We start from the raw sequence: 72,089 nt of genomic DNA, 5'->3' as shown, positions 1-72,089 counted from the left end.
GTTAACATTGTTTTCTGAGTGGTATGTACCAGGAATTGTTCCAACAACTTTATATTTCAGCATTCAAAGAACCTCTGAAATAGGAATAATTATATCCTCTGCCCATTTTTCTGAGTGAGAACCTGAGTCAGAGAAATTTTTTTTCCAAATATCCTGCAGAAAGAGGTAGAATCCATTTTCAGACATGGGCAGCGTAACTCTAGGGCCCATTTTTCAGTCTGAGTTCTGTCAGACTTCATGTGTATGTCTTTAAGTATTTTTTAGAGTGGAATATTTTAAAACAAGTAAAGTGTAGCACTAATTAGCTGCCTTCAATTCCCTCGAATAGAAACTTTACAAAGGAATTGACTTGTACATTTGTGTTCATGAACATTTCTGTAATTTTATTTTTATTTTATTTTTTATTTTTTAAAGATTTTATTCATTTATTTGACAGAGAGAGACACAGCAAAAGAGGGAACACAAGCAGGGTGGAGAGGGAGTCAGAGAAGGAGAGGCAAGTTTCCCTTTAAGTAGAGATCCTGAAGCGGGCTCTATCCCAGAATCTGGGATGATGACCTGAGCTGAAAGCCGAGGCTTAAGGACTGAGCCACCCAGGCACACCTCTTTAATATTTTTTTTAAAAGTCTCTACTTCCACCCCCCCAACTCCATTTTTGTTGTTGTTGTTTTTAAACATTGGGTTAACTCTGTGTTTTGTAACAGATGTTACAATGCATGAATAAATAAAATTTGACTTTCCTTTGGGATATTTTATTACTTTTTTCCTAATCAAAAGAAATTTTCAGGGAAATGAGTAATGTAACTATTAACCTTTTCCCTTCTGCTTAAGAGACAACAGATTCATCATTTAAAATCGAGGGAAATTGAGCATTTCAGTCAAGTACAGAAGTCCTTTAGGAATATTCTTCACTTAAAAGACATCAGAAATTTTCAAACTGAGGTAGTGAAGATCATGTCACATTCAGAAATAATATTGTGCCTGAAGAGTCAAATTACTCAGCAAATACAAGTCTGTTCGGTGCCACAGAATTGTTTCTTTTGTCAATTATGGTTTGAGGAAATCAAAGTGGAACAGCTGCATTTCACTCGTAATGAGGATACTTGGAAATGAACCTCGTGATGGATGTTAAATCCTGTAAACCTGAGGACTTTATCTTTTAAATGACATCTAGGCTTCATTTCTTGGCTTTCCTGATTCATAGGTGGCTGTGTTAATTAAAAACTTCAGTCTAGCTGGCTTCACTAACATAAGAATTCCACTCGGAAAAGTCCATAAATTATGCAACAAAGAGCATATAAAATTTGTGTGAAATTAGAATTTACCTAATTAAGTTCTGGATATCTGCTGTATAACAGGATGCATATAGTTATAATACTGTATCACATGCTGAAAATTTTGTTAATAGATTTCATATTACATGTCCTTTACCACAATAAAAAAAGAATTTATTGAATTAAAAAGAGGTGATAGCTATACTTATGACCTGATAAATTGTTATTTCTGAGGGAATGATAGCCATCTACTTGCTTAAATGTCATTTTTGTTCCTGGATAAAAAATCATTATCTTAGGATATCAAAGGGGTCATGGTAACAGAGAAGTAAATTAAATATTCAACTCATTATCTTGGTCAAGGTCAAGGTCAAAAAAGAGAGCGAGAACTTCTTCCTAACATTACAAACCTATTCCTATTAATTCCCTTGGAAAGTGCCACCATTACACAGGTTACATGCATGCTCATTTTTTGTCACATTTTATCACATCCTTAAAGCAGATTCTGTTGTCTAAAATAATACAGAACTATGAATAAATGTGCATACCAATTAATAATAAAATATTTAAATATTTTAAAGTTTATGCTTTGCTCTGAAGTCTTGACAGACAGAAATCACAAGTAGGCAGAGAGGAAGGCAGAGAGAGAGGAAGGGAAGCAGGCTCCCTGCTGAGCAGAGAGCCCGATGTGGGGCTTGATCACAGGACACTGAGATCATGACCTGAGCTGAAGGCAGAGGCTTTAACCCACTGAGCCACCCAGGCTCCCCTGTTCTGAAGTTTTAATGCATGTTTGTTATCTTGCATCTGTATCAAAGTCTTACACTTAAAAAAAAAAAAAAAAAAAAAGCCTAAGTCTACCCTTTGTGATCATACCTTATTAAAATAATATATTCAGGAAAGAAAATTTTGTTGTATATAATTAAATAGAATTTCAAAAACTTGGTGGAATTCTTCTTTAGTCACACCTGAGACTATGGACTTTGGGCCAACTTATGTTCTGGCTTTGTGATTTCCAAGTGGATTCATTGTGATCAGCATGGTAATGGTACTAAAAGAATGCACAGTGATGATTGCTTAAAATGTACCTTTTTGTGTAATAGCACTAATTATCAGCCACCCTTGCAACGAGTAGATAATTGCCATTAATTTCTTCGGTGTTTACTGTAGTGACATTAATCACAATGAGCTCATTTGACTTTAATGTGAATATAATATGTGATGCCATAGGAATTCCATTGTAATTTAGCAGTAAATAATGTCCACTGATTGTGAAAGCACTGTTAGCATTCCTCCTAGGATGGAATGCCTTTATGGCTCCCTCACAAATGTGAAATGCTGTCCCTCTATTCTTAGAAATGAGAACTGCTTATTGAAATGCAAGAAAACTCTGGGGGAAAGCATATAACAAGGAAATACTAACTTTTCAAGAAAAAGATGATAAAAATTTTGTATGCTAGCCGTAGACAATAATGATAAAGAAGAATTGACCCAACACTTTGAAGCCATGTTCACCAGTAAGACGATTGAGAGTGGGAAGTATAAGCACAGATTTCCAAGGCTGAGTTGCTTGGTATCTAATTTTGGCAATGGACAACCTCCAGAAGCATTAAATTTCTTGCTTCTAGATTGAATATATGTTCAATGCCCACACTGTAGTGATTTTGAGAGTATTATACATATAATAGTGTGAAATACAATATCTAAGACTTCATAAATGCTTAATAATTTTTTTTTAAATTATTTTATTTATTTATTTGAGAGGGAGAGAGAGAGAGAGAGAGAGAGCATGAGAGGAGAGAGATCAGCGGGAGAAGGAGACTCCCTGCCAAGCAGGGAGTCTGATGTGGGACTCGATCCCAGGACTCCAGGATCATGACCCAAGCCGAAGGCAGTCGCTTAACCAACTGAGCCACCCAGGCGCCCCTTGATAATTGTTAATGGTTGATATTATCAATGCTTAAAAGAAATAAACAAAGTAGATGAAATCAATGAAATCTTTGTTGTTAAAACGCCTGTGTTAATTTTAAAGCTTTTTTTTAAATAGAACTATTAAATAAGTCAACTTTCGTTCTTTTTTTGACTGTCAAGAATGAGATTTCTCCACAAATGGTTACATTTGTCCCTGCAGTAGGTCAAACTAGGGTTTTAAGACAACCACATGCTGCATAGCTCCACTTTCTTATCACAGTGTTTCCTGTGTATGTCAATCTATTGTTCCTATCAATGAGCTCTTCTAAGTGGGTTTTTTTTTTCTCTTTTTATGCATCTTCCCTTGTTTCAATGTCCTCAAGTTAATCAAAGAAATGCTTCTTCCTCTAAGTGCCTTGTTTAAAACATCTTGTTATGTCAAGCTAAGTAATGTCATTTATAACAGAAGAAGAGCATTGTTTGTCCAAGGAAAGCAAAATATCCTCTTGCAAACTGACAGGTATGGCTGTTTGCTGACTGGCCGAATTTAAATTGGCTTGTTTGGCACATAACTCCCTGACTGAGCCTTCTTTCTGTACTGAGAGCTGCTTCTGACAATACTTCCTTGCATTTGCATGCCATTAAAGACCGCTGCTGCACTCTATGTTTCCTTCACATGTGTGTGTATTTTTCAGCTGGTAAAATTTCTTTCTTTCTGCTTTATTTTCCTTAAGACCCAATCTGAAATGTTATATTCTCTGGACATAGTAAAGGCTGGATGAGTCCTTCATCTGTTTTCATACCTGTGAGAGGAAACGATTGTTGTACCACATGACTTCATAATCCCTCATCCTCCAGGATTTCCTGGTATATTTGGAAATTCGGGAAAAAGTTTACTTAAAGTCAGGTAGAATTTTTTTTTTCATTTTCTTCAATTAAATGATCTTAGAATGAGATCCCCCCCCCTTTTTCCGTACTGGTAACAAAGTCTATTCCATCATATCAGCCTCCTACGAAGAAACTCAGAATTACTGGAGAAATGAATCAAATCCTATGTCAGAAGGAAAGATACAATAAAAAGTGAATGTTAATAAAAATATATCTTAGAAATAGAAAATAAGATTAGAGGTGACATATTATTATCAGCCATGAGGGATTCTTCAGGCAGCCAGGAAAAACACACACACAGCTTTTTTTGTTTTGTCATCACACCACACTTCCATTTTCCAATGAATTCAGAAATAATTGTCACCTTAGGGCTCTATAGAATAGCATGAATTAGGGTTGGGTAGTTACAAACACTACAACCTGCAGTTTGCATAACTTGTTGCTTAAAAGAAAGCAGAGTCAAACAAATTCACATGAATTCTTTAGGCTATTAAAGTACAATTAAAATAAAAAGCTTTCTAAGAACTCTACAATTAATTTTCACCTCCAGTATGTGAACCATATCACTGTTCAATTATCAAAATCTGGTCACCTACTTAGCTATATAACACATAAATCTTTTTATATATCTTGTCATCCAATATAATCACGTCGGCTCTATTTGCTCAGAATAGAGAGCTCTTGATGTCTTGGGGTGATGACTCAACCACCAAGAAACAAGAAGATAAGTTAGAAATTTGGAGACACAGCAACTAACACACTTGATTGATTAGTTGATGGGGATAAATAAAAGATGGTTTTAAAGAGCTGTGGGGCAGGTATTTGTGGGATAAAGCTCAGAGATTTGTGGCTTCAAAGCTTTAAAGTGCTTTTTATCTGTATGAAATTACTGGAGTGGCATTTGAGTTCATGCAATTTAACAGTTATTTCAAGGCTGTGGGAAACCATTAGCAAATATAAGTGATTGTTACTGAGGAAGATTCTGTACTAGCCCGGGGGTCTTCTATCGTTCTAAACTTCTCACATATTATGTAAATAGACAAAATTTGTCATTATGGTCAGCCACATTCTTTTTTCTATAATACGAGCCACCTAGACTGTAGGCTTCTTATAATATAAGCATCACAAGGGCAAAAATGTCTATTTTTGTTTCTTAACAAAAGAGAGCTTAGAACAATCCCTAGAATATATCAAATGTTCAATAAATATATGTTGACTGAATGAAAGCTTGTCTCTAAAAGAGCACATGGTAGATATTTTTCCTCAGTCTGAGACTAGTAGCTTAAATATTGATGTCTTTGCAGAAAGAGTTACCTGGTTCTTCTAAAAATGGGATAGCAAAAGGAAACTTCTATTTCTCTTCTCCCTTTCTGTTAGACACTGGGCATTTCCTTTGCATTGTGTACTAAGCATATGAGCTCTGTAGTCAAATTGCTTGTGTTCACATCTCAGTTCTACCTTTTCCTAGTTGTGTTAACATTGTCAGCATACAGAATTTCTCTGTGATACTCTCGGCATAGAAGGAAAAGAGACTGATAAGAGTATTTAACTCATAGAGTTATTAAGGTGCATTTAAAATCTCTAAAAGAGGGGCACCTGGGTGGGTCAGTAGGTTAAGCATCTGACTCTTGATCTCAGCTTGATCTCAGAATCTCGAGTTCAAGACCCACGATGGGCTCTATACTAGGAGTGGAGCTTGCTTAGAAATATAAAATAAAAAATAAAATAAAATGCCTAGAAGAGAATTTAGTACATAGTGATTACATACTGTAATCAATCTTTTTATTGCTGGTGCTAATGTGGAACATCTACAATATATATATTATTTAATGCTGGATATTCCCATTTAAGTAGGATTACCAAACCAATTAAAGGTGAATTATTTTTTGGCAACTGAGAATCATCTCATTGCTCCTACTCGATTGTACCTATGTTAACACAGCTTATTTACATCTATACGGTATTATTATAGCTTGATTTTATGTCAATATTTTCCACTCTATACCAAAGCGTTTTTAGAACCAAGACCTTGCCTTACTTATTTCTGTATTACTATGAACGATACATAGATCCTTATAAAGTATATTTTGACTAATTGATAAGTGAATGAATACAAGTATCACTCTACAAGTATTTGGCTTCTGTTTATACAGATCATAGTTTTTCTGCTCTGGAATACACAGTAGATTACTTGCTCTAAAAATAAATGTTATAAAAAATAAAGATTCAAAGTAAAGAATTTTATATTTTCATTTTAATTTCTGAAGGTCAAATGTTTAAAGGATGTAGGTTTGTGTAGCTCTACTAGTATACTGAAACAGTTCTTCATAAACATCTTTCAGCCTTTGCAATTTCATCAAAAAACAATATTATAAAGAAAAAAGCAAACGTCTGAATTCTAAACATGAAAATTACTTGATGAAAACAGAACAGTTCTATAAAAGATATCTGGCAAAGAGGTTCTTTGTATTTGGTTCTGTTATAGTTGATATTAGAAATTACTACTAGAAGTTATACTCAATTAAAAAGATAAAATTTCTAAGATCAATAACCTCTTAGTATGCAAGATATCCTATCTCAGTAAACCTTTAGTGTTTGGCAAAGTGTACCTGAAGTTTAGATCACTTAATTGTCAATTACAAAATTTAAAAAATTCCTTTCTATATTATAAGAAAAAATATCTACCATTCTTGTATATTCTCTCCACGTTACTCATCATAGAATTTATTTCTGCACATTGAAATTCTCTGGGCTGCTGGGGTGGCTTAGTTGGTTAAGTGTCTGATTCTTGATTTTGGTTCTGGTCATGATCTCAAGTTCATGAGATCAAACCCCCTGTCAGGCTCTGCACTGAGCATGGAACCTGCTTAAGATTCTCTCTCTCCCTCTCCTTCTGCCCCTCCCCCATTAAAAAAAGGAAAGAAAGAAAGAAAGACAGTCTCAAGTTTAGTAGCAATATGTTTAGGTCACCCACAAAGTTATTGTTGTTTTTTTATTGAAGAATTAGATATGTAATTTCTTTGAGGAACAATATTTTTGAAATGTTGACGCACTTCAAGTCACAGAAAATGTCAAATGCTTTCAAAACTGTGAGAGGCAGATTCATGTTCAACAAAAATTTTCAGGAATTCAATCTTTAAGTAAAGCAACAAAACTGAGATTTGATCCATTTTTTTTCTATCCTCTGTCATTACCTTCTCAGAACCTATGACATTTTGACATATCTTTTCTATGATCTCAAGCATTTATATATCATTTCTCAATCATTCCTTACTATACTCAGTAAAAGAAATATAATGACCTCATTTAATACTTTCAAAGAAAACAAAATACTTTGGTTCAATTATATTCAGATTTTTGCTATTATTTTTGGTATTTTGTCTTTTTCGAGTTGACTAGAATAAAATATGAAATCTTAAGGTATATTTTAGCATTCTGATGAAAAAGTACAGTCTTGAACATTTTTTATTTCAAATTATCAAAATTTATTGACTTTGTTTATTCAAGTATAAATATAATTGTAGGACAATTAAATTAATGGATGCTATTCTATCAGGTTTAGAACATACATTTTCTTTCTTGATAGCTATATTTTAGGAGCAAAATGAATGCAAATTCTCTATAATAATTAGAACTATAAAGAAATCATCTTAATTTATAATTTCAGTCTTATAGTGGGTTAGTGTTTTGGCTTATGTACTGTCTGTCATTTTGTTATTATGTTTTTAGAGTAAGATTTTTTTTTAGATTTTCCATAAAAAATAATCTGTCCTAATGCATTACATTAAATTCAAATAAGTAAAACCTGTCATTCCAAACTAATTTTTGCACTGCATCATTTAAATTTATGTTGTTCATTTGTTTTAATTTGGGAATAGTCTTGTTAGATGGCTCTTCTGTAATGTTATTAAATTGATTTTACAAAAAGATTAGTTCATATCATTTGACTACCATATTTCAAGAAATTTTATTTAAAGCCATAATTAACATTTCTAACTTTAAAAGTTTCCCTTGTCAAAATCACTTATAAATAAATATTTTATATAAAAAGTGCACTCTTCAAAAATTGCATGAAGTTTTATTCATTTATTCAAAGTTTTTAAGCTCCAATGAATGTGCTAGCTAAAAATAGTGCAATCTTTATGATGCTCATCTTAGAGCTGATGGATGCCAGGATATGTATATGAAAATGTAAAATAATGTATTACACACACAAAAAGAACACAGTCTCCTGCAGAGATTAAGTGTCTTTAACACCAGGACTAGCTTGTCTTATCTGCATTTGGAACAATAGATACTTCCAATCTAGCATGACATTTCGATGACAGTCTTTATCTTCCATTGTCAGTTAAAATATGGGGAAGAAGTTTCCTTGAAATTTCCCCCAAAGTACCAGATATACTGCAATTCCCAGTTGTGCATTTGTTTGCAAGGCAGAACTGGAATCAGTTAGAATACTGAACTATTTAGTTATACAACAGTGACCAGAGAATTTCACAAATGTGAATTCACCCACTGTGTTCTTCCGACCAAATCCCCTCAACTGTTGTCTAACATTTGGACAGTAAAGCTTTCCCATCTCTAAATAAAGAAACATTTTGAATAATTAATGTTTCATTTTAATATTATTCTTGTCTAGTGTTTAAGAAACGATTTAAAATATTGTAACAACAGGTTTACTGAATACATTTAGAATAACAGCTGGCAAAATTTTCAGGCTCTGAACACATATGTACATTTTAAGCTTTTTTTGGTCAATATAACAAGAACATCTGATTTCAAACATAGTAGCTGTCATCAAAGATACTTGAATCATTTAAAAAGATGTTATTTGAAGCAAAATTGATTTAGTAAAATCAATAGTAAAATACTATTGTTTACATTTACTAATGTTTATTGAAAGTATATATAATAATATTTGCTTAATTAAAGATATACATGTGCCAGGGTCATAGAGTAGGTTGGCATCTGATTCTTGGTTTTGGCTCAGATTGTGATCTCAGGGTCATGAGATTAGCCTCATGTCACACTCTGAGCTCAGAACAGAGTCTGCTTGAGATTCTCTCTCCCTCTCCTGCTCCTTATGCTCATGGTCTCTCTCCCTTCTCTAAAATAAATAAATGTATTTTTCTAAGATTTTATTTATTTATTTGACAGAAGGAACAAGAGAACACAAGCAGGGGGAGAAGCAGAGGGGGAGAGAGAAGCAGACTTCCCACTGAGCAGGGAACCCCACCTGGGACTCAATCCCAAGACTCTGGGATCATGACCTGAGCTAAAGGCAGACACTTAACGAATGAGCCACCCTGGCACCCCTAATTTATTTTTTAAATTAAGGGTACACATTTTATCATAACTCATCTACATAGTATAAACTAAAACATAATCATAAGATAAATTAAACAGTGAATTTTATATATAAAGGTCCAAGATCATAAATATATATTACAGACTAAAAGCAATATTTCTGGCTTGTTTTAAATTAAAATAAGTCATTTAAAAACCACATGAATTTTGTTAGGATAAGTTAGAAAATAGTCTAAAATTATGTGTTATTTATTTGATTCTTCATCTTTGTTACTAGTAGATCAAATTAGGAGTTATACAGGAGTGTATTAGAGCACTAGACCTGAACAATGAGCACTTTGGTCATGCTATATATTTATTCCAAAAAAAGAAAAAGATATTGGGCTATTTAATACTCTCACCCTAGTGTTACTGCATTCTTATATCCTTAAAAATGTAAGATAAACTTTCAAACTATGTAGATTTATTTGTTTTTCATTATATTCCTGTTTAATTACTAAAAATCTTTAAAGATCAGATCATAGATAGCATTGAATGCCAGAGTAAGTCTTTTCTTAATTTATCTCTCTGCTTCTCACATAGGTAATATCAATTGTGCCTACTGTATGCCCACAACCATTTTGATGTTATACCCTCTTGGAATTCTTAACTACTTCCCTGTTACCTACTGTGATACATTCTTTAATATATGGTCATTTCTTTCTTTCTTTTTTTTTTTTTTTTCACATTTATCCATCCATCCTTTTGTTCACTCTTTTACTAAAGCTCCTTTGAATATCTACTTAAGTGACAGGTGCTTGGGCTGAACTTCAGTAGTGAATGAGGCATAGGTCTTTCCTTTTAGGAGTGACTCCTCAAAGGTTCAGAACATTTGCAGCATCAAGGTGGAAAGAGTTCTTTATGCTGTAGAAATGCTGTGAACTTATAGTCTGTGAAATGTTTCTCACTGAGTTTATCCAGCAATCTGTAGTAACAAATATCTTTTTATGACAAGCTTATCTCTAAAACTAGATCACAAACACTGTCTCCATAACACTACAGTCAATGCGACATTAGATTTAGTTGGAACTCAATTAGTATCTGTGGAATGTTCTCTCTATCTACATCTCCTTTCCACCAGATATCTATTTTCTCTAATCTCTCACTTTATTTTGGTTTTTGCAAAAATATCACCTTATCAGAATGGACTCCTAAAATTATGCTCTCTAAAATAGTGCTTCCTACCTCATCACCCTTTATTCTCTTACCTTGTTTTATTTTACTTCCCAGTGTATATCAACTACCTGGCGTATGAAGTGTTTTACTTTTTCTTGCCTTCGTGCACATTGTATAATGTAAGTTCTATGAGAGCAAGGACTGCCTGTACAATTGTGTTATACTTCCCATGTCCAGATTGGCTGACATATGTTAGATGCTCAATATATTCATTGATTAATGAGAGAGGGTTTTATTATTTCCATTCAAAGGTATTATTTTATATTTTTGTGTGGATTAAAAGTAATAAACAATTTTATTCTAATTTACAGAGTAAACTATTTCTCTTAGATACAAGTTAATAAAGTAAAATATAAAACAATTGTTTCAAAATTTGAAACTAGATTTTCAAGTACAAGTAAATGTGATATATGTTGATTTGATCTTGAGAATATGAACTGCCTAGCTCTAACTTGAGCACTGACAACTTTTTATCCTGAGGATAGTGTGTATATTTTTAAATGCCAAGAGCAAATTTAACTATAGCTCTTGGGATGCAGAAAGTCCTAACTATGTTTACCTGCTATTTTCCTAGTGTCCTTAGAAAAAAAGTAATCTGGCTTATATCCACACTTCATGATAACTGTTATGTAAATTCTTTTATTGCATCATTGTTCCTGCAGTTTCCTTCCTTGTTCTTTCAATCATACATAGGTTTACAGCATGTATTATACATTCACAAGTATCTTATATGATACATTTAAACATATAATGCAGACTGAGCAGATGGCACATTTTACAGTTACATTTAAGCTGTGAAATGATGGTTTTAGAATGTGAATACAAATTTTTTGATGCTAGATTCATATTTTAGATTTTTTTCCCTAATATGTCATCAGATTTAGTCCATTATTAAGGGATAATGACATAAGAATATTATCAATAGGATATGACTAAATTTAGATAGTTCTTTTTTTAAAGATTTTATTTATTTATTTGAGAGAGTGGCAAGAGAGGTAGAGCATGAGCAGGGAAAGAGGCAGAGGAAGAAAGAGAAGCAGACTTCCTGCTGAGCAGGGAGCCAGATTGGGACTTGATCCCAGGACCTTGAGATCATGGCCTGAGCTGAAGGCAAATGCTTAACTGACTGAGCCACCCAGGTTTCCCCTGCCTTAGATATTTCTAATAACAAAAGTAATGCTGGTTAAATTTATTCTTAAAAAGTTGATTGTAAGTCAACCCAAGAAAGAGAAAATTCAACAGTCGATTTTGGCAATTTAGTTAATTGGTAAATGTCCAAATCATTATATTTATCTCAGAGCAAAATCTTTATATGTATACTTTTGGATGATTCTGTTACTATTCCCAACTATTTATTCCTCTTCTCAACTACTAGTTCCTTGTTGCCATGTGATTACATTGGTTCCTGTAAGCACTTTTCCAGAAATATCAATCTTGGCCACCAGCTTGGGTTGGGCCCATGAAATATAAGTGAGTTTTGCCAAAACTTTCCAAAAATGTCACAAAAATAGGGGTCAATCAGTTGAGTGTCTGCCTTTGGCTGAGGTCATGATCCCAGGGTCCTGAGATAGAGTCCTGGGTCAGGCTCCCTGCTCAATGGGGCATCTGATTTTCCCACTCCCTCTGCCTGCCATTCCCCCAGCTTGTGTGCTCATTCGCTCTCTCTCTCTCTGTCAAATAATTTTTTTTAAAAATCTTTAAAATATGTAAATAAATAAAACCTCAGATCAATATAATTTATAAATGTAAAAAATCTGAAATGAAGTATTAACAAGTAAAAATGAATTATCTTATAAAAAGCCACTATAACTGAGTAATACACATAAGTAAGAGTTTCAATATTATAAATATATTAAAAATAGAAAAATGTTATTACTCCTTGTATATCATTGAAAATTCATTTGATAAAATTCAATATTAAAAAAGTAATTCTTCAAAAAATAAAGAGATGCATTCTTATTTAACATAAAAAATATATCTTTATGTCCAACTATGAGCAACATATCTAAGAATTTTCTTCAAAGGAACAAAGAATAATGTGCATGGTTATTTAAAATATATTAATAGGGGTGCCTGGGTGGCTCAGTGGGTTAAAGCCTTGCCTTCGGCTCAGGTCATGATCCCAGGGTCCTGGGGTCGAGCCCCACATTGGGCTCTCTGCTTAGCGGGGAGCCTGCTTCCCCCTCTCTCTGTCTCTGCCTGCCTCTCTGCCCACTTGTGGTCTCTGTCTATGAGATAAATAAATAAAATCGTTTATATATATATATAATATTTAATATAATAATATATTTAATATATTAAATTATTATCTAATTTATTCATCATTTAAAATAATTATTATTTTAATTTATTAAATTATTATTCAACTTTAAATAAATTTTAAATAAAGAATATAATAATAATATATTTAATATATTTAACATAATAATATATATAATAAAATATATTATTTAAAAATGTCCTGAAAGTAATAGCTAATATAATTAAATAAAAGGAAACATAAAGCAGTATAGCAAATGAAGGAGGAAATATACACCATTATTTACCAATAATGTGATTTTGTATTTGAAAGACCAAAAGTACTTAATTTTTAATTATAAAAAGTAAAAAAAAAAAAAAATAGACTAATGTCACTTAGAAAGCAGACATGTAAAAATCAATTGCTGCATATTTACAAGTAATATCTGATCAGGAGACATACTGAAAAAAGTTTCATTGGGGATCCTGGGTGGCAGTCTGTTATGTGACTGACTTTTGGTTTGGGCTCACATTATAAACTCAGGGTCATAAAATCAGGCCCTGCTTTGGGCTCCGCACTCACTGTGGAGTTTGCTTGAGATTCTTTTTACCTTACCCTCTACCCCTCCTGCTTGTGCACTCTCTCTTTCTCGAAAACAAACCAACCAACCAAAGGCACCATTTATAATAATAAAATAATCCAATGCTTAGGGTTAAACTTAAGAATAAATGTGCAAAAGCTATATGAAAGAAACAGTAGAATAAATAAAAAGCAAAATCAGACCTATAAATACAGAGAACAAACTGATGTTTGCCAGAGTGAAGGGGGGTGGGAGATGTGCCAAATGGGTGAAGCAGAGTGGGAAATACAGGTTTCCAGTTATGGAATGAGTAAATCATGGGAACAAAAGTCACACCATAGGGAATGTGGTCAATGATATCATAATAGCATTTTATGGTGACAGATGGTAGCTAACACTTGTGAGCACAGCATAATGTCTAGAGAAGTTGAATCACTATGTTGTATACCTGAAACTAATGTAACATTTTGTGTCCTGTACTCAAATAAAAAAAATTCAAAAAGGAAACTATGAAATGTTATGGGGCACAAAATGAAAAACAGCAATAGCAACAACAAACAACAAAACCAAACCCCCAAAATATGTGGGGGGAAAAAAAGCCTTACCATAGTTTTGGCTAAAAATACTCAATATTATAAAGATGTCAATTATCTTAAAGTAAATCTCTAAACCCAGCTTGATTTCAATAAAATGTCAACAATCTTTTTAAAAACAAACTACAGAACTGTTCTTTAATTCATTTGGAGAACAAAATGGCAAGCAAGAATACCCTGGGAAAGTCTAAATTAAAAAAGACTGATTTGGTAGATCAAACCCTCTGCTCCCATATTGGAATATATCATATGTCATCTTTAATGAAACACTTGGGTTTTCAGTTTGAACAGGCATACAAAAAATGGGAAATAAAGGAAAGGTCAATTAAGAGGCCAAAATAAATATTAAAACTTAGTGCTTGATAAAGGTGGCATTTAAATCAGTATTGAAAATCATAAGAGAAAATTCTCAAAGGTAAAGGTAAATGTATAGTAAAGATAATTGATCAATCACCTATACAGCTCGTATGAAGGTTAAAAGACAGAAATAGTAAAAATATTTAGACCTGTTGTAATTATTCAAGGGATATACAAAATAATAATACATAAAATATGACATAAAAATATAAAATATAAAGGTGAGAAGTAAAAATTCAGTGCTTTTTAGAATGTTCTTGAACTTAAGTGACCATCAACTTAAAATAGACAGCCATACACATAGAATGTTATATATGAACTCATGGTAATCACAAATGAAATGCCAATTTATGATACAAAAAGTAAAGAGACAAGAATCCAAGAATAACACTAAAGAAAGTCAACAAATCAGAGAGCAAGAGAAGAAGAAAGAAACAGAACTACAGAAACAATCAGAGAACAGTCAACAAACTGGCAATTAGTACATATCTATCAATAATTACTTTAAATGTAAATTCACTATATGATCCAACCAAAGATTGGATAAGAAAACAAGATCCAGCTGTATGCTGCCTATAAGAGACTCACTTCAGATCCAATGATGCATGTGGGATGAAAGTGAAGGAATAGAAAAATATATTACATGTAAAGAGGAATGGAAAGGAAACTGGGGTAGCAATACTTCTATCAGAAAAGAATAAACTTTAAAACAAAGACTTTAACAAGAGACAGAGAAGTGTATCACATAATGATAAAGCGATGGATCCCACAAAATAATAGAACACTTACAGACTCTAATTTACAGGTTAAGATTTCTGAAAGGAGTGTGTGTGTGTGTGTGTGTGTGTGTGTGTGTGTGTGTGATGTGTACGTATTGCATGAGTTGACTAAGAACTTTTAATGCAAAGGATAAACTAAGTGGTATTTTATTCTATTCATACATTTAAAAAAGATACATGAATGTAGTTACCTAACTGTATCTCAGTAGTCTCAACAGGTGCACACACACACAGATGTGTATCACTATTCTTTAGTGCTGTGCTTTATAAATACCAAATTATTTTATTTAAAGATTAAAAAATCAAATTGAGGGGTGCCTGGGTGTCTTAGTGGGTTAAAGCCTCTGCTTTCAGCTCAGGTCATGATCCCGGGATCCTGGGATCGAGCCCCACATTGGGCTCTCTGCTCAGCAGGGAGCCTGCTTCCCCCTCTCTCTCTCTCTGCCTGCCTCTCTGCCTGCTTGTGATCTCTGTCAAATAAATAAATAAAATAAAATAAATAAAAATTAAATTGAGACTAAAAAGTTGTGGTTAACCAAGTTAAAAAAACTTGGGCAGTTTTTTACAAAATTATATAAATTGTTTGGCAATACTGCAGAAGAAATGATTGGTTGGCTTTTTTTTTCCCCTGCTCATATCACTCTTCAAGTACAGCTAAATCTCTGTTAATATTCTGGATGAATATTCAGATGGAAATATGAAGCAGAATAGATAAAATATGATATTTTAATATGTTTTCATCATGGGTCACCCTTTGCACATGACCAATTTTATATGTCTTTTGAACTAAGAGTATAGCTTTGAATTTAAGAGTACATTTTAAAAACTTGCTCCTATCTAGTACAAATAAGTAGAGATAAATTTTAAGCCAGACTTTATGAGTAATGATCTCACCATATGCATAATAGGCACTTAGCTGATAATGAAGTTTCCTATGCAATATATTAAGTCTTTATGTATTATATAAAAGTCTATAATGAAGTATCAGAAAATATAGTTGTAAGCAGAGGCTTGATAAATGTTTTCTTTTATAATTGTTCTAATTTTATATCATCATTATTAATGATTTCATAAGCACCCAATTTTTTCTCCCACCTGAACTGAGAAATGGGCAATTTTTCAAGGCTGTAAAAATTTAGTATTGAATTATATCTGCACCCATTATCTTAAAACTGAACTTGTCTTTAGGGTACAATCATTCTGCCAATGACACAGATTTTTTTCCTTTGTTATTATAAGTAAATTTTTTTTTACTTTTATAGTATAAGTTGCATAAGGTTCTGATCAATTATTGAGTATCCTAATTTATTCATATTACCTTACTTGCATATTTTTCTTGTTTATTGTTCATCAGCTGTGTCTTTGGTTTTTGTTCTGTATTTAGTTGTGATAAATAACTATTTTTTTAAGTTTTTATATATGTATTTGACAGAGAGAGAGAGAGATCACAAGTAGGCAGAGAGGCAGGCAGAGAGGGAGGCAGAAGCAGGCTCTCTACTGAGCAGAGAAGCCAGATGCAGGGCTTGATCCCAGGACGCTGAAATCATGACCCGAGCCGAAAGCAGAGGCTTAACCCACTGAGCCACCCAGGTGTCCCAATAAATTACTATTTTATAAAAATAACTATTTTGTAAAAGAAAAAAAAAAAAGCCTTGTTTCCCCAGCATATATTATTAAATAACTTGAAGTTATGTAGACTGGGATGGTATCCATCAATGGTGAGAAAAGTACAGCATCAAGATTAGAAACTACAAGAAAACAAATTAATCAATCTAACATGCATAAGATATTTTGCATTTTGTTGATACAATCTGAGGATAAAGTAAACTGAGAATGAAAAAGGCTACCCCATCTCTTCCTAATAGTTAAGAATTCTTTGGAAAGGTTTTGAATTTTCAAGGCAAGAATCTTTCCCCAAATACTGGCATTCATACAGAAAACATTGCACATGAATATTTTATTGCTAAAGTTAAGTGAAAAGATAAACAAGTTGAATATTTTGTTTGAAAATGGAACATGTGCTACCACTGGCAATGATGGGCCAGCTTGTTTGAGAGCAACTGTCTCACTGACAACGACCGAAAAGACCAGACCAAATATTTAATATATCTATTTGAAGTTATCAGAAAGTTACCTAGATTCAAGGATTTGCAAAGCCAACTTTCTGAATAAAACAGAAGAGAAAAGTTTTGAATCTGATTTTTTAAATTCTTTTTTTTCTCTTAAGGTATTTGTCAACTCAAAAGTGGAGTGTAAGAATCTAAGAATCAGAGCAGAAGAAAAGGTTGTCAAACAGAGAAGCTGGTAGAAGTCTAAGACACCTTCTAGAGCTGAGGGGACAAACATGGGAGTTCAGAGTCTCCACTGTTGGCAGAATTTTGTGAAAATTCCAACTTTCACCTTAGGAGTTTGAGGTCTACATCCTAGGAATGAGAAAGAATTACAAATAGACAAGTACATGCAAAGACTGAAGTTCAGGTTAGAGTCAGTTCAGTCCTTGTTTACGGCTGTTGAAGGATCTGCCTGTGTACAAGAGTGAATCCTCAATGGAGGATAGCGTCTTCTCCATCATAATTAGTCTTCTGTTTTCTGTTTGTTTTTTCACAAAACACATGACTCTTAATCAAAAGTATTAAGCATGCAGACAGAGGAGAATTGGCTGAAAACCTAGAATAAAATCAGGTTATAGAAAAGTAACAATAAGATATATGTTTTTATTGTTATTTTTCTATTATGTAACACATGTATATGTGTGTATGTATATGATATATATATGTATGTATATATATTATACATATATATGCATTATTATATACTATATAATATACTATAGTAGATAAATATAGATAGATGAATGTGTCTAGATGAGGTGGACAAAAATAAGTGAGATTATATGTCCAAACAACAAAATCAATAATGTTGATCTTATTAATATACATAAAACCTTACACCTATTATTATAGAATGAGTTCTCCAAAATTTACCATATATTAGATCATAAAGAAAATTTCAAGGTGCTTAAAATAAAAATAATACAAATCACATTTTCTGATTTCTAATGCAATAAAATTTGCAATTAATAACAACTCTGGAAACATAAAAGGACATTGCACACCAAAGCTTTAAAAATCCCTCTCTAGGCACAAGTTTTCAGTTATAATGAGTAAGTCAGTGAGGAAAAGTACAGCATGAGGAATATAATCAATGGCATTATAATAGTATTATATGGTAACAGATAGTAGCTACACTTGTAGTCAGAATAGCATAAAGTATAGAATTGCAGAATCACCACATTGTATACCTGAAACTAATGTGATGTTGTATGTCAACTTTATTTTAGCTAAAAAAGATTCTCTCTGTTAAAAGTTTTTCTCAATGAAAGGGAAAATACAAATGAAAATTAAAAACCCTGAAAAATATAATACTAAGAATTAAGCTCTTGGCCTTAGCACCGTCTTTTTGGAAACTTTCACATCATGAAAGCCAAGTGGGAAAAGCAGCAAATGTGCAGCCTGAAGAGAAAAAGAAGGAAGAAGAGGCAGAGGTCCAAGTAAACCACTAGCTTGTGCACCCATGGAAACCACAAGAGCAGAAATAAGGAAAACCGGAGGCCGGTGCCACTGATACAAACTGTTGGACTACATACCCACTGCCTCGAACTTCTGTCAATGGAGCCAGAACATTCATAGTCATCTGGTCACAATACCCACCTTTGGGAGACCCACCTTACTCATAACAAAAGCTTGGTCCTTTTTCCTGGACCTGTGCGACATTCTGGACTTGTTCTGTTCTTTGTTGTGGTTAAATGTAACACCTGTACAGTAAGTCATCTCTTCTGCTTTATTAGCCTAAGAAAAAAAGGAAGAAAAAAAATAATACATTGTAGGATATAAGTGAGACATGTAAAGCCATAATCAGAGAGAAATGCATAATCTTAAAGACTTGCATCAGTAGAAATAAGAAATAATTCCAAATAAAATAATATAAAATATTTATTGATCTATTCCAGAAATGCAGCTCATTATAACTTTATATTCAGAAATTATTAACATGTAGCATCTTATTAGATGAAAAGGAAGAAACATACATATAACACAAATGAGTACTTCCATGGACGCTGAAAGGGCCTTGTAAATATTCAATTTCCATTTCTGATTTTAAAAATAAGAACAAGGGGCGCCTGGGTGGCTCAGTGGGTTAAAGCCTCTGCCTTCAGCTCAGGTCATAATCCCAGGGTCCTGGGATCGAGCCCTGCATCCGGGCTATCTGCTCAGCAGGGAGCCTGCTTCCCTTCCTCTCTCTGCCTGCTTCTTTGCCTACTTGTGATCTCGGTCTGTCAAATAAATAGATAAAATATTAAAAAAAATAATAATAATAAAAAATAAAAATAAGAATAAAATAGGATTTGAGAAATACTTTGTAACAAGAATTTGTATTTGTGTGTGTGTATATATGAGTATACCTATAAACGATATATGCAAATATGATGTGTGCATATACATATATTTCTGTATAGCCAAATAACAAAGAAAAGTATGATTATCTCAACAGATGTAATAAAGGGTTTCTTAAATTTTCTCCCCTTTTATAAGCATAATAATAATGACTTATTAAATTACATATGGTGATTTCTTTAATATGATTATTTAAAAGTGGCTACAAATATCTATGGCAATTATGTACTTAGTAGCAAAATATCAAAAACTCTTCTAAAGGTGGGTACAGGTTAAAAATGGTCATTTTCACCATGTTTATTCCACCTTCGAGTGAATGTCTTTGTCATTTAAATTAGCTTAGAAAAACAATCCAAGGTATGTGTGGTCAGAACGGAAAAAAAAAAGATAATTCTATTATTTGTAGATTATATTATTATACATATAAAAACTTCAGAATTTCTACAAGTAAATTATTAAGATTAGTTTAGCAAGGTCGCAGGTGGAAGTTCAGAAAAATCAGTTATGTTCCTATGTATCTACAAAACCAGTTTTAAAAAAATGCCATTTAAAATTACACTCAAAATACAAAATACTTAGGAATAAAATTAATAAAACTTCTAAGAGCTTTATGGACAAAATGTAGAAAATCATGTGTTGCAACATTTTGGAAGGCTTGAATGAATAAAGACATTATACTGTGCTCATAAATAGATTACCTGCAACTTAAACTTTAAAATTCTGACATAGGGGGCAGAAAAGTGTATGTGTGTATGTGTGGTTTCATCTGGCAAGCAGATTATAAAATTTAAATAGAAATTTCAAATGCCAAGAATAGTCTGGAAACTCTCCCAAAAAGAAAAAATGGTAGAAGGATTTCCCTCTCTCAGCTACAGTAATTAAAACAGTATTGTATTGGAGCAGAATGATTTAGACATATAAACCATAATAACACCATATAGAATCTTAGAACAAAAGTGTGTATATATAGAAACTCGCTATATGATAAGATGGCACTCTGGATGAGTGGGAAAAAGAAAAAGACATTTAAAATTGGCACTAGAACAACTGGCTATCTCAGGAAAAAATAAATTGATCTTTTAATGTTCCATTCAAAGGAAAAATCAGTTCCAGGTGGGTTAAAACTTAAATGTGAAAGAAAATTCAATTCATAAGTCCTCCTTAGGGAAGTACTTTTTAAATATGATAAGAAAAGCAAAATCACTGACAGAAATATTGCAGTTTGTACTTCATTAAAATTAAGTACTTTTGATCATGAAGAGAAGTTAGAAAAAGAATAATGAAGCTTACAAGTGAGAGAATATATTTGCCTTACGTGTAATACTTTAGAACTAGCATCCAGAGTATAAAAGGAACTTCTACAAAATAAGACATCCCAATAGATCGATGTATCAAGGGGTCTATTCAAGTAAATCATAAAAAGAAAAAAATCTATGATCAATAAACTAAAATAAAAGGTAATTCATATTATTATCACCAGTGATTTTTCAATGTCAGAATACAATTCAAAACAGGAATATAAAAGTTTGCTTCATTATTAAGAAAGTGTCTGGGGGTGCCTGGGTGGCTCAGTTGTTCAGCCTTGATCTTGGGCTCAGATTGTGATCTCAGGATCTTGGGACCTAGCCCTGCAATAGACTCCCTGCTTAGCAGGGGGCTCTGCCTGCTGCTCCCCCTGCTTGTACTGTCTCTCTTTCTCTATCAAATAAATAAATAAAATCTTTAAAAAAAATTTTTAAAAAGAAAGTGATGATGAAGATGTGTTATAAGATTATTTTCCTTAGGAAGTATTACTGTGCAATGTAATTCATCATTTAACAGTTTATATTTATTCTGCTGGACAGGAGATTAAAAGTTTATTTTTATTTTATATTTTGGAGTTAGGCTTTTTATAATTTAAAATTATCCATTTTGAAATCCATTTTACTTGAAAATAATGTTAGACTTCCTATCTATCTATCAACCCATGGAGAAAAAAACACTGAGAAATTTGTTTTCTCTAACTCAAATTTTGCAAAGACCTGAACTCCTACAAAAATATTGTTGAGAAATAAATTATAGTTTTCACCAGAGCAAGGGTATGTACATTAGGAAGCTGTTCTAAGATATTATACCTCTAAAACAAATAAAACAACATTTACCTAGTTATTAATAAGTTCTGTTAAATATTTTATTGACAATATTAGAAAAGATAACTTGAAATTTCTCCGAATGATAACCTTGTTGAGTAGAATATTCCTTGTGGGAGGTTGTTTTCCTGTCACACTTTGAATATATCATACCATTCTCTTCTGGCCTGTAACATTTGGGCTGAAAAATCTGCTTATAGTCTTATGGCATAAGACAACTTGTACATAACAAGTTGTTTTTCTCTTGCTACTTTAATATTCTCTCTTTAACATATCTTTTGACATTTTATAATAATGTGTCTTGGTGTGGATCTCTTTGGGTTCATCTGATTTTCTTGACTCTGTTTTCTTGATCTGTGTTTTCTTTCTGAGGTTGGGGAGGAAGTTTCCAGCCATAATTTTTTCAAATAAGTTTTCTGCCCCTTTATCTCTCTTTTGTTCTTCTGGGACCCCTATACCGAGAATGTTAGTTCACTTGATGTTGTTCCATAGGTCCTGTAAGCTATCTTCACTTTTTAAAATTCTGTTGGCTGATCTGATTGGGTGAGTCCTGTCACCCTGTCTTCCAGATGGCCGATCCATTCTTCTGCTTCCTATTGTCTGCTATTGAGCCCCCTTGTGTATGTTTCATTTAAGTTATGGTATTTTTCATCTCTGTGACTTCTGTTTGGTATGTTCTTATATTTTCCTTCTCTTTGTGTAAGTTCTCACTGTGTTCATCTGTTTCCAAATTTCAGTGAGCATCTTTATGACCATTACTTTATCCATAAGATTACTTATCCCCATTACATTAAGGTCTCTTTCTGTAGTTTTATCTTGTTCTTTCTTTTGGAATATATTTCTCTGTTTCCTCATTTTGCTTGACTCTCTGAGTTTCTTTCTGTGTATTAGATGAACCAGCTACCTCTCCCAGTCTTGAATGAGTGGACCTGTGTAGGTAACCCTTCTCTCTCCTTCACCCTTACCCTAACTCTTGGTTGCCTCTTAAACATTTGTGATTGTCTCAGCAGCCCAATTTATTCTTGATAGATCCCCATTGTTGAGGTGTGCCAAGGCCTCTCAGTGTTCCAAGAAGAGGGGGATCGTTTAGCACCTAGTTTATTTTTAGGCTTATTGGAAGCCATCCCTTCAGGGAACAGCTTTTAAACTATGCAAATAGTTTTATGGGGCCAAAAGACCTGTGAGGTCTCCAGACCAGAATATCTGGAGGCATTGTCTAGGTGACAGTTGCACAAACCAGAAGGAAAAAAAATTCAGGACTCTAGATGAGAGTATAAGCTTCTGTCTGGGAGGTAACACTGAGCTGTAGTAAGGCCAAGTGAGTCGTTAAGGATGGTTGTCTCCCTGCTTATGTTCTTCTCCTCTAGATGTGTGGCAAACCTAAAGTTTGCCCCTCAGGCTGAAGCTCCAGTACAAATAAATAGGCCTTTTTCACAGGAAGACTGGAATTTGTTTCAGTCTTCTGTCTGTGCAGTGTCCTGGGGGTTGTAGCCAGCCAAGAACTGTTTTTCTCATTGTTAGAGTCCTGTGGAGCCCAGGAACTTAAGCCCCCTTGGCCACCAGGGCCAGGCAATCCAGGGATTTCATGCACACTCCTGCTTTAGGGAGGCAGCTGGAGAGTGTAGGGGGTAGGGTACACTAACCTGCTTCAGCAGTGCAGCAGTTAAGTGCCTTGTCTCTGTGACCAAGGACTTTAGCAAGGGAGTGAGAGAATCCCATGACCGCTAGCCCTCATCAGGTCTATGCAAGGAGCAGGAAAATGCTGTAGCCTTTTGCACTCACTGGCTTTAGCAAGCCACCAAGAAGTTGACACTTCTCTGTGTGCCTCCTATGCTAGCAGGGTAATGAACAGTGCAAAATGGTGCCTACCAGTGTCTCCATCTACTACTGTCTCCTACACTCTGGTAGATACTTTAAGATTAGCAAATAAATTTTCACATATAGTCTAGGCGCTTCTCATATTACGGCTTTTGTCATGGGTCCCATGGCAAATGAGACCACACATGAGCCCTTTAAAAGGAGAATCTCAGTTCCTGATCTACAGTTCCCTGTAGGTGATTTGGACATAAGCCCCCTTAGTTTCTCAGTCAGGTGTTTCGGGAGTGCATCTCTCTGATGCAAATCCCAAGGGTTGGAGTGCCTGATGTGGGCATAATTCCCTTACTCCTCCGGGAGAATCTCTGGACTTACACAAGATCCCTCCCTCCTATTGTGCGTCGCCACACCAGGGTAGAGGTTTTTAGTGAGACTGTGTCTCTCCCTCTCCTACCCATCTCCGTGTGCGTGTGTGTGTGTGTGTGTTATCCTTTATTGTGGAAAAGTGGTTCAACTAGTTTTCACTTTTTTTCCAAAGGAAATTGTTCCAGATATAGCTCTAATTTGTTGTTTCTGTGGGAGAAGGTGAGTTCAGAATCTTCCTACACTATATTCTATAATAATTCATTTACTGTTCAAGTACATACCAATCACGTAATGGTTGTGTTTATTATTATTTTTTCATTGTGTTATGTTAGTCACTATAAAATACATTATTAGTTTTTAATGCAGTGTTCCAAGATTCATTGCTTATGTACAACACCCAGTGTTCCATGCAATATGTGCCCTCCTTAATATCCACCACTATGGTTGTATTTATTAAATATGGTTTTTATTTTATAAGATCTACCAAAGGAATAATGGTATTTTATCCTAGATCATCTATGAGTTTGGTATTCAATCCATAATTCTCAAAAATTACCTGTCTCAAATGACATATACATTTTTATGCATCACACTGAGATCCTTCAAAGTACATAATATCCAGTAAAGAACATAAAACATCACTGCCAGACTTAGTCAATAATTACACAGAATTTTAATAATGATGGAGGTGACTCCCTTTTTTGTGTCTATGTAAAACATTTGGAGGTTACTTTTCTTTATAATGCTGAAATCTCATATTCACACTTATTTCATTTGTTACAAATTACTCATTGCATTATGAAAGAAAATCAGTTCCTAATTGTGACATTTGTTGTTATTTTAGCTTATCCAAAGGCAGCTTACATCTTTTATCTTTTTAAAATATTGTGAACCAAATTGGGCTTCTAGGGTTGCAGACATTTTAAAAAAGAAACTTAAAATAATTTGAAGATGTTATTTTTAAATATCTAGCTTGGACAAACAGATGTGACCCAAAATGAAATTTCAATGTATGCCAGAAATTTAACATCTAGGGGTGTCTGAATGGCTCTGTAGGTTAAGTGTTAGACTCTTGATTTTGGCTCAGAGCATGATCTCAAGGTTGTTGAGACCAAGCCCTGTGTAGGTCTCCATGTTGGTCATGGAGTCTGCTTGCAATGCTCTCTCTACCTCTCTCTCTCTGCCCTTCCCTACCCTCTCTCTCCCTCTTTCTAAAAAATAAAAAAAAAAGAAAAAGAAAAAGAAAACCATTTAACATCTAATGGAAATCTAGCATTCTAATATCCTATAAATTAAGCTGGTTTTATTTTTTAAAAGTTCAGTTTTAAAATTTTCTATGGAACAATATGACAAATAAATATAATCAAGAATAATGAAGTTTTTTCCAGACAACCAAAACAGAATTTATGTTAACTGATTATTACTATAATTGACATTAAGTTCTAGAAATAAATCTTAAAGACTATTAAATAGAATATTATATAAATTATATTAACTTAAATAGTAGTTCCACATCTGGTCAAATGTATATGCAAAATACTATTTAGTATGTCTCCTGGTAGAATATATACATCTTATATTACTATCGTTAATGGTCAATAAAGCCCTAAGTGAAGAATGGGTTTAACTTTGTTTCTTTGAGCATTTCACATAGATATTTATGTATGGCACAGTTTTTCATTTCATATATGTAAAAAAATCCCCTTTTTAAAATTATTAATGTTCTTTTCCACTATGTTTTTCTGTCTGAGATCTTTTCTTCAACCAAGTCATGTATCTGTATAGGGGGATGGTGTATTGGTGATGGCAATGCGAGGTTGTAAAATAAGATTTATTGTATGGGAAACATCAAAAGCAATGCCAAGTTAACATTCAGCTCCTTGGACATAAAAATATAATTTTTGAAGCTAGAAAATAACCTTGAAACTCTGGATATTCTATTAAGAGTATATATATATATATATATATAGAGAGAGAGAGAGAGAGAGAGAGTAATTAGTGAACAGATTTTTCTGTAATATATAGAAGATAATACCTATGTTCATTTATGATCATTTCTATGATTGCAGAAGGGGCCAGAGTAGGGATAGAGAGTGGAGAAAGGAAGAAGGTAAAGAAGTAATTAGAAATGGGTTATCATTTCTCCTCTTCAGCTTTCACCTAGCAGAGGTTGTTAAATCATTTGAGGTAATTACTCAAGATCTTTTACCTGCACCTCTATGTGTTTCTGGAACAGAATTCTATGGTGAAGATGGCATTTCCAAAATTATATAACCAGGTGTAGAATAGAGGTTTCAGCAACATGATCAGAAAAGGAGATGATCTAGGTCATCTCAGGTGCTATGTACTTTGGACAATACATCAATATTTAGTGGGCCTGCTCTTGGGCCTGCTATGATAGGGAAACAATATTTTTGAGACAGTTCAGGATAGGGCAGCCGAGTTGGAAGTTGGGACAGAGAGAAGATATGAAGGAGGCTTGGCATTCAGAGATTGCAGTTTGCTCAAAGGTAGAACAATTAGCACGGGAAGATAGGCAATGTGTCTCAAGATTTTTATCCTACCTAAGTAAGGATTGGTTCACTGGCCACAATTCAGCAGGATGCGGGCTAATCAAATAGATTAGAAAATTAAGTGTTGCTTTGGAAGCATGATACTGATCTATGCACAAGAAAGGCAATGCCACCTGAAGTTATGGACCCTCCCTAGGAGTAGTCCACACCCAATAACTGGTCAAGTTTGGATACAAAAGTTCAATTCCTGCTTCTCATTCAGGATATCCCTGGAGTGGCAAGTATGGTGAATGCTTAAGCGAAAAGTACACCCTCAGAAGATCAGAGCAAAACCTAACAAAGATTCAGGGACATCAAACAACTCTGAGTATATAGTAAAACCACTGAATTATACACTTGGAAATGATGAATTTTGTGGAATGTAAATCATATCTGAATCTTAAAAGTAAATATTTATCATGTCTGAAGAAGCTGAAGTAACCAATGGTTGAGCTAAACAAGTGAGACTGGATGGGAAGAGGAGTGAATAGGGAAGGGAGCATGAGATAAGCTAAATATTTAAATCACATGTGTTGTCGATGCCAGGAATAATGTATCATGTAACTATATTTATATCTTCTAGGAAGTGCATAAGGTCATAGAATGGAGAATAAGGCATAAAGAGTCTTGTTTTGGTAGTTATTTTGGTTGATGATTTTCAGACGTTATTCATTTATTCAAAATATTTATTGAGCAATGAGTTTGTTCCAGGAACTATAATATAAACATGGCACATACATAGATTTATACAGGAAGTACATAAACCAATAATCATAATGCATTAATCCACACTATTTTTGGAATGCATTTACCTCAATTTAAATCTTAGTAGTCTACCTAGTTTTGAAGGCAATGGGGACCCTACGAAGGTGTTTACAAGGGGGTGATTATAATTATGAAACATAGCTACCCAATGCCTACTAAATAAATTAAAAACTCCTTAGCATATTGTAATTGAACTTTATGATCTGTTCCCTCATCGTCCATTCACATTTCCCCAGCTGTATATTCTTTCCCAAAAAGGGCATTACATGTCTTGTTTTTTAGTGTCTTTGTGCGAACTGCCCACTCCTGCAAGAATCAGTGGAGCCCAACTCCTCCCCATTCATCCAGACTAGACTCATGTGTCATCTCCTTAGAAAAGTCTTCCCTAACTCCATTGTTTTTGCCTGCTCTGCCATGTTCAGTGAATCACTTCTAAATCTGGTCTTACAAAACTTTGGGCTATTACTATCAACACCTCATCACATAACCCTATAATTATTGAATCACATGTCTAATTCCACAGATAATAAGGCAAAGGCTTTTATTTTTGTCATAATTTAGTATCAAGGACACAGGCACTGAAAAATGTGTTTATTTGAGTGCTTGTGGTTGGCATGAGGAAAAGGTGGGTAATGGTAGTGGAAAGGTACATGCATTTTATATCTTTGTTTATAATATTAGATGACAGTACCATAGAATTGAGTTATTCTCCAGAAGTAACAAAGAGCCATTGGGACTTTTAAACAGATCTGTAATATATCAGATTCATGGATTCATTGTTCTAGCAATTAGATATGAGACTAGGCTAAGGATAACATTTGTCAGACACTGATTTGATGGAGTAGATGCTGTCAAACTGAGCTAGCTAGTAGTCTAAAACTCCCTCATTCCTCTTGCAAACCTGCATGATCTTTCAAATAGGGTGACTTTCTGTTTAGTCACAAATGCAGCCTGTATACACACAGATGGCTGAACCATTAGTTAATACAATGAAACATGTATGCCTTTGAGTACTTCACCCAAAGCTGCTCTGTCATCCCATTTTCTCTCCTTGAATTTCTTTCCTGCCTATAGGTCAACAGCCACAAAGTTAATATCATGCTCAGCAAGGAAACTCCAGGATTCTGTTTCAGAGCCCCAGGCGGCAACATTTCTGAGTAATTGATGCCCATGTCCTGCTCCATGTTAAATATTTTAGCTATCACTCCTAGTTATATAGGTAATTCTGACAACAAAGTACTGAATTGGGAATAACAGCTATGTATATGCTGGAGGTTATTGTTATAGCACAAGTAAGTGATAATAACCAAACTGACATCTCCAGTGAGGTGTAGGATATGGAGTTAGAGTTGAGATTCTGTTCCAGGTGAGGGAAGAAAGTATGAAGTTCCCTAAACTTAAGGAAAAAGCATTAGATTAATTGATCTTGGTTGGGGGGGGGTGTTCTTTCTACCTCTAGGACACGAACCCTGGTTCTGTGTCCCAGATTGGGAAAATTTTCATTGAAAATTTGTTCAACCATATCTTCTAGTCTTCTTTCTTTCTCCTCCCCCTCAGGGATCCCAATAATTTTGATATTGGAATGTTTCATGACATCATTTATTTCTCTAATTCTGTTTTCATGGCTTCTAAGCTGTTTGTTCCAGGCCTCCTCCTGATCCTTTTTCTCTATCAGTTTGTCCTCTAGATCAGTAATTCTATCTTCTGCCCTGGTTACCCTAGCTGTTAAGAGTATTTAGATTAGACTGGATATCATTGATAGCATGTTTAACTTCTTCCCAGGAGGCTTTCACTTCTGCCCTTAGGGATTCCATGTTGTCACTAATGGTTTTCTCCAACCTAGCTATTGCCTGGATAATTGCTACCCTGAGTTCCCTTTCTGACATACTGTTTACATCCATATCCAATAGCTGTGATGGAGAGGGTACAGTCTCTGAATTTTTCCTCTGTTGGGTGTCCTTCCTCCTAGTCATTTTGGTGAGAGGTGGTTGAGGGGATGTGTCTGAATATATTAACCTCAATTCAGGCAAGGTGCACCTGGAACACTTCTGAGCAATCGGAAGTCACCACCAAAAAGAAAGAAAAAAGAAAAAAAGAGAGAAAGAGAGAGACAGAAAAAAAGAGAAGACCCAGCTAGAACAGGCCCCAAAGGTAAGATTTATAATGTATACAAACAAAAATGGACAAAAAGACTGACAAAAGTAAATGACAAGAAAAAAAGAAAAAAAAGAACCCAGCCAAAATGAACCTCAAGGATAAGATTTATATAATACCAAAACAAACAAACAAAATACACAGAAACACTGATTGATGAAAAAGATGGGAGGGTGGTTATAAATCCTCATTGTGGGAGAGGAAGGTTATATTGATTCTTTCTGGGTGTATCTTGTTAAAGGACTCAACTTTCCAGAGATAAAGGGAGATTAAAACTGGTTTATATATAGGGGTAATATTGATTAGGGAAAGAGGGTTACCTTGAAGTTTGTATCTATATGTATATTAAAAAAATAGGAAAGAAAAAGAAAAACACAGATATATGTATGAAAAAAGTTCAAGTTAAAACGTTATTGGAATATGTTGTATTAAACCTCTAGTTGTAATGGTAACTAGGTTTAAAAAATTAAAAAGATTAAGAATAGCGAGAATGAATTAAAAATAAAATTTGTATTTATGAAATATACAGGTTTTTGTTTCCCCCTGATACTGAGGTTTTACAGTTTTATGGGGACCCTGTGGTGGTTGTCATCTGGTTCTTTTGGCTGGCTTTCTGGGGAAGGGGCCTGCTGCGTTGTTTTGAATTCAGTCAGTCTTACTTGGGTTGAGTCCTCCTGCCCCCTATCGAGAGGATGGGCTCTGTGCAAACTGGTTTTTCAGGCTTTTGTTCTCTGGAGGTTGTTGTTTTTTGTTTTTTGGGGTTTTTTTGTTGTTGTTTGTTTGTTTGTTTGTTTTCCTTTGGTGGCTTTTTGCATTTTTTTCAGAGGTTTACTGGAAAGCAAACCGCACCCAGACCTCCGTCTCAGAGAGAAGCTTCAGTCTGCTCCCCTCTGGGTGGTCCAGAACACAGACTTCCTCACTGCAAACTCCGCTGAGCTGTGCAACCTCCCACAGGCAGAGCATGTCCCCAGCCACCATCTCAGGGGTCGCTCAAAGCTCCCACTTGTCTCTGCACCCCTGATTCACTAAAACCATGAGCAATATTGGTCCAGAGAGCCCTCTTCCGGTGACTGCCTTTGCCAGGACTGTAGTTGGGGTCCAGACCTCAAGTTGCCACTGCGGGATTGTGACTCGGCGGGTCCTAGGGGTAGAAAGAATACCCCCAAGATCAACAAATCTAGAAGGATCTCGAGGCACTTGATTGTGAGACTGATGAATCATAATTTCAGAAAAGAACTTTTGAGAGCATCAAGGGGGAAGAGATTCCTTATGCACAGAGGAAGGTCCATCAGAATAACATCAGACCTGTCCACAGAAACCTGGCAAGTCAGAAAAGGCTGGCAAGACATATTCAGGGCACTAAATGAGAAGAACATACAGCCAAGAATTCTTTATCCAGCAAGGCTGACTTCAAAATGGATGGAGAAATAAAGAGCTTCCAAGACCGGCAAGGTTTAAAAGAGTATGTGACCACCAAGCTGGCATTATAAGAAATATTAAGGTGTGTTATACAAAGGAAGAAAAAACCCAAGAGTGTCATAGAACAGAAAATTACAGAGACAATCTATAGAAACAAGAACTTCACAGGCAACATTGTGTTAATAAAAACATCTTTCAATAATCACTCTCAACATGAATGGCCTAAACACTCCCATAAAATAGCACAGGGTTGCAGATTGGATAAAACGACAGTATGCATCCATAAGTTGTCTACCTATTTTAAACCTAAGGATATATCCAGACTGAAAGTGAAGGGATGGTGAAGCATCTTTCATGCCAATGGACCTCAAAATAAAGCTGAGGTAGCAATTCTCATATCATATAAATTAGATTTTAAACTAAAGACTGTAGTCAGAGATAAAGAAGGATACTACATCATTCTTAAAGGGTTTATCCACCAGGAGTATCAAAAAATTGTAAATATTTATGCCCCCAATATGGGACCAGCCAACTACATAAGACAACTGTTAACCAAGATAAAGAGTCATATTGAGTATGGAGAGGGTGGTTGGGTTATGGACATTGAGGAAGGTATGTGCTATGGTAAGTTCTGTGAAGTGTGTAGGCCTGGCAATTCACTAACCTGTACCCCTGGGACAAATAATACATTATATGTTAATATAAAAAAGTCATATTGATATGAAAACATTAATAGTAGGGGATCTTAACATGCCACTCTCAGTAATAGACAGATCATCTAAGCAAAAAATCAATAAAGAAACACGAGCATTGAATGATACATTGGACCAGATGAATCTCATAGGTATATACAGAACATCCCTAAAACAACAGAATACTCATTCTTCTTGAGTGCACATGGAACTTTCTCCAGAATAGACCACATACTGGGTCACAAATCAGGGCTCAACCAATACCAAAAGATTGAAATTATTCCCTGCATATTCTCAGACCACAATGCTTTGAAACTGGAACTCAACCACAAGAAAAAGTTTGGAAGGAATTCAAACACTTGGAAGCTAAAGACCACCCTGCTTAAGATCTTTGGATCAACCAGGAAATCAAAGAAGATCTTAAAATTCATGGAAATCAATGAGAATGAAGACAGTTTGGTCCAAAACCTATGGGATACTGCAAAGGTGTCCTAAGGGAGAAATACATAGCCAACCAAGCCTCCCTCAAAAAAATTGAAAATTCCAGAATACACCACCTCTCTTTACACCTTAAATAACTGGAGAATCCACAACAAATTAAGGCAACCCCACACATAAGAAGGGAAATAATCAAGATTAGAGCAGATATCAATGAGATAGAAACTAGAGAGACAGTATAACACATCAACAAACGTACAAGCTGTTTTGTTTTTTTTTTTTTTTTAAGAATCAATAAGATAGACAAACCATTGGCCAAACTAATCCAAAAGAAAGGATAGAGGACCCAACTTAATAAAATTATGAATGAAAAGGGAGAGATCTCTACTAACACCAAGGAAAGAGAAACAATCATCAGAAATTATTATCAATAGTTATATGCCAATAAGTTAAGGAACCTAGAGGAAATTGATGCATTCCTGGAAACCTATAAACTTCTAAAACTGAATCAGGAAGAAATTGACAACCTGACAGACCAATATCTAGAAACGAGATTGAAGCAGTGGTCAAAAACCTCCCCAAAAACAAGAGCCCGGGGCCCGATGGATTCCCTGGAGAATTCTACCAAACATTCAAAGAAGAAATAATACTTATTGTCCTGAAGCTCTTTCAAAAATAGAAACAGAAGGAAAACTTCCAGACTCTTTTTATGAAGTCAGCATTACCCTGATCTCCAAACAAGCACAAAACCCACCAAAAAGGAGAATTTCAGACCAATATCCCTGATGAATATGGATGCCAAGATTCTAAACAAGATCCTAGCTAATAGGATTTAACAGCACATTAAAAGGATTATCCACCATGACCTGGTGGGATTTATCCATGGGATGCAAGGGTGGTTCAATATTTGCAAATCAATCAATGTGATAAAACAAATCAATAAGAGAAGAGAGAAGAACCACATGGTCCTCTCAATTGATGCAGAAAAAAAATTTGACAAGGTATGGCATCCGTTCCTGATTAACACGATTCAAAGTATAGGGATAGAGGGAACATTCCTCAACTTCATAATATCTATCTATGAAAAACCCACAGAGAATATCATCCTCAATGGAGAAAAGCTGACAGCTTTCCCTTTGAGATCAGGAATACGACGAGGATGTCCACTCTCACCACTGTTGTTCAACATAGTACAAGAAGTCCTAACAACAGCAATGAGACAACAAAAAGAAATAAAATGTATTCAAACTGACAAAGAAGGAGTCAAACTCTCTCTCTTCACAGAAGACATGATACTTTATATGGAAAACCCAAAAGACTCCACCTCCACACTACTAGAACTCATACAGCAATCATCAGGATACAAAATCAATGTACAGAAATCAGTTACTTTCTTATAACTAACAATGAAAATATAGAAAGGGAAATTAGAGAATTGATTCCATTTACTATAGCACCAAGAACCATAAGATACCTGGGAATAAACCTAACTAAAGAGGAAAAGGATCTGTACTCAAGGAACTTCAGAACACTCATGAAAGAAATTGAAGAACACACAAGAAGATGGAAGAGCATTCCATGCTCATGGTTCAGAAGAATAAATATTATTAAAATGTCTATACTGCCTAGAGCCATCTATAGTTTCAATACCATCCTGATCAAAATTCCACTGGCATTTTTCAAAGAGCTGGAACAAACAATCCTAAAATTTTATGGAACCAGAAGAGACACTGAATTGCTAAGGAAATGTTGAAAAAGAAAAACAAAGCTGGGGGCAGCACATTGCCTGATTTCAAACTTTAGTACAAAGCTGTGATCACCAAAACAGCATGGTATTGGCAAATAACAAACACACAGACCAGTGGAACAGAGTAGAGAGCTCAGATATAGACCCTCAACTCCATGTCAAATAATCTTTGACAAAGCAGGAAAAAATATACAGAGGAAAAAAGATAGTCTCTTCAATAAATGGTGCTGGGAAAATTGGACAGGTATGTGTAGAAGAATGAAACTCAATCATTCTCTTACACTGTACAGAAAGATAAACTCAACATGAGGCAAGAATCTATCAAAATCTAAGAGGAGAACATAGGCAGTAACCTCTTCGACATCAGCCACAGCCACTTCTTTTGAGACATGTCTCCAAAGGCAAAAGAAACAAAAGTGAATATGAACTTTTGGGACTTCATCAACACCAAAAGCTTCTGCACAGCAAAGGAAACAGTCAACAAAACAAAGAGGCAAGCTACAGAATGGGAGATGATATTTGCAAATGACACTACAGATAAAGGGCTGATATCCAAGATCTATAAAGAACTCCTCAAACTCAACACACACAAAACAGATAATCATGTCAAAAAATGGACAGAAGACATGAACAGACACTTCTCTAAAGAAGACATACAAATGGCTAACAGACACATGAAAAAATGTTCATCATTATTAGCGATCAGGGAGATTCAAATTATAACCACATTGAGATACCACCTCACACCAGATAGAATGGCCAAAATTAACAAGAGAGTAAACAACATGTGTTGGAGAGGATATGGAGAAAGGGGAAAACTCTTATAATGTTGGTGAGAATGCAAGTTGGTGTAGCCACTTAGGAAAAGAGTGTGGAGACTCCCTAAGAAATTAAAAATAGAGCTTCCCTATGACCCTGCAATTGCACTACTGGGTATTTACCCCAAAGATACAGATATAGTGAAAAGAAGGGCCATCTGTACCCCAATGTTCATAGCAGCAATGGCCACAGTCGCCAAACAGTGGAAAGAACCACCATGATGCCCTTCAACGGATGAATGGATAAAGAAGATATGGTCCATATATACAATAGAGTATTAAGCCTCCATCAGAAAGGGTGAATACCCAACTTTTGTATCAACATGGATGGGACTGGAAGAGATTATGCAGAGTGAAATAAGTCAAGCAGAGAGAGTCAGGTATCATATAGTTTCACTTACTTGTGGAGCATAAGAGTAACATGGAGGACATTGGCACATGGAGAGGAGAAGTGAGTTGGAGGAAAGTGGAGGGGGAGACAAACCATGAGAGACTGTGGACTCTGAGAAACAAACTGAGGGTTTTGGAAGAGAGGGGGTGGGGTGTTGGGTGAGCCTGGTGGTGGGTATTATGGAGGGTACATATTGCATGGAGCACTGGGTGTGTTGCATAAACAAGAATTTTGGAACACTGAAAATCAAGTCAAATTAAATTAAATTTTTAAAAAAGCGTTAGGATCAGAATGGGTCTGAAGCTCAGCTAATAGGAATTGGATACATGATATCTTCCTAGATTAGCAACTTGTCAGAATGTTAAAATATCAGGACAGAGTTTCTAAAATAATTCTAAATTTAGAAGTGGTCCTTGGGTATGAAATGGGTGGAACGTTACACATATGGGATGAAGCAGGAAACTGCTTTGGGGACAGTAAGATGAGAATATAAGAAGCCAAGCAAATTCTGAGTTCTCATGAGAAGAATTTAAATATCCATTTGTAGATATAAATAAAAATTTTTCTGTTATAGAAGTCAGTAAGGGGAAAGGAAGTATACTAGCTTAAAGGGTTAGGACTGGCTTTCCACATAAATGAGTACATAAGAGTCTTTTTCAACATGTATTGTCTTGACCAGGAGATATAATTTCATTGGAATATATGAACTGAATAGTGAACTATTTGATATTGAATATAATTCAGTATGATTTTTGTTATTTTTTCCTTTTCATTAATATGGATGGCCTAATATAATTGATAACACTATTCGAGTCATACTAACTCAAAAGATTGAGAATCATCCTGGATTCACTCTCCTTCACCTCTTATATCATCAGTTACCAGATCTCACAAATACTACCTATTTCTAAAATGTCTATGGCCAAATGTCTTTTTCTAAATTACTATGTGCATTTATGCATCTTTATATGTTCCTGACCTAGTTTAGTTATATTCTAGGTAAAGCCATTTATGACAGGTCCCGCATATTCTGATTACTTTTGGTCACAAGAAGAGAACTCATTTTACTAATTAAGTTCCAGCCAATATAATATATGACTTCTGATCTCTTACCATTTAAGTCTCCAGCTCTGGTTGGAAGCCTCAAGTGGTGGTTTTAGGGTTAGGGAGGCATAGGGTTAGTATCTTCACTAGTCTTAGTCCATGACCTTCTCAGTTTCCTAAATTAGCCATAATCCCTGACCTGTCCCCGTTGGACCTGGGGTGGGGAAAGAGCAGTAAAAAGAAAAGATTCTACTTGACTGGTATACTTGTAATCTGATCCAGATGGCTTACGATGATTACAATTTCAGGCTCATTATCTTAGGAGGCACTTTTTTAGGTTCCTTATAGAACCTTCTACTCGAAAACCTCAATGGACAATCATTTGCTATGAGTAAGGTCCTTCTTCTGGCTGTGCCCACTGTTGATTCCCCACACTCCCAGACTCAGGATGGTGTCTTCGCCTCTCCAGATAGTCCTCTTGTGTGGGATTCTTTTTTAGAAACACATCAGGCCAGCTTGGCTCTGATGGAATTGGCCATTCCCATGCAATACTCTTTATTTCCTCTACCTCAAACTATTCTAGCCTCTGCCATGCACCATTAGAATTTTCTTAGTAAAATTAGACCCTATTTTTTTGCCACCAAAGACCCTGTGCTCATGTCAAGTTCTCTAACTATTTTGGATGAAGACCCTCAACCTTAGCTTATGTTGGAAAGAAGGTACCCCCTATTCTTTCATGAGAGAACATAGAGCCTACTGACAACACTCTCCAAAGGAACACTACTTTTCATTCAGCTCAGCCTTTTTTTCAAACTTCAAAGGCAGATAAAGAGCTAATGATGGTATAACTATTTCCATAATCTTGTAGTATGTTCTATATAAGCAATCTGGCACTTTCCTTTATTTGTTGCATTGTTCTTGCACTTTGCTCAGAACTCATCAGAGAAATAATCTCATTTTAATATCTGACTACAAATATGTCTCTCTCGCTAAGTAGATTAAACACTTAAAGTCAGAAACCAAGGCAATATGGAGTGCTAGTTAGAGCACAAAGATTGGGGCCAGATGTGCTATGGTTGAGATTGCTGTTCCATTACTTATAGATGGGAGACCTTGACCACATTATTTACTTTCTCTTGGATGTGGTTTCTTCATCTGTAAAATGGGGCTAAGAAACCTAACTTATGGTAACAAATGTCCTTTATTAAGCTTTTGCTTTCATATCATTTATTTAGCCTTGTGTGAAAATCAAAACAAAATCAAGTATGCAAATTCCTTTATATCTATTGTCTCATTTTTATGAGATGGGATTTGTTATTTTCCCCCATTTATTGATGAGGCATATATGTTAATTAACATGACAAATTTATATAGTTATTAATTATTCAGAAATGACAGCTGGGAATCTAGAAATGCAGTAGATGCTCAGTTAATACTTAATAAAATAAATATTTCTTACCATTTTACAGATAAGGAAATTGCTGTACATAAATATTTAATTAATTACCATATTTCACAAATCCAGTAAATGTTGTTTCAGACTTGCACAGCTAGGTTTCTTAAAGTCTATTCTGTTTGAGTCAATGACTGACTCCAAACTCCATTGCACTTGCAAACTCATTAGCACACATACACATTTAAATATATAATGAATTACTTCCTAGGTTTTTGAAGCAGGAAATATAAATTCATTTATCCAGTTATTTTACTAATGTATGGGATAAAGTAAAGTTATAATACAGCCTTTATAATAAATTTTACATAGTTTTTAGAACAGGATGTAATAAAAACTAATATGGATGGTTGAGTTTACTTAGTTTACTCATAATGTCCATTAGTATCACATGGCCAATATTGTTTAGGGGTCGTGCACGGATAGAATGTTTTTGTATGGTTTAATTTATAATATTCTCAAAGAAAACAAAAACAGCCTCATATTTATCCTATTCAATTAACTTGTGTGGACTTATAAATTATGTCTTGCTAAGTTTCTGGCTTGAAGAATAGAGAGGCCAGGGGATTGATCTAAAAAAAAAAAAATAACAATATACTCAATGAGGAATCTTAAATAATAAATATCAAATAATTAAGCTATTGAATTATTAGCTTCATTCAATAATATATATTAGGTAAATAGTATATAGCAGGCACTTTTCTAATCCCCAATTTAGCACAAGAGTATATTAGATTTTCCTAGTTTTATTTTTTTCCTAGTTTTATATAAGTGAGCTAAGAAGACAAAATTACTGGATATATGGAGCATAATTTCTGCTAGAAAAAATAAAACCCCAACAAAATAAGTAAAAAGAAACAAGGTGCAGGGGTTTTGATTATGGATATAAGTTGTCCTATTTTTAAGAAGGTAGCTAAGGAAAGCTTTTAAAGAAAAAAAAAGGTGATATTCAAATAATGAGCTAAAGGAAGTGAGAGAGAAATTCCAACAAGTAGTTGGGGAGGGGAGAGTGTCTCAAGCAGTTTGAAAAATAAAAATAAATAGTCAACATTGCACCAAGACTGGTCTTGGGAGAATAGCAAGGGAGCTGCTGAGCAGAATTCTCCAAGGAAGCAGGATGGCAGATAGAGAAAATGGTCAGAAATGTGGGAAAAAATGTGACAGGAAGAGAGAAAATGATAATGGGCTTCACAAAGACATAAAGATTTTAGCTTTTGTTTGGAGTGAGATTGAAAGATATTAGAGGGTTCTTAGCAGAGTGAGCCCATTATGTAATATGGGTTTATAAGTTGACTCTGACTGTCATGATAAGAGATGAATGAAAAGGGGTAAGGGCAGAAGCATCAAGGATGGTGGAAGGCTACTACAAGATTGAATGGAAGAATGATCTGATGGATCACTGTGGTCGACGGATTTACATTAGTTCATCTAAGCAGCTGTGGAGTTATTAAAAAGTAGTCAAATTCTGGACATTTAAGATAAAGCTGGTGGAATTTGCCAAACTATTAGAAGCAGAGACTAAGAGAACGAGAAGAGTTGAAGATGGTTCAAGGATCTCTCACAGTATGAAAGTCTGGGATTGCTATTATACTAAATGGGATAGATTGGAGGGAGAACAAGTTTGGACAAAGAACTAAAGCATGGATTTGGATAGGTTAATGTGATATAGCCATTAAAAAATACAGTGGAAAACTCCAGTTGGCCAGTGGAGATTGAATCTGGAATTCCAGAAAAAGTGCACACTACAGCAAATTATATTCAAGAAACCAAAGCATATTGATAATATTTAAATTCATGGGACTTGCACACTGTATTCCATACTATTATACAATTAAGATCTTTACTTTTGCAGACAAGCATACTTATAATTCATCTATTTAATACATATATTAGATACAGAGTATATACCTAAATATAGACATATATTTATATATGTGTGTGTTTATGTGTATACACACGCACACACACACACACACACACTCTACTCCTAGTTATACATCAGTTAAAATACTTATAACTTTTCACAAAAAGCACATTCAAGACTGCTTATAACAACACTAGTTATAATATCCCAGATTAGAAACAACTCATATGTCCAACATAGATAGAAAATATAAATAAATTCTGGTATATGTGTACAATGAAATATAAAGAGTAATGGCAATGAATGAGATACAACTGTTTACAATAATGTAGATAAATATCACCCACCATGTTGAGCCAAAAAAGCCAGACTAAAAAAAAAAAGCATATATTGTACTTTTCCATTTGAATAGGATGAAAAAAAGTGTGAGAAGTCAACTGGTGATTAACATTGGTGGGTTGTGACTTGAAGGGAGGTGCAAGGGGAACTTCTTAGGTGCTGATTTTGGTCTTTTTCTTCAACTCAGTGCTGATTACATCATAGTATTCACTTCTTAAAAATCACCAATGTGTACATTTATGATTTGTGTACTTTTTATTTTAATGTTAAATTTCAAGTAACATTTACTTAAACTACCTTTGTTGACCCCATTTCTCCTGCCAGCTACTACGTTGGAAAAGACATGATAGAGACGGAAAACCTGACACGGCAAGTGAAAGAAAGCATTATTAGAGGAATGTCCTTGAGTAGATGAAAAGAGATGGAAAACAGTACACAAGAAGACAATTTGTCCATTGCTAAGTATATGGGTAGATTGTGTCTGGGAAGTGACATTGCATGGGCACAGATGAAGGTAGGAAAGTGGATACCTGTTGTAAGAGCATTCAAATATCTGTATTGGTTATATCTTTCCCATGAAATCAGAACCATGATGAAATCAGTGAAAGAATGGGAAAAGAAGTGTTGGAAGTTTAAGGAGAGTGAAGGTAAAATGTAATCACTTAGGAGAGTAGGAGATTCACTTACTGGAGAAATAGTACAAGAATGTTGGACCCATATGATTTCAGTGTTCGAGAAACTGAAGTGATCCAGACAGTGTGTGTGTGTGTGTGTGCGTGAGTGCGTGCATGTATGTGTTTGGGGGTGGCATGGACATATGTGGCAGTATGTGTATATTATTTTCCAACCATATTCAACTATAACTGATATGACAGCTAGAAAAATGGATTTAACCAGCATTATTGTTTAGCTTAGTGGATAAGATAGTATGAGAGAAGGACAAAAGAACTGAGTATATATGCAGATGAGTAAATTTAATGATTAACCATAGAATTTAATCTACATAAAGTTAGATATGAGGACATGAATAAAGTCAGTGATAGTGAAAGGTTACTAAGTTCATAGATTATGGATACAAATGGCATTGAAGGTTTTTAAGGCTTGAGGTACAAGAGGCAGTGAGATAAAAGGATAAGAAGTGATAAGAAATTAAAATTTAAAATATGGAGTGTTGGTACTTAACATTAGAATGATAAGGTCAAGTGCAATATGGGAGTAAGAGCAAAAAAGATGACATCATAGGAAAGAAAGAAAAAAAAAGTTGGAGACCAGAATTTTGGTAAAATCATCTATGTTTATTATAATTTGATAACATTATGCATTTATAATATTGAAATTACCATGAATGATGAGATAAGTAGAGTAAAAAAAAAATAGCAATGACCTGAGAGTTAACTATTGAATATTAACTTTTAAAAGTGGACATACATGATGGATATGTATGTGGACTTAGCATTTTGTATTTTGTAGTAGTGGAGTGAGAAGCAACAATACATATCTCAATTTATTTTTTAACTAGTGTGGTCATTTGGTTTAGAACCTAAAAATTTTTATACTGTGTTAAGCTTAAGTTTTTTTCTTTGATTATATTTAAATATATTTAAATTATATTTATGAGGGAAATTGAGTATGACAAGTTTATATAAATGTGAAGTTCATGGAACAAGGATTGCTTAGAAATGTACAGAATATATTTTTATTTTTATTATTTTTTTATTTTTAATTTAATTTTTTTTAAGATTTTATTTATTTATTTGACAGAAAGAGATGACAAGTAGGCAGAGAGGCAGGCAGAGAGAGAGAGAGGAGGAAGCAGGCTCCCCACTGAGCAGAAAGCCTGATGTGGGGTTCGATCCCAGAACCCTGGGATCATCACCTGAGATGAAGGCAGAGGCTTTAATCCACTGAGCCACCCAGGCACACCCAGAATATATTTTTAAATGAAGACAATAGTTGATTTAATTTTCTCCCAGAACAGAAAGAATACAAAGATAATGCGTAAAAAAAAAAAAATCAGATAAATATGTTGGAATATAGTTTGCTTCTCTGATCTCACCAAAACAATGAAGAATACCTTCAAAATGTCCTTAACAATATTTAGATATTTTTCCTTAGCATATATTTGATTTTGGTGGCTTAGTTTTATGAATTTTTGTGAAATAATTAAATAGACTTAAATAGACTTAGTTGCTTCATCTGATCATAATATCCTTGTAAATATACATGTTCAAACAGTATTCCAACATTTTTACATATTATACTGAGATGTGCAAATTTATATAAAATGTAGACTCCTCCAGAATAGTTGAATGTAGTACTTATTTATTCCCAAGGTCTTTCCTTAAGAAACAATGAAAGACTTCTGTGCATGTTTAATGAATTTAAAATGACTTCAACTTTTTACAAAGTTTAAGTCCTCTTTCCATTTTAGTTATGGTACAAAAGTCATTTCAAGGTTCTAAAGCGGTGATCTAAAGTGGTATCTCCAGAATCCTGCAGGTTGATGAAGAGCAAAACTGGACAGTACAATTCTTGGCTTTCATTTTATTCAGTGAAGCCCCACTTTCATCTGTTTTATATACTAAGATTCTGCTTAAGGTTATTTTGGAAACAATAGTTTTTACTGATGAAAAGAATAATGATGACAAATACATGATAGACAGAAAGAGTCACTAGATCCCAGGATATGTTTTGTCTATATAACTATTCTACATACAGCACAAATAACATAATTTTAATAATTTATTTATTTTTATTTCCTCCTCATTATATGACAGACTTCAAAGGGCAAAGATTTTAGTCTGTTCTTTTTTGTTTTGTTTTATTTTGTTTTGTTTTTTATAGGTTATCATAGCACCTGAAAATGTTTCTGATGTATATTAGCTGCTCCATGAATATTTGTTCAATAAAGGGATATGGAGACAGAAGCCTATGCAATTCTTAATCTTTCAACATTTGCCTTGCTTCCTTTAGAAAAAAAATAGGGGAAAAAACTGTTACCTCAGTTGAGAAGAACAAAGGAGATGATGTGTGTAGAAATACTCTATACACTGCTGAGCACTCTCTCATTAAGCGTAAAGTATAAGGCACAATTACTAGATAAAATAAATTGTTTTCATTAGCTCAGCAATCAAAGGCACAAAAATAATAAACAAATAAAGTTGTTGATATTTTTTCCAGTAACCTCAATCACCATGATAATTTGGGGTGAGGGGTAATCACAAAGAGATAGGACAAAAAACTTGCAGTGGACATTGGCAGATAAAGGTGCTATAGTTTTACAAGGGAAAAAGAATGTCCTAGTAATAAGGCAAAAGCAAAAATGAACCCAAATTCTCTCATGACCTCAGCTATCATCCGGGGTATATTGTTCCAATCAACTGGAATGATTTTATTAAAAAAAATATTTTATTTATTTGAGAGAAAGAGGGAGAGAAAGTGAGTGGGAGGAGGGACAGAGGAGAGAGAGTCTTAAGCAGAGTTGGCCCTGTGGCCCTGAGCCTGGAACCCAACAGAGGGCTCAATCCCATGACCCCAATATCTCAATAAGAGCCAAAACCAAGGCTCAGAGGCTTAGCCTACTGTGCTACCCAGGCACCACTGGAGTAAATCTTAATAACCCTAATGTTACCATAGATAAAACAGTAATTTTATAGAATACAATGATACCCATGGAATGTTCTTTCTAGAGGAAAGCAGACTATTAGACCATGATTATTAATTTAATAATTACATACTGTCTATCAGAATCTGTATTAGGTATTTTATATACATTATCTGATTTAACTGTCATAACAGCTCTAGGAGTTTCAAATTATTTTCCTCATCAAGCTGTACAGAAATGAATGGGTTTGTGCACTGACCCAAGCAAAATGTAGACTTGAATTTTCAATTTCACTTTCTCTAGCTCTAAATGTGTATTCATTCCATTTTGGAAAATGAAGCCATACCCCAGTAAAAAGTAGGTGGAAAAATTTGGTGAAGCAATAAAAATGAATTTATAAAAAAAAAAAAAAGCTACTACAAATAAAGCCCCTATTACAAAGAAGCAACATTTTCACACACAATGAGATGGTCAGAATACCACTAGAATTCAGATGAATTCAGAAAAATAGGATTTGAAAACAGATTATCCTTAACAAAGTACTAAAAATATATAGAATCCCAATCCAGTGTTTACAGTTATTGTCCATATCTGTGCAATTATACTTATGTTGACAGTTTTGTTTACTTAAAATATGTATTTTTCTATACTGTATGTCAACCATATTTAACTCATACTTTTATCACCTTCATAAAGTTTCAATTAAATAAAAACATCCTGAATTGCTGGATAAATACAGTAAAGCCATAGTAGATTTATCCTCTCTTTCATTCTAGAAACAACATAAAATTAACAAGGAAAATTAATTCCTAAATCTGCTATAATAAAAAGTAACTGAGAAAAACCACATAGTTAAAAATGTATATTTTTTAAAATAGTCAATATTAGATAAAATTCACCTTCAAAGTAAGGGGCCAATTCAGGAAACATTAGCAAAAATATTGACTTGGAGTGCAGGGATAGTGTCCTTATTCATATAACCTAACTGTTGAGACAGAATTAGAAGAAAAACTTTTCCTGGGCCTGATTCAGTTCAGAGAAACACAAAGAAATACAGAGTGCCATATGTGAAGGGAGCAGTCTCTCTCTGTGGATTCTCTGAATTTTAAAGTCTAAGAAACTACCACTTCATCCATTATTGGAAAATATTGCAAATGGCTAGTTGAGAAAAGTTATTCATTCAATTATGAATAATGTAAAGAAGAGGACACAACCTCCATATGAAAATCAAAATAATTGAAAAAGTAGAAGTAACCCTTCCCAATAGATAAAAACAAAACAAAACAAAACACTTCTATGGAAGGATGTTGCCACAGAGCAGATCAAACTAAATAAAAATGTCACTGTTAATGCTGTTCAAGATATCCAATCAACCAGACCACTTAATGATTTAGTGTCAATAGTGATAAAATTTATCTCACTGTTCATAAACAGTCATACAGTGGTATTTTTCTCTAGAGTGTTTCATCTGAACACTTGATGCATTCTTCTTGTACTAGACCTGAGAAATACACACACTGGGATTTTGGGACAGAGCTCAAATGTAGATCTCCGTTTATGTCACGTAAGTAAAGCACCTCACTCTGAATTTCCCCCATCATTTTTAAAGCTAGGAAAAAACCAGCTGTTTTGCTTAGATGGCAATCATTTACATGGTTATTGGGTGTTCTCGAGCAAATTTTTCACAGTGGGAGACTTTTTACAGATAAGTAATTCATCAGTGATAGAGGGAAAGATTGCAGAAACAGTCTAGTTAAATGTTATTATGGGGAAATTGCACATTTTGTCTATTTAAACATTATTGCTTTGTTTTGGAATGTAGGTTCAAATAAGCTTTAGAATATAAAGTTTCCAAGAAGTCATTTTCTTTAAGAAACTAGCTAGGTTAAAAATAAACTTTTGTCAGCAGAAAAACTGTTTAGCTAACTGTTTGTAATCCTTAGCTGGAGAAGAGCAGAGGGAATCAAACTCCATCAGTTGTGTGATTAATAGCTTGGACTGTAGAACTTTCAAGCAGAGCGTAATCATGTGAGAGAAGCACACACACTAGACAATATTTTTATCCCTTAAATTAAAGTCATGGGATTGCAGGGTAGAGAGGCTGAAGTAGAGGGCACAGTTGTTGAGTTTGATTTTTTTTTTCTTTTGGTTTCAGTTTTATTTTGATCCAGGCAGTGAATATATTCAAAAAAGCTCCTCTTACCCAATCTGCATGGGTGTAAATACCTGAATCCTAGGGAGATGAGTTCAGTTTGGCAGCTTAGCTAATTGAAAAACATTGACACCCAAATTGACCTGCTTATTTCTTACTTCTGAGGCCACAAGCCTCATACTGGCAGGAGCAGCTGGGGCAGCATATAAAACACATCAAGATGTGTCTGAGCATAAGTAGCTTTTAGAAAAATGGAAGGGTTATAACCATGGATAGATAATTAGCAAATGATATCATGTAAGAATGGTCAGTGGTACTTCAAAGTACTGATAGTACTATTTTTCTTTGGTACTTGTATTAAAGTAGCTTCTGGTTCTAAATAATTTAAATGACTTGCATATATATGTATATATGTACATTCAGCTGTAATTTTGACAAAATAGGCCATGAGCTTTTGACATATTCTGTTACTTTTAATAAATCTGGTTAACTTAAATTTTAACATGTTTTCTAGATTTTAAGTCTTCTCTATTTAGTTTTTGTCATATATATTGCCATTTTTAATAGTTAACTAAATTTTTTTTAAGGACTTCCATTTCAGTCAATTTAAAATTCTAAAATAAAAAAACAACCATACAATAAAGTTTATATTCTAGATGAAATAATACTGGTGATTATCTTTGTGAAGAGTGAAAAAAGATAGTACAAGATGTAAGAAAAAAGAGAAGGAGATAGTGAAAATAAATGCAGCAGAGAGAGATAGAAATACATCAAAATATAAAGATGCAGAGAGGTTTCATTTTTAACATAGACACCACAAATTTTACTTTCAGTATATTCTCCTCCAATCAGTGAAATATACTTTATCACTGTGAAATGGTCTCTCATTTTAAAAAGAAATATTAACTGTAGACAGAGATATGGAATATTTTTTTTATCAACTCTCTCTTACTTATTTCTTACTTTTGAGTTTTCTTTTATGTAGGTCAGGCATTTTTTTTCCATCTCTCTCCAGAGCAAAATACTTTAAATTAGTGAACTACACTCATTTTCCCGATTCCTCTTCTGTGGTTGTTTCTTGAAGCTATTACAATCAGGCTTTCATTCCTATCATACCACCCAATCTGTGCTCATAAAAGTTACCAGTAACCTCCAGTTAAATTAACACACTGGTAATTTCTCAGCTTTTATCTTTCTTAATTCATTTGCAGTATTTGACAAAATAAATAACCTCCTTTTTCTAGAAAACATATACATCATTTGCCTTCTGGGCTCACACTACCACTATCTCACAAGTCTTTTTTACTCAGTTCCTTTCCACTTTTCTCCCATCTACTATTTTCTGTGGGATGGATTATTTCTCCCACAGTTCAATTTTCTGTCATTAGAGTAGTTAGTACATTTATATTTCGTGTACTATTTATATAGCTGTACTTTATTTTCTGCATTTGGTTAGTTAAATATTTTCTAGTATTCCATTTGATTTTTTCTACTGGCTTTTGTCATACTTTTATATGTATGAATATGTGTATATGTACTTATGTATGTAGATGTGTGTTGTATATTGTAATATCTAATTCTTAGCTTATCTTCCTCTACTTATTTTTAATATTAAACCACTTCATATAAAATGTAAGAAGTTTGCAAGAGTACAGTTCTATTAAATCTCCCATTCCTAATTTGTTGTATATTTGTATATTCTACGTACATTCATTCAGATTTTCTATTTGCTATCATTTTCCTGCAATCTGAAGAACTTCTTATGGCATTACCTTCTGTCATTACTTTTAGTACAATTTTTCTGTTGACAAATGTTCTCTTTTTTTCCCTTTATATGAAAATACATTTTATCAAATAAGTGCTATTTTCGTGGGATGTAAGATTCTGGAGAATAGCTAATATAAATATATTTTTAGCACTTTAAAGATTTTATTTATTTATGTGAAAGAGAAAAAGAGCATAAGTAGCAGAGAGGCAGGCAGTGAGGAAGGAAGCAGGCTCCCTGCTGAGCAGAGAGCCCAATGTGGGGCTCAATCCCAGGACCCTGGGATCATGACCAGAGCAGAAGGCAGACGCTCAACCGACTGAGCCACCTAAGTGCCCCTATTTTTAGCACTTTAAAGATGTGGTCTTCTTGTCTACCTTTCTGTATGATCAGAAGTCAACCATAAGTTTTATTTTTGTTTCCCCACATAGAAGTGTTCTTTTTTGTGCTGCCTTCAAAATATACCTTGGTCTTGCAAAGTTTGATTCTGATATTCTTATGGATGACTTTATTTTATTCAACTTGAGGTACATGAAACGTCTAGCATATGCATTAATAAAAATTAATACTTTTCATAAATTTGGTGATATTTCTTTGGATATTTTTTCTCCTGTATTCTCTCTGTTTTCTCATCTTTGACTTCATTACATCTGTGTTGGACCACTTTTCATTGTCCCACAAATCCCTGAATGTTTTTTCAATGTTTCCAATATTTTCTATTTTTTCATTGAATTAGATATTATTTTATTGATCTATATTCAAGTTCACTGACCCTTTATTTTGCAGTATCTGATTTCCATTAACTTTTTCTAGTCATATCACATATAATTTTTGTGGTTTTAAAATTTAATATAGTTTCTTTTCCCTGCTGAAGGTCTCCATTTATTTACTCATTGTGTCTATCTTTTCCTTTAAATCATTAACTGTATTTATAATGGCTGTTAAAAAATTCTTATTTGTTAGTGTTAACATCTGCAGTCACCTCAAATTTTATTTTTAGTGACTCTTTATTAACTTTTAACGGGTTGTATTTTCCTCCTTCTTCAAGTCAAGTATGTTATGCTTGACATTGTGTGTTATACTTCACAGGGTATATGAATGATGTTCACTTCCTAAAAGATTATTGATTTTTGTTTTGTTAAGAAGCTTGATCTAGTAAAATTTGATTTTATTCTTTGCAGCAGTATGTCTACTTCTTTTCTTCTCTCTTTTCTTCCTTCCTTCCTAATTCTGTGCTTTGTCTTCAATCATGAACATTGTACTGATTTTATGACATGGCCTTTCAGAATTTCAGATGAATGATCAGCTGCCTAGATCTAATTTTCATTGACAAAGTAAGATTACCATCATTTTTAATATGTCATGACCTCTGAAATCTCTGTTCTGATCTTAGTCCCCTAACAGCTGCTTTCTATTAGATCTCGTTAGAATCTTACCCTATACATGTGCAACCCAACCTTCAGACAAATAGCCCCAGGGAAGCCCTCTGCATATTTCTGTGTCTGCCTTCTGTGAAACTCCCTACTGTCCACTAATCTGCCCCACAAATTTTAGCTACTTCAGCAAACCTTGATTTTACCTTCTCTGTTCACCAAGACTGTGATCTCATTAGGCTATAATTCAGAACATACCCTCAGGCAGAAAGTTTGGGTGAACATAAGGTTCACAGTAGTTATACTTTTCTCATGGATCACAGTTCTGTGATGCCTGCTGCTCAATACTTGAAAACAGATTCACATGTTTTCCCCATTTTCATATAGTTTTCTTATGAGGACAAGTCTGATTCCATGGTTAGAAACCAAAGTCTGCACTTCTCACATATCTTGACTAGCAATTGTTTTCCCAGTTAATTTGAGTTACTAACCTTCACTTATAAATGTAAGCATTTTTCTCAAGTTAAAGCAATGCTTTATTTCTAGTAGCTTGACAAAATCTTGAAGTTATGCTTGACTCTTCTCTTTGATTCTATAATTCAATCCATTAGTAAACTCTAGTTTTACCTTCAAAATATAGGCATAATATTTATCCATGGCATGGATTAACCATCCAATGTTTCCACAATATTCCTGCCTCTTTTTTGGACAGAATTACTTCAATAGGTTTCAAGTTAGATTCTTCCTTCTATCTTTGAATTCTCAGGGTTGTCATTATCTTATACAGTATTTTTGTGCTTCTTTCGAAGAGATGTCACCTATGATCAAAAACTTTCATTTTGGGGACATCATTTAAGTGTCTGTCTTTAGCTCAGGTCATGATCCCAGCATTCTGGGATCAAGCAGCATTTTGGGCTCCCTGCTCAACAGGAAGCCTGCTTCACCTTCTCCAGCTCTCCTGTGCTTGTGTTCCCTCTCCTGCTAGCCCTTTCTGTCATAAGTAAATAAAATCTTTAAAAAATAATAAATAAAACCATCATTTTCTTATTCTCCCAAGTTCTCCCTTATTCTCTCAAGTTCTATAATTGATTTTAATAACTAGAAACCCCATAAGCCTAAATTAAATATATTTACATAGAAATACTCATTGCTTTACCATTATGAAGTGACTCCTGTCTGTACCGTGTATAGGTTAAAGTAGGCTCCTTTTTTAACATCATGTTTTGATAAGGAGAGCCAAATATCTAAAATATGTATCAATATTAATAATATGTAGACATGCAGAAGCATTAAATTAAGAATTTATTGAGTTCAAATATTAACTATGATTAAACATTGTGGACATTATAAATCTTAATGTAATTTATCTTCTACATTTCTGGTTTTCCACATATAATCTAATTCCTCAAGGGCACATCTAATCTAATCACAGTGTCTGGCACATAGTATGTTTGGCCTGCAAAAATATATTGAGATACCCACAGGAAGATTGCAAGATCTGGGTTTGATTGTTAGGAGAAAGGATGATGATAGATTGAGGAATTTAAGGGTATATTTGCCCATGGCCTGACTTAGATAAAAATGTTTCTAAAAGAATAAATTGCTGTTTAATGGGAAATTAAAATAAAATAAAATAATAATAAAATTAAATTAAATTAAAAAGTGTGTGGCTTAATAGTGTTTTAATAGTAGATAGATGCAAAATGTACAGCGTCATTTAAAGACACTGAAAAATAGATTACCTGAACAACTGTTGTCAGCAATATATGATAGAAATGAAACACCTAGTCATTTTATATTTTAGAGATATGATAATGGCCAGCTGCTGACATAGACTACCCTCAATTCTTTAGGATATGGGCCTGTCCAACTTGGCCCTTGCTTCATCAAAGCATGCACTCTGTGAGGGAAAAGAGTAGTCTCTCACAAGAAGGACGTTACAATTTTAGGTAATCTAATCATTTAAGTGACATCCTTTGCCCTGGCCATGGCCACAGGTCTTTCTGAAGAGCAGGGGCAACACAGGAATCAAAGCCAGGGCATAAGGATTATTGGGGTGCCAAACTGGAGACTGCCTGTCACAGTTATTCACAGTGTTCTTGGTTGCTGGAATCATTTGTGTACTCTTTTTTTTACTGTCAATTATCTGAATTCTCTTAATATTTCTTAAGTTAACTTGCATAACCTAAAATGTTGTACTTAGCCTTTGTTGGTGTGAATATTTGGAAGGCTCCTTCTATCAAAATTTGCTGAGACTTAAGATATACTCCCTTTGTCCTTTATATGGAGATGCCAAGTCAAATTTGAAGTTTAATTATGGTATCTTTGTTAATCTTGGTAGTTAATCTATTTGACTTTTTCCTCTTTTCCAAGTCTCTGTTTACATAATTTTATTTTAATAGTAATATAAGAAGGTCATAACTATCTTAGGTATATAAAACTTTTTTGTTACCTAATACTTCTGGATTGAAGACATAACTATATCTTCATGTATGCATGTTTTTGTGTATAACATGTACAGATAATTAGATTGATGAGTAGATTGATAGATCAATCTTTAGGTATTAAAACATAATAAAATTACCCTGTTCAATAGTTAGATTTTCTTTAAAATTCCAAGTCATTTCTGACTGTCCTTTTTTCTTATAGATTTTTAAAGCACAGCTGCTCTCTAATTTTTTTTTTTTTGATGGTGAAGCATAGTGTATTTTATGTATTAATAATTTCTAAGTTCCTGACTCAGTGGCTGAGATGAATCAATGGTAATTCCAATCACTTACATAGTTGACTCAAGAGTATGAGCAGTGTGGCTTGGAAAGGATGAAACATTGAGGTCAGTTTCACATATTCTGAATATGATGTGCCTTGAATTATGAGACTGAGATATATGGTTTATTATGCTCTTTAATATTTTATTCTTTACAAACAGTGTTATTTGCCTCTATGTGGATTCTAGTTTTCAGTTATAGGGACATCTGTCATATTTCTGAAAGATTGTTCTGAAAGCTATCTGAGATGTCTAAACAACAAAAATTCAGTATGCCTAGGTCTTAAAATTAAAGATACTGTTTCATGTACCAGAACATTCTTTTTGAGTCTTATTTGAATAAGAGTTCCAAAGGGCTTTTTCACTCTTTTTACTATGTCTGGGTTTATAGACTTTGAGGGCAAATGCTGTCATATTTCTAGATGATAAAGCTTTCTGACTATTTTCTTGGTAACTACTTATGGTAACAGCAGAAAGGTTAGTACCTCCCTCTTGAATCTCTCTCTTAAATTATTCAAAAACTCTGAGAAAGCATACTTAGTCTGACAGGGGTCACCAATCCTACTCTGAGAACCAGGATAAAACACCACAGGAAATCAGATTGGTTTCACTGATTTATCAGTCAAGGATCCTCCTGAGAGCTGGCTCATACAATTTTAGGGACTGGCAAATCTAGGCTAGCCTGCTAGCCTAAAAATTCAGGCAAGAGTTGAGAGTATAGTCTTGAGGAAGAATTCCTTCTCTGGAAAATGTTTTTGTCTAAGCTCTTCAGTAGATCAAATGGGGCCTACTCAGATTGTTAAGGGTAATCTTTATTTAAAGTCGACTGTTTGTAAATGTTAATCTTGTTGATATAATACCTTCACAACAACATTTAGACTGGCATTTCACTGAACAACTGGGCACCATAGCCTGACCAAATAGACCATAAAATTTAACCATCACTCTTCTGAAATACAGTTTTAAAATTGGTCCTTCACATTGTGGCAAACCGAGTATTTTAGTGATCATATATCTAGTTTTAGATTCCCTGCTAGCTATGTGGTATTACTGCATTATATTAGAGCTCTAACATTGCCATACAATTTGTAACAACTCTTTCCTCAAAGTATAACTAGAGTGCGATAACCATCCTTCTTACATAGCACTCATTCTATGTGTGTTACCACTTTCTGCCTATATATGTTAATGGAAATTTTATTTCAAGGATCACTTTGGGGGTGCATAGGTGATACAGTCAGTTAAGTATCTGACTGTTGGTCAGCTCAGGTCATGATCTCAGGATCATGAGATCAAGCCCTGCATCAGGCTCCATGCATTGTGCTGGGTCCGTTTAAATTTCTCTCCCCCTTTCTGCCCCGCCCCCATCTCTGTCTCTGCCTCACTCGCTCCCAAATAAACAAATCTTAAAAAAAAAAAAAAAAAAAAGATTCATTTGTTCTTTGATCCCACTCATTCTTGGTCAGGAAAACCCTTGATGTATCATGGCCAATTTGCTAAACTTCAAATCAATTCTTTCAAATAAGGAAGGTCATTTCCTCTCCTCTCCTTTCCACAGACTGCTTTTTGTTTTGTTTTTTTTCCCTTTCCATAGACTATTTTCTCTACCTGGAGCAATGGCCCTTTCCCTTATGCCCCATTTTTTTTTACTTGTTTAATTTCTCACATCTCTCAACTGTTAATTTGCTATGGAAGCTTTCCTGACTACCCAGTTTAAGGTAAATTGTATTCTCTGCGCCCATCATTTTATGTTCTGTAGTTCTTACTTTATCACACTATTTATAAGTTTTTGTTTTGTTTTGTACTGTTTTATGGATTTTGAGGAGTGTGTTTCTGCTTTTAGGTAAAGATTTTTTTGGCCTCTGTCTTCCATGTGCAGTACCCCCTTTTGATTCAGGTAAGAGAGTTCTCTACACTAGACCTGTGCTTTAGAGGGCTCCATTTAGGTCTTTCCATGTCTGCCCTTTATCCCATAAATTGAAGAGTCTGTTGGAGCAAAGGGATCCACCTACACTTTGCCATTTTCTTGTCCTCTGACTACACTCTAGGAACCCAGCAACTTTAGAAGTTCCTGCTCAAATGGCTTAAAGTTCTCTTGTCCTGAAGATGGGCCTCTAAACTAGAGTGGCCAGAGGAAAGTGTGGGTGTGGACGAAGCTTGGAAATGTGATTTGGGATGTCCACATATGTGTTGCAAAGAAATATCATAGTGTGGTACCAAGGGGAATTTTAGAGAGGAGATGGTCTAAGGGAACCTGTGTGTAGGACGTTTGAGAGTTGGAGACCTAAAGCAGGGGCTGATTGCAGACAACAAGCATATTCTCCCCTGGAACTCAGTGATCCAACAATTACATTTTCTTTAAATACTTTGTGTTTTTAAAGACTGTATTTACCCATTTAAGGCAGAGAGAGAGAGAGAGAGAGAGCACAAACAGGCAGGGAGAGAGGGAGAGAGAGAAGTAGGCTCCCTGCTGAGCCCAATGTGGGACTCCATCCCAGGGCCTGAGCAGAAGTCCCATGCTTAACCAACTGAGCCACCCAGGCTCCCCTATGATCCAACAGTTCTAAATTCAGAACTGGCCTTCCTCTTGTTATGAAGATACATTTGGCAAAGCAAAAGGACAGAGTATATTTTACTTAACACTGATTTGTAATTTTTAAATATTCTGACATATGGTACTTTGTTTTGTCTATTGTAGATTATGTGCTTAATGAGAGAAAGGGACCTCTTTATCCTGCTTTCTGCTCTCCCCAGATTTTGATACATGTCCTTCAGTTAAGATTTGCCTTAAAAAAATTAAATAGGTGAAAAATTCTAGATTAGAAGTTAGGAAGACCAAGTTTTTGGTCCTAGGCTGCTTCTAAACTGCTATTTGGCTTTATACAAATCATTTGGTCTCTTGGCTTTCAACTGTAAAATATGATAATTTAAATTTGATTATTGCTGAGCTATATTCCAGATATAAAACCCATTTACAGAGGCTTCATTAATATGCACTGATATATATTTAACAACGAAAAAGAAAAAGGTAGAGCAGAGAGATATAATTATTGTAGTTAAAAACGAAACTGATCAGATTCAACACACATGGACACCAACCCTTATAATACCTTGTACATCTCTGCTGTACTGTATAGCTTTTAATATTTATTTCTCTGAAGAATCCGAGGAAGGGTGGTGAGTGAAGTTTAGTTCTCCCATTTTACAGATGCAGAGGAAAGACAAGAGAAGATTGACTGTCAGCACGCTTACCAGGAGAACAAAACTTGTTTTTTCTGTAAAATCTCAGTTCTCCTGGGGACCCATTGCAGGCTACGAACTGAATTAGTCCACATAACTGGGACTGAAGGAGAGCTAGAATAGGTGGGCTCTACATAATGCTTTTTTCCCCCTATCCGCACATGAGTCAATTTGGATGATTATTTCCCAAAAAGCCAAAGAAATATGATAAATGGCATCTTCATCTTAAAAACACATGGTCTTTACTTTTTCTCTGTTCTGCACGACTGTATGTTAATATCTCCATTTGTCTTTTACTTGCTTGTGAGATATACACCTTTAATGTGTTAGGTATCTATAATCATCTAAAAAGCTTGTATTTTTCTTTGGGCAGTACAGTTTCTCTTTTAGACATGTTAATATCTCCATTTACTATCCCAGAGCAGAAAGAAATAATATTTTATTTTACAGAAAAACAAATTGTTCTTTCATCTTTCATCTTACAACTTTCATCAAGTTGGCCAGTTTTAATTTCCCTAAACCTAAAGTATGTTTCATCTTATTTATAGTTTTCTCTTTTTTGTGTGTGTTAAAATTGTCAAAACACAAAATGTAAGAATATTACTGAGCTCTAGCATGGACTAGAATTACATATTTAATCTGTTGAAATTTATAGGAAATATTTATAAATATTTCTGAATTGTCAATTCTTTTTAATTTTTTATAAAACTGTGTATATGCTTTTAAACTATTTTTATACTGATAAATTTGTAATGCTAAAAAGAGTTTTCAACCCAGATTTACATTTGATTTTTAGCTAAGTGAAAGAATGTTAGATGTCTGAAGATATATGTGAAATCTTGAAGTATGTTCAAATTAGAATTTTGTTAAATTAATAAATATGTCAATCAAATAATAAATATTAAATTCTTACTATATAAAATGTTTGCTAAACTGCAAATATGCACAAGATAATGCCCCAGATTTATGGAACTTTAATAGAAAGTAACTGAAAACCATGGAAATTACCATTTTTTCCAATGTCCAGATATTAAGATGATTTTCTAAATTTATAACTAAATATCCTTTAATAGTTATAGCTGTAAGATTTCTCATTTAAATACAGTTATAAATCATTTATATGAGAGAGACAGGTAGAAAAGAGAGAAAGGAAATGTTTATTTATAGGGAAGTAAAAATTTAGAATTCAATGAAAGAAATATTTAATAGTGAACAGAAGTGACTAAGAAGGTTTTTAGTTTTGTTTTGTTTTTGTTTGTTTGTTTTTTGTTTTTGTCTTGAAACTATCAGTATCTGTATTCATTGACTTATTTTCAATTAGTTAATTGTGGGATTACATTATACAAATGAGTAATTTTTACTTTTTTTTTTCTTTTTAACTGATGCTTAAAGGCTTTTTCCCATTCCTTCCTTGAATTCTCTTCAAATGCCAAAAGCAAACTTGTGAAACCAAATTATAAGATCAGTTTTTGTACTTTATGCAATTCCAAGATATTCTGGTAGTAATAAAAGGAAATTTGATACTCTAGTCTTCTTTCAATTTTAGGTCTTATTCAGTATATCGGCTTCTCAAGACATTGCATTTTTTTTGTATCACTTACTTTTTAATTTTTATTAATTATTTTTATTAGCATATAATGTATTATTTGCCCCAGGGGTACAGGTCTGTGAACCATCAGTCTTTTTTTTTTTTTTTGAATCACCAGTCTTAACACACTTCACAGTACTCACCATATCATATAACCATTCCAATGTCCATAACCCAACCACACTCTCCACACCTCCCCTCCCCGCAGCCCTGAGTTTATTTGGTAAGATTAAGAGTTTCTTATGGTTTGTCTCCCTCCCGATCCCATTTTGTTTCATTTTTTCCTTCCCTACCCCCCAAACCCTCCACTTGGCCTCTCAAATTCCTCATATCAGGGAGATCATATGATAATTGTCTTTCTCTGATTGACTTCTTTCACTCAGCATAATACCCTCTAGTTCCATCCATGTCATTGCAAATGGCAAGATTTCATTTCTTTTAATGGCTGCATAGTATCCCATCATATATATCTATCCCATCATCTTCTTTATCCATTCATCTAGTTGATGCACATCTAGGTTGTTTCCGTAGTTTGGCTATTGTAGACATTGCTGCTATAAACATTCAGTACACGTGCCCCTTTGGATCACCACATTTGTATCTTTAGGGTAAATACCCAGTGGTGCGATTGCTGGGTTGTAGGGTAGTTTTATTTTCAACTTTTTGAGGAAGCTCCATGCTGTTTTCCAGAGTGGTTGCACCAGCTTTCATTCCTACTAACAGTGTAGGAGGGTTCCTCTATGCATCCTCTCCAACACCTGTTGTTTCCTGATTTGTTAATTTTAGCCATTTTGACTGGTGTGAGGTAGTATCTTATTGTGGTTTTGATTTGTATTTCCCTGATGCCAAGTGATGTTGAGCACTTTTCATGTGTCGCTTGGCCATCAGGATGTTTTCTTTGCAGAAATGTCTGTTCGTGTCCTCTTCCCATTTCCTGATTGGAATATTTATTTTGGGGTGTTGAGTTTGATAAGTTCTTTATAGATTTTGGATACTATCCCTTTATCTGATATGTCATTTGTGAATATCTTCTCCCATTCTGTCAGCTGTCTTTTGGTTTTGATGACTGTTTCCTTTGCTGTGCAAAATCTTTTGATCTTGATGAAGTCCCAATAGTTCATTGTTGCTCTTGCTTCCTTTGCTTTTAGCAATGTTTCTAGGAAGAAGCTACTGCAACTGAGGTTGAAGAGGTTGCTGCCTGTGTTCTCCTCAAGGATTTTGATGGATTCCTGTATCACATTGAGGTATTTCATCCATTTTCAATCTATTTTTGTGTGTGGTGTAAGGAAATGGTCCAGTTTCATTCTTTTGCATGCAGATGTCCAATTTTCCTAACACCATTTGTTGAAGAGACTATCTTTTTTCCATTGGACATTCTTTCCTACTTTGTTGGAGAGTAGTTGACCATAGAGTTGAAGGTGTGTTTCTGGGCTCTCTATTCTGTTGCACTGATCTTTGTGTCTGTTTTTGTGCCAGTACCACACTGTCTTGATGATTACAGCTTTGTAATAGAGCTTAAAGTCTGGAATTGTGATGACACCAACTTTGGCTTTCTTTTTCAACATTCCCCTCTCCATTTGGCGTCTTTTCTGGTTCCATATAAATTTGAGGATTGTTTGTTCTATTTCTTTGAAAAAAAAAATTGATGGTATTTTGTTAGGGATTGCATTAAATGTGTAGATTGCTTTAGGTAGCATAGACTTTTTTACAATATTTGTTCTTCCAATCCATGAGCATGGAATGTTTTTCCATTTCTTTGTGTCTTCCTTAATTTCTTTCATGAGTACTTTATACTTGTCTGAGTACATGTTTTTTGCCTTTTTGGTTAGGTTTATTCCTAGGTACCCTGCAGGTTTGGATGCAATTATAAGTGGGATTGACTCCTTAATTTCTCTTTCTTCTATCTTGCTATTGGTGTATAGAAATGCAACTGATTTCTGTGCATTGATTTTATATCCTGACACTACTGAATTCCTGTATGAGTTCTAGCAGTTTTGGAAAGGAGTCTTTTAGGCTTTAGCATCCTACAAAAGAATGAATGGGTCAACCAGGAAATTAAAGAAGAATTGAAAAAATTCATGGAAACAAATGAAAATGAAATTACAACTGTTCAAAATCTGTGGGACACAGCAAAGGCCGTCCTGAAAGGAAAGTATATAGCAATACAAGACTTTCTCAAGAAACAAGAAAGGTCTCAAGTACACAACCTAACCCTACACCTAAAGGAACTGGAGAAAGAACAGCAAAGAAAGCCTAAAGCCAGCAGGAGAAGAGAAATAATAAAGATCGGAGCAGAAATCTCTGCTTCTTTCAGAGCAGAAATATCTGAAATAGGAAAAAAAAAAAAAAAAAAAAAAAACAGTAGAAGAGATCAATGAACCTAGGAGCTGGTTCTTTGAAAGAATTAATAATACTGATAAACACCTGTCCAGACTTATCAAAAAGAAAAGAGAAAGTACCCAAACAAATAAATAAAATAAATAAAATCACGAATGGAAGAGGAAAGATCACAACCAACACCAAAAGATAAAATTATAAGAACATATTATGAGCGACAGTGCACCAACAAATTTGACAATCTGGAAGAAATGGATGCATTCCTATAGATGTACAAACTATCAAAACTGAACCAGGAAGAAACAGAAAACTTAAACAGACCCACAGCCAGTAAGGAGATTGAAGCAGTCATCAAAAATCTCTCAACAAACAAGAGCTCAGGGCCAGATGGCTTCCCAGGGGAATTCTACCAAACATTTAACAAAGAATTAATGTCTATTATCCTGAAACTGTTCAAAAAAGTAGAAATGGAAGGAAAACTTTGAAACTCATTTTATGAGGCCAGCATTACCTTGATCCCAAAACCAGACAAAGACCCCACGTGAAAGGAGAATTAGAAACCAATATCCTTGATGAACACAGATGTGAAAATTCTCACCAAAATACTAACCTGTAGGATCCAAGAGTACATTAAAAGGATTATTCACCACAACCAAGTGGGATTTTTTTCCTGGGCTGCAAATTTGGTTCAACATCTCAAATCAGTCAATGTGATACAATACATTAATAAAAGAAAGGACAAGAACCATATGATCCTCTCAATAGATGCTAAAAAAGCATTTGACAAAGTACAACATCCTTTCTTGATCAAAACTTTTCAAAGTGTAGGGATAGAGGGTACATACCTCAATATCATCAAAGCCATCTATGAAAAAAACTACAGTGAATATCATTCTCAATGGGGAAAAACTGAGAGCTCTTCCCCTAAGGTCAGGAACATGGCAGGGATGTCCACTATCACCACTGCTATTCAATGTACTACTATCCTCAGCAATCAGACAACAGAAATAAAAGGCAACCAAATTGGCAAAGAAGTCAAACTCTCACTCTTTGCATCATTTACTTTTAAATGAAATAGATGCAATAGTGATTAAGATTGAGGGTTGAAGTGGAAAGTATAAGAAACAAGTTTATGATAATCTCTTCTCCTGGGACTCTAAACTTATTTTGTTAACAAGTGGACTCTTTGCCTAATTAAAATTATCATTTAAAAATGATAAGCAAGTAGACATATTACTATAAAGATATATATTAAAGTGTTATTTTTTTAATCTTTTTTTTGGCTTTTTTTTTTTTTAAGATTTTATTTATTTATTTGACAGACAGATCACAAGTAGGCAGAGAGGTAGGCAGAGAGAGAGAGGAGGAAGCAGGCTCCCTGCTGAGCAGAAAGCCCGATGCGGGGCTCGATCCCAGGACCCTGAGACCATGACCTGAGCTGAAGGCAGAGGCTTAACCCTCTGAGCCACCCAGGTGCCCCTTTTTTTGGCTTTTTTGATGAAAGGAATTTCAGATGAGTGAGAAAGACATGTTTTACCAACATAAACTTATATTAATATAGTTACCTTCACATAATTTTAGTTATGTCAAGTAACCCTTAGAAAACTTCACTAATTAAACACAGGTTACATTATTAGATATTTTTATTTGCTATTACAAAAATATTATCTACTTTGAATCTTGACAATGTCCTAAAATCCTAGAGTACCATTACTCCTCACATATAGCTTTTCTTCCTGGTCTAGAGAACTCTCTTTCTTGAGACCTTCAAATTTTCTCACCAAACCTACTAACCTTTTGCACTCTTTATAATTATAAAACCTTTCCCTGTATGCTAATCATTTTAAACCTGACTTAATGATTGATTAGATAATACATTAGGGATTATTTTCATTAAAGATTAAGCATTAGTTAGTTGGTCAAAAATGTAACTATTACTTTGGGAGATCAGTGAAATCTTTAATACTAATGGCAAGAACAACAAACTACACATATGAATGGTATTCTAGTTGATCAAGTACTTTTCCATGAGAGTATGGGTTAACAATTTGAGATTAAAATACACATATAAATTGGGATTAAGCAAATAAGTAAATGGATGGTGGTGATGAGAACCAGGTTTATCACTGTTAGGAGTTTAGAGCTAAGTAAGGGAGGGAAGACTAAACTTTTCCATGAGTTTATGGATTTAGAGTTGGAGAAATTAGTATGTTCTCATGATTAGTTTAATATAGATACAAATGGGAGTATATTAAAATATTTATAGATAGGCATATATGCATATGTTGGTATACCCACATATATTTCCCTGCTGTGTCAGCTTAGAGTCCCTAGATGTACGGACACTCCATAGCAATGAGCACACCTAGTGCTTTGATCTTGGTTTCTAGTACCTTCTTTAAGACAAGGAACCAGAAATTCTTGGAGAAATAACTGATACTAGGACTAAGGCAGGAATTACATAAGATGTGACTGGAAGATCTTCTGGTGCTAAAAGATGAAGCAAGGAAGTACTCAATAAAAATATAATGGTTCTATGTAAAAAGACACAGAACCAACCAAAAGAATTTCCAGTGGATAACAAAATAAAGGATATTGGATTATAAACAAGAGTATGAAATACATAACTATGGCCTAATAGAAATAAATGGCTGTATTTTAAAAGGGAGAATGGGCATATCTACTGTGCTCCAAATTGTCTATGTAGATATTCTGTGTTCAAAGAAATAGAGGATGACTCCTTACTCCTTAAGGATGTGCTTCACACAGTGATTTCCTTCTAAAAAGTAAAGACTGAAGGGGGGGGAACCTTAATTCTTGTGAAAACTGACTTACATGACCTCAACTAGGTGATGGAGTTTGACATCAATAGTGGTAAATTATGTGGATAATATACATGCTTGATATGAACTGAAAAGAATGGCTCTTTAACTCAATTTGTCTTCTTCCAAAATGAAACAAAACAAACCAAAAAAATATATATATATATAAACCTTGTCTAACCATAAGAAAAACATCAGAGAAATCCCAATAGAGAGTGATCCTACAAAATACTTAACAAATACTCTTAAAAAGTATCAAGGTCATTGAAAACCAGGAAGTTCTGAGAAACTGTTACAGCTCAGGGGACTCTAAGGAGACATGATCGTTAAATGTAATAATGTATTTTGGAACAGAAAAAAATGACATTACATGAAAGCTACAGAAATCTGACAGAACATATACAATGATTTATAATAATATAGCAATAATGGTTCATTAGTTATGATAAATGTATCACACTAAATAAAGTAAGATGTTAGTAACACGAAAAATTGGGTATGAATATATGAGAATTCTCAGGGCTATTTTTATAGATTTTCTGTAAATGTAAAACTATTATGAAATTAAGTTCATAATGCCAAAATCTACATCAAAATAAAAATTTTAAAAAATCAACTTACTTTTTCTAGGAACAAATAAATTTTGATTTACAAAACTCCTATTTATATTCACTTTCCAAACAGGCATTCACGTGGCTTTCAGAATGGTTTATTCCAAACTCCTAACAAACTATAAACTCTTCTTTTTTTTAAGATTTTATTTATTTATTTGAGAGAGTGTGAGAATGCACGAGCAGTGGGGGTGGGGGGAGGAGGCAGAGGGAGAGAAAGAAGCAAATTCCATACCCGATGGGGAGCTAGATCTCATGACCCATGAGATCACAACCTGAGCTGAAGGCAGATACTTGACCTACTAAGCCACCCAGTCATCTCCAAACTATAAATTCTTGAAAGAAAGCCTACAATCACCTTCACAAGGAGAAAAACATGAGAGGAAAAACTTGTTATTATATTTTTATTATAAAATTCAGATCCCAGTGTTAGCAGTTTAATGTTTCATTAATGTTTTAATCTTTTATGAATATATAATCTAGCTTATTAATAATATAATGCTTAGACATAATGTTTGAGAAATATGTACTTTCGATTCATAAGAAATGGGAACTATGCTTTTATTGCAAACTCTATCATGAAGAAGAGTATATACCACTTATATATAGTTTAAATAATAATAATAATAAATATGCTTGTATTTTTACAATCAAGATTTTAAAAGTAGAAAACTGTTAGCTTCTTAGCATTCCTCTATTCTCTTGATTACATTTCTACTATCTTTTTATGTTAATCATTCTCCCTGACTTTCTTTTAAGTTGTATCTATCATGCAAGTATATTTCTAACAACATATTGTTTAGTTTTGTAAAACTAAGTACGGGACATGCACGTCTCTATTCAAGGAAAGCTTAATATTGTTGATATTGATTGAAGGTTCCCAGCAAACATGAGCTGAATGGAGCCTTTGGTACACATTGCAAGGGTTATGAAAGCTTATAGGGGTCGTTTCTGCATAATTCAGTGGGAAAAACATGAGTTATTTGAGACATAGGGCTCATCCTAATTGGGATGTGTGGGAGTGCAGCAGTATGGGCTGTGAACTGGATGTCCAACAGCACAGTGAGAGTGAGCTAACTTCTGTTTTCCACCTCTAACGCCCCCATGAGCCATATCTAGCTCAAGAGAAGCCAAAACAAAAATTTCTCTGGGACTCTCTTCAGGTTACCCAACACAGAAGATCATGGAAGAGAGAGCAAAAGTTTAATCAACCCATTGTAAAGACAACGTAATGACAGAAAATAATCTGTGCTTGGTGTTTTCCAGAAGAGACCTTATATTTTACACTAAGAGTGTGGGAGAGGAGGGAATGGGGAAGCGGCCCAGTGCTGTGATGGTGAGAAAGGCATGCAGAGTCCTAAACATTTTCTAAGCAATACTTACCCAGTCTTTAACACTTTCCACTCCACTCCTGTTGCTATGGGTTTATGGCATGTGAGTTCTGAAGAATTTTGAGGATTTTACTCTCTCACTTAAGTTCTTTTTCAATGTTCTCTTGTGCTGGGTGGGGATTTAACTTTCTGGATTGTACTAAGTCAGTTTCCATTCAACCATCTGTTTTGCAGAATTCAAAAATTTTGCTGTGATAGCCTTTCCTATCCTCTTCATTCTTGTGATACACATACACACATACATAGGCACACACAATCACACACACACACACACACACACACACACACATTTTAATTAGATCCTTTAACAATAGTGTTTTTGGGGTTTCAGACCAAAACTAAACTGAATATAGGAGTTCAGTTTGTCATTTTAAACTAGAACTTCAGAGCTGAAATTTCTCTGTAAAATGATGAAGTCACAATTGACATAATCTTTTGATTTCAGTGTCAGCAAAGTGTATACTATGATTGACCAGACAGTAGTATTAAAACTGCTGAAATAGCTGATGTCCATTTGCTTATATCACTCTCTCCCACTCCCTTCTAGACATATCTTAAATATAGAACCAAATCCCAATTATAGATACATGACTATTTAGGATAGTAAAGATTAATAATTGGATCTTTATGAATCAGATTTTCAACAACCTCTCATTACCAATGAACAAATCTCAATAATTCATTATAGTTGTAAACTGAGAAGTTACACATCACACTGATCCCAACCAAGATCTTGAAAAACAGAAAAGCACATTTATTTTTCTAAATAACTATATCAACATTAACTGGTATTCAAAATGGCCATTAGTGAAATGACAAGGGATTTAAATATGCTTAAGTTATGGCATTAGTACTATTTAAAATTTAACAAAAATGTTAAAGAAAGTTATACATATCAGATAACAAATGCTTTAGGGAAATGTTGTACTACCTGACTTCTGTGGCTTGGTTATATAGAACCACTTCATCCTGAGTTTTCTTGTATTGTGCCATTTATTTTTCTTCTACAAACAAGAGAGAATGGCAAGTGAGCACATGATTTTAACACTCTATGATAAGTGCTGTGGTATTGGTATGTACTGTATGCTGTCTATATACAAGAGGAGGGCTAGACTGGGGGGATGCAGATGTCATGGAAGCTACAGAGAAGGGGCAAAACCTGAACTGAGTACTAAGGCATTAGTACAAGTTAGGCAGCTAAAGAAGAAAAGAAGGAGCATTCCAAATAGAATAAATTAAACAAAAGCAAAGGAGCAACATTCGTATGTCTAGGTAGGCTACCTAGATCCATTGGAATTTATGGAATTTAAAATGGGAAATAGAAAGAGATGATGCTAGAGGAACATGTAAGGGAGAGATTAAGAGCATCTTGCATGTCATGCTGTGGAGGGCAGCCTTATCACAAATACATGGTGAGTTATTAAACAGCTTGAAACACAAAGGTACAATGGTTAAATTGCAAATTATATGCATCACTTTGGAGGTCAGAGTAAAGGATGGTTTGTGCATCTTTTAAATATACAACTTTGAACCACTTTTATCTCTTCACAAATGAACACATGTAATTTTCCATTGCCAAATACTCTTTACTGTGAAAACATTTTCTCCTTAGAATATCCCTTTGGGCCTAATTCTATGAATGTTAGAACTAAAACCCATATTTGTTGATTCTGAGACCAGAAATTGAAAACTTTTTTTTTTCCCCAAGATTTTATTTACTTATTTTAGAGAGAGAGAGAGAGAGCTCCAGCAGGGGGCAGAGGGTGGTGCAGAAAGAGAGGGAGAGAGAGAATCCCAAGTGGATTCTGAACTGAGCACTACTTGGGGCTTCATCCCACCATCCTGAGTTCATAGCCTGAGTCGAAATCAAGAGTTAGATGCTTAACCAGCTGAACCACTCTGGCTTCTGTAATGTCTGAAATCTTGCTATTAAGTTGATAAAAAAAAGTGATTAGTGAAATGATTTAAGAATAGAGAGGGAGTCAATATCCAAAATGGGAGTTTAGAGAAGAGAGAGAATGAATAATTCTGGAAAGTTAGATCTTAATATGGTTTAACTCTATAATATTAGTGATGGCAAAAGGATGCATTTCCTTTTTGGTTTTCATATTTGAAACAAGAAATTGTCGTTATCAGTTATCTACTGCTTCTTCACAAACCATCCCCAGATTAGTGGCTAAATAGAGGTACATTAGATATTACTCTGTAAGTTGCCTACTTAGCTCCTTTCTTCCACATCATATTGGTTGGGATCACATACACAACTTCCTTTATTTAGGTGCTCAGCTGGGGCTACTGATGCAGAATGGCTGTAGTGAATAACATGTCTAGAGGCTTCCATGTGTAAACTTCTAGACCAGGACTAACTCATTTAGGATTCTAGCCCATGCTTTATATGGAGGCTGGATCCCAGGAAAGTAAAAAACAAAAACTTCCTTGGTCTAGAAATTAGGTAGTGCCACTTCCATTACATTCTACTGGTACGAGAGAATTACATGGAAAACCTCAAATCAAAGAGTGGAGCAATAAATTTTATCTCCTATGGAGAACAGCATGAATGTACAGGAGGGATTGCGGACAGACATAAATGCAAATAAGCCATCCTATTGCCTTTTTTAAATTCTAAGAAAATGGAAATACATTTTGGTAGATACTGAAGCAATCAACACACACAACTAAAATATCTCACGTTTCAAAAGGAAAAAGCCATTACCATTTTGTCCAAATTTTGCAATGTTACCTATTGTATCTTCTGAGAAAATTTGATTTAAATATGGATCACAGCATAAAGTCTCACAAATATCTCAAATTCTTTTTTGGTAGGATTAATCAATGTACATTGTATAAAAAATGAGTTTATTAAATAAATGTATATCATATACATGACATTTCCACTGAATATATACGTTTTTAGCATTCATATTTACCCTTTTTTATCAGGAATTTCAGCCATAAGAGACAAAGAAAGACACACTAAAGAGGTTAATGCCAATTATAAATTTACAGCTTATTACACACTGTTCAAACTAATACAGATACAGCATCATTTAAGGTTGGAAACTGTAGCTAAAGGAATTAATCTGCTCTGCATGGAACTGGGTTTATTTAATCAATGTTACTTCCACTAGAAAAGTGGATTAGTTTTTTCTTTAAGACAGAGTTAAAAGTTTTGCAGCTAATTTATTTTAATAAGCGTTCTCACTGACGGCTCCAAAAAAAAAAAAAAAAAAACGGGGGAAGGGGGTAGGGTAAGCCATAATGAAGCACCAGGAAAGAAAACATGACTTAATTATTTTTCTAGGGTGGATAATGAATAAATTAGCCACACTGCCAGCTTGCCATTTGTATAGAATTTATTACTTTTTCTTTAAGAACCATATCATGACAAAGTCAATTTTTCTCCTGACTGCAAGCTGATTGATGGGGCAATGTCTGGCTGTGAAAGACTTCCTCTACATCATCGTTTTGGTGATGTTGATATCCTAAGGAGAGTTTGAAGTTTTCTTGACTTCATGCTCTCCTATATAATTACACATGACAAGTATGTTAACTCTTTTTTACAAGCTGTCTAATCATGTAAACTACAAAGTGAATAACTTATATGTGACCGAATACATATATGATTTTGGAGGCCAATACTTATTATTACTTTTCTTGGAAGATTGCTACAGTTATGCTGGGAAATGAGATCATCACTAGGATTAGAGGTGAGTGGGCCTTGTATGGTATTACTTTTTTTATGTGAGATGTGACAAATCAAGTTTCTAGGCTGGAGGCATTGATTATTTTTAATTTTTTTATCATGCTAGTGACATAAATTGAAAACGAGCATGCATGCCTCTTGTTATCGCTAAAATATTCTGTATTTTCTTCATTAAAAATAGTTACGTGAATAATAAGATAGATATATCTATATATTGAAATTGTTTTTATTAATAGATTTAACCTGGCTACCTGCTTACCCTTAAATATCAGCTTCTGTGTTGGGTGGGTAGAAGGTATGCATAACATTGAAACAGCAAATGAAAAATGAAAATAAACAGTGATCTAAACTCAATGTTGCAAAATGCAGAACTAAGCAATAAAAATATATATTTTGCCCTCTTGCAACTGTACTTTATTTTTTCTTCCAAGTTTTTATTTAAATTCCAGTTAGTTAATAGATGATGTAATATTAGTTTCAGGTGTAGAATTTAGTGACTCATCACTTACATACAACACCCAGTGCTCATTACAAGTGCACTCCTTAATCCCCATCACCTATTTAACCCATCCCCAACCTACCTCCCTTCTGGTAACCATCAGTCTGTTCTCTATAGCTAAAAGTCTGTTTGCAAGGGTGCCTGGGTAGTGCAGTTGGTTAAGTGTCTGACTCTTGGTTTCAGCTTAGACCCTGATCTCAGGGTTATAAGAGTAAGCCCCACATAAGCCTTCACACCCAACATAGTGTCTGCTTGAGACTCTCCCTATGCCCCTCCATGCATGCACTATCTCTCTAAAGTAAATAAATAAAATCTTAAAAAAAAAAAAAGGACTCTATTTCTCGGCTTTCCTCTCTCCCTCCCCACCATGTTCGTTAGTTTTGCTTCTTAAATTCCACATATGAGTGAAATCATATGGTATTTGTCTTTCTTTAACTTATTGTACCTGGATAGGAGTATTATAACCAAGCAATATTTTTAAGCACTCAAAAGGTCCTGATGGTTAAGAATCAAGAAAGTCTAGGAAAGAGATACACAGATAACTCTGTCTTCCCTATTTATTTATTTTTAAACAATCTCCTAAGTAGTACTTTTAATCAATTAAAATTAGAGGATACAAAATGCTGTCTCATTAGAAAAGAATCTTACTCAGGATGCCTGGATGCCTCAGAGGTTAAGTGCCTATCTTTGGCTCAGGTCAGGATCCCAGCCAGGGCCCTGAGATTGAGTCCTGCATCAGACTCCCTGCTCAGCAGTGAGCCTGCTTCTCCCTCTGCCTGCTGCTCCCCCTGCTTGTACTCTCACACTCTCTCACTCTGTCTCTCTCTCTGGCAAATAAATAAATCAAATATAAAAAAAAAAAAAAAGAAAAGAAAGTGATCTTCCTCAACTCTTTTGTCTTACAAGGGCAAACTACTGGTGGTTGTGCAATAAACCCTCTGCTAAAACTCTTTGACATAATAGAATTCTTATTAAATTTAAGAAATCTAAATCTTTTAATCCTCATAGTTATATGAACTTTTTAAACAAATTTATTATCTTATAAAAATATTCTATAAAGCAATATATTTGTAAAATTTAAATTCCGAAGAAATGCACATTTTCTGTTTGTAGTTGAAAATTAGCTGCATTATTAGAGCTCTTCCATCTTACTCCATAACAGGTAAACTATTTGGAGGTTTCTTTGATCATAAAAAAGCAATTACATATATACATACCATTTTATACACACACACACACACACACACACACCAAATACATACAATCACACACACAAAATTGCATTGTGAAAATTTACTATGTGTCCATTTCTTTGTTTCCACTGTACTTTGTATTAACAGCAAAGCCTAATATGCTTGCTTTAATTGAATACTATTGATTGAGCTGCCTTTCTCTGATAATTTTGCCTTACATACAGTGATTTTCAAGTTACCTAGAAATGTAATATCCTCTTTGACAATAGTAATCTCTGACGGTGTGGAAAATCTATATTAAAAATAAGCAGAGATGATAAAGACATGATGGGCACTTCTAGGCCCGTATCTAATATTGGGAGCTAGACTAAGATCAATGATGTCACCAGTACCTCAAATAACTCAATAACTAAATTCAGTCCTTAGGAGCATCTCCATATGAGCATGGGTACCAAGAATTAAAGTCATTCTTTGAGGGTTAGGGAATCATTTGTAGTTCTCTCCAATATACTGTATCCTTACAACCCAGTTCATTCCCAAGTATTTGAAGTGCTATAATGTGTTAGGTTGCTTCAGTAATATTTTATTGGATTGTAGTTCTCGGGATGAATATTCCATGGTCCTTGATTTTCTCTCTCCAGTATGCATTCTTCTTTAAAGGAAATGCCTCCACCGTCAGGTTTACATTTGAATTTTTCTTTGTTCTCAGATTTGTTTTCCTTTATTTTTTTTATTCTTTCAGGAAGCTAATTCCCTGCCCTGAGAAGACAAAAACTTAGGAGAAATGAGCAAGTCAACACAAAAATCTAAGAAGAAAATCAATTTTTAAATGCTAAGTGCCAACTTTATAAAATTAAAGGTGAAAAACTGTCTCATTACAATTTAATGTAGACAAAGTACCTATTTGATAATGAACTAAATATCTGATCACAGATGGTGACCAGGAGTAAGACTGAAAATACAAGGCACAACTGATGATATAAGGGACGAAAGGATAAAAATTAGGACGGATAACATAACATGTGCATTATAGTGCAAAATGAAAATACACTGCCCATTTTTCATAAAATATTAAAAAGTTTGAAACAGTGATATTGCAATATTCAGTCAAGCATTGGTCCTAAGTGCCGTGTCCTTTGTCACTGCAGAAATTGGATATATGTGAAACTGGCCCTGATTTAAAAACCTATCCCAAGGTGCCTGGGTAGCTCAGTCAAACGTTTGCTTTCAGCTCAGGTCATGATCCCAGGATCCCAGGATAGAGTCCCACATCAGGCTCCCTACTCAACGGGAAATCTGCTTCTCCCTCTCCTCCCCCATCTCATTCTCTCTCTTTCTCTCTATCAAATAAATAAATAAAAACCTTAAATAAAAACTTATCCTGTATAACTCATAATATTTTTGTTTTGATTTGTCAGAAATGACTATGTAAAAGAGTGTTAATGCAGTAGTTAAAATAATATGGAGGCCTTGAGTCTAGTAGCTAATAACATGAAGAAAAAAATAGTAAGTTTGATTTTCTTTTCCAAAACCTCTCATGGAAATCTGTTTTATTTTATTTAACACTGGGCCTTTGCCCACAGCTTTCTCTGTGGACTAAATCTATTTTTGCCGTTTCTTTCGTGGAACGGATACCTTTTCTTATCCATTTTCCTTCACATGGAGGCACTCCTTTGGCTTCAGCGATGAGTATAAAAAGCCTTTAATAACTTTGGCTACCTCCAGGAAAATGAGACTCCTCTTAGTGCTTAAATTAGAAAGCTATGGCTTTTTATATCTCAAGATCACCCACAAAAATTTGACTTTCTTTTTAGCTTCAAACTTTGGAATCAAAAAGTATAAACACACTTTCTTACATTCAAGGTAAAGGAAAAAGAATTCTCTTGTCATTTAAACTATACCATGGCCTTTAAAATGTGTATCTCCTGAAATCCTAACATATTTTCTTGAAGAAAAGAAATTCCAATAATAATAATCAAGGAGATTTATAATAAAACCAAGAATGCAATTCTTATTTTAAATTCCTATAAGCTACAAGAACTGGTATGGATTTGATTTTATGAATATATTTATTTATTTTTTTTATTTTTTTAAAGATTTTTTTATTTATTTGACAGAGAGGGAGATCACAAGTAGGTAGAGAGGCAGGCAGAGAGAGAGGAGGAAGCAGGCTCCCTGCTGAGCAGAGAGCTGGAAGGCCTTGCGGGGCTTGATCCCAGGACCCTGAGATCAAAACCTGTGCCAAAGGCAGAGTCTTACCCACTGAACCACCCAGGCGCCCCGAATATATTTATTTTTTAAAATCAAATTAGGTAAGCTAAAGTGCTAGGACATTCTGTCTGAATTTAAAGTTGTTTAATTACTAAATAACATATCTTTTTTGTTAGGAAATTCATTTAGGAAGAGATTATACCATAATCATTAAATTGTGTCATTTACTGAGACTTGGTTTGTTAAGGAACTCAACTAAATTTTAGGATTAATAGAAAAATAACGCTATTTATTTATTTATTGTAATTTTTAAAAAGATAATATCTATTTAAGATGTCTGCTATCTATAAACAAATACTTTCTGGTACTAGAAAGCCATAATTTTAAAGGTAAGCCATCATCTTCTTTAGAAAAATAAGACTGCAAATATCATTTTTGTGATAATTTTTATTACATTTCAATATCAAACATATAAACATTGTAAGAACAGTAAGAACTACTGCTATAAATTGTTCATCACTTCACATACCCACAAAACAAGGATCACAATCAGAAAATTTAATATTGGTAATATTTGGTTATATAAATCCCAGTCCATATTCATTTTATCAATTGCTTTAATAATGTCCTCCTATAGATATTTTATTTCTGAAATCCAATCCAGGATCAAGCATTGCATGTAATTTTTGTGTCTAATTTATTCTTTCCCGTTTCTGAAATATTTTTTCAGTCCTTCTTTATCTTCTTTGATCTTGACTCTTTGAAAACAATGCAGACCATTTTTTTTCTATAGAATGCCCTCACCTGGTGTTTATGTGGTATTTTCTAGTGAATAAATTCAGGGTTTTTGGCAGAAATACTACAGAGGGGAATATCTTTCTTAGAACATCATATCAGGAGTGGCAGGATGGTGATTTGTATCATTGTTGGTGATGATAATTTTGATCCCTTGATTAAAGTGGCAATGGCTAGGTTTCTCCACTATAGAATTAATCACTTTTTTGGTAGTTAATAAGCAATTTATGAGAAAATACTTGGGGGCCCTATAAATAATCTGTTTCTAATCAAACATTCACTTACAGTTTTAGCTTCCATTTATGATTTTCAAAATTTATATTTCATCAAGATTTTTTGGTGTTTTATCATTAAGGATTTTCTTTTCCCGTTTTTTGTGTATGTATAATTTATGTACCTAACAAATTACGAAAAGAGAACATTGTTAACATAATGCAATATAATTAAATTGGGTA

Source organism: Lontra canadensis, unplaced genomic scaffold (genome assembly GCF_010015895.1).
Source record: "Lontra canadensis isolate GAN:19392208 unplaced genomic scaffold, GSC_riverotter_1.0 scaffold40, whole genome shotgun sequence".
Taxonomy (NCBI): Eukaryota; Metazoa; Chordata; class Mammalia; order Carnivora; family Mustelidae; genus Lontra; species Lontra canadensis.
The sequence above is the reverse complement of the archived record's forward strand: the minus strand, read 5'-3'. Positions refer to the sequence as shown.